The sequence below is a fragment of the Ruditapes philippinarum genome, unplaced genomic scaffold (genome assembly GCF_026571515.1).
Source record: "Ruditapes philippinarum isolate M1 unplaced genomic scaffold, ASM2657151v2 ctg1424_1_1_1_1, whole genome shotgun sequence".
In the NCBI taxonomy this organism is placed as follows: domain Eukaryota; kingdom Metazoa; phylum Mollusca; class Bivalvia; order Venerida; family Veneridae; genus Ruditapes; species Ruditapes philippinarum.
The window spans coordinates 303,958-376,046 of NW_026862094.1; the positions used below are offsets into that span (position 1 = coordinate 303,958).

At 32.3% G+C, this 72,089-nt stretch overlaps 2 protein-coding genes and 1 long non-coding RNA gene across 6 annotated transcripts; 2 read left to right on the forward strand and 1 right to left on the reverse strand.

Annotated features, from left to right (window-relative positions):
• Positions 1 to 7,173: 7,173 nt before the first annotated feature.
• On the reverse strand, positions 7,174 to 30,680 carry LOC132717898 (uncharacterized). Of its 3 annotated transcripts, none has more exons than XM_060701477.1 (6): positions 30,595 to 30,680; positions 21,387 to 21,846; positions 14,434 to 14,505; positions 13,465 to 13,669; positions 12,535 to 12,618; positions 7,174 to 11,679 (listed from the first exon to the last, which is right to left on the reverse strand). In XM_060701477.1, exons 2-6 carry the CDS (start codon positions 21,798 to 21,800, stop codon positions 9,539 to 9,541), a joined length of 2,916 nt encoding a protein of 971 aa, XP_060557460.1. In that variant the 5' UTR covers positions 21,801 to 21,846; positions 30,595 to 30,680; the 3' UTR covers positions 7,174 to 9,538. The 3 variants fall into 3 exon arrangements, with proteins under 3 accessions (XP_060557460.1, XP_060557459.1, XP_060557461.1); XM_060701476.1 differs by having other exon boundaries at positions 30,554 to 30,680; XM_060701478.1 differs by lacking the exons at positions 21,387 to 21,846; positions 30,595 to 30,680 and adding an exon at positions 19,439 to 20,259.
• On the forward strand, positions 16,352 to 20,879 carry LOC132717899 (uncharacterized). Of its 2 annotated transcripts, XR_009624005.1 has the most exons (4): positions 16,352 to 16,742; positions 18,712 to 18,907; positions 19,396 to 19,514; positions 20,505 to 20,879. It is a non-coding gene; the product is annotated as an uncharacterized LOC132717899 (long non-coding RNA). The 2 variants fall into 2 exon arrangements; XR_009624004.1 differs by lacking the exon at positions 18,712 to 18,907 and having other exon boundaries at positions 20,505 to 20,866.
• Positions 30,681 to 33,626: 2,946 nt separating the features above from the next.
• Positions 33,627 to 42,682, forward strand: LOC132717887 (cobalamin binding intrinsic factor-like). The gene is made up of 4 exons (XM_060701463.1): positions 33,627 to 35,125; positions 39,492 to 39,638; positions 40,728 to 40,852; positions 42,274 to 42,682. Exons 1-4 carry the CDS (start codon positions 34,965 to 34,967, stop codon positions 42,336 to 42,338), a joined length of 498 nt encoding a protein of 165 aa, XP_060557446.1. The 5' UTR covers positions 33,627 to 34,964; the 3' UTR covers positions 42,339 to 42,682.
• The last annotated feature ends 29,407 nt before the right edge of the window (positions 42,683 to 72,089 follow it).

Consider the following 72,089-nt stretch of genomic DNA (forward strand, 5'->3'; position numbering starts at 1 on the left):
ATCAATAAAAGAGCAGTACAATCTCTTTTTCTTCGATAAGTAAATATCAATCAACATTTTAAGGAAAAAATATGATCCGTAGTTCCATAACCATTACGAAACCCTGCCTGCTCCTCAATTAATAGGCCAGACTCTTCCAAAAAAATATTTATTCTAGAATTTAAAACTGATGTGAACAATTTACCAAGACAACTTAAAATGGTTATACCTCTATAATTATCAGCATTATTTTCGTCCCCTTTGTTTTTATAAATAGGTAAAATTATACCCGTACACCATGTATCTGGAACAATTCCTGTTTCAAGTACAAGATTAAATAAGCTGCAATACAATGGTAATAACAAATCTTTTGAGTATTTTATATACTCATTCAGTATATTATCTTTAGGTGAACATGCTTTGTTATTTTTTAAAGTTTTAATAACTTTGTCAATTTCTAAAGTAGTAAATGGGCGATTTAATATATCATTAAATTCTGAAACTGATTCAATATCAAATGCTGTAAATAAATCTTCAGAATCATCATCACTATTTATATTACGAAAATGATCATGAAATGCTTCTAACGAAACCTTGTTCATTACCTCTTTCCGTTCTCCCGAATATTTATTGAGAAGACACCAGTACTCCTTTGGTTTTGTACATCTTAGACTTTTTAATTTTTTAACAATACTTTCTTGGTAATTCCTAAGTTTAGTATTTAATAATTTCTTGTACTTCTTACTACAAGTTTTCAGATTTAATAAGTTATCTTGCGTGCGAAAAGATCTGTAATTACGCTTAGAAAGATAATACTCCTTCTGACTATCCCTACATTCTAAGTCAAACCACTGATTATTAGACTTTTTTGAGGAGCTAGCCTTTCTCTGTACAATTTTTACTAAATTACATTTTTTCAGCAGCAGAAGTAAGTATCTCACCAGTTTCAATTGTGACTTTGTTAATAAAGTCAAGTGAACATGTACCTTCACTACTATGGGTAGCAATTGATGAACAAATAATATTAACAGTTTCACAATCAATACAATTCAGAAACTCATCTGAACTTTCAGAATTCCAAAATGGTTTAACTACATCATTTACAGTATCACGTGACCGATCACTATCCAATGTACAAGACACAGTCTGATTTATACCAGAATCTAATGCAAAAGACACTGCACAATGTACATCAGACAATAACGGGTCAAATGGTAAAATTTCAAAGCATTTAACATGAGGAAATAGTTCTGGTGAAAGTAAGACATAGTCGATTACACTAACACCCTTGCATGTTGTTTCACCAATGTAAGCATCTTTACCCAATCTACCATTGGCTATGTGAACATCTGTAGACTTACAAAAATCAATAAGTCTGCGGCCAAAATTATTACAAAATTTGTCTTCAGAGAATCTTTCTGTAGGAAAACCCAGAGTATCAAGATTATTTCTATTTAACAAATCTTTGGTTTCATAATCAAACAAATAATCTGAAATGTACCTATCAATTACAGTAAAATCTGGAAGAGTACCAGTTCTTGCATTTAGATCCCCAAGCATGCATACAGAAAATTTTTTAGTTTGAAAGTCAATAATATCTGCCTCAATCCTATCAAAAATATCAATATTTGAATAGGTGGACCCTTCAGGAGGGATATAAATTGCTCCAAAGATACATTTCATATTAATGACACTTTCATCAATTTGAAACCAAATACAATTTTCAAAAGAATTATCAAAAAACTTAACTTTATCAAAAATGTCTTTTTTTAATAGAACTCCAATACCTCCAGATTTTTTTGAACAAAATTTCCTACTTAACCCATAAAATTAAAGCAGAGATTTCAAACAAGATCGACAGTTGAACCCAGTGATGCAGTGTGGATCAGGGCACAAATTAAAAAACTCATACGTAAACGTATAAAACTTTTCTATGGAGTAAAACGAACCAAACAGTCTCATGAGTCTATGCACTTGCACAAATTTAAGCAACTGCGTAATGAAATGGCTATGTATATGTTAGTGTTCATCCGTGATGTTCTACAGAAATTAGAAACTTCGACAGGAGAGATAGCGACCGGAGAATATTTCTAATTTCTGTAGAACAGCTACGGATGAATACTAACATATTTAGTGTCAAACTTTATTTGTCCTCATTAATATTCATTTTATCACGTCACTTCCACGCGGTGAATATCCATATTGGTACCCTCTTTGCGAAATCTGCTCAAATGGTACCCTCTGAACATGCACAGGTCACTCTCTGCTCAAAACAAACCGGCGATGGATCCAGTAAAATTTCAATGTAATAAGGAAAGGAGGTATGACAGGTAGAAAAGATGTATACCACGGAACACTAGAATGTTTTATTTATGTGCTGATTTGTCATGTGCCCGCAACTTCACAATAAGCTACATAAAATCGACATGTCTTGCCTTGCCCATCACCTCGACATATACTTTTCGGGCTGAAATGAACCTGTGGCTTGATTATATATGCATCATGCATATTTAGTATGTTCATTTACATATCATCTTCGGACAAATGGCAGTATATTGTCAAAAATGAATGTAAAATTCATAAAACACCATACTTTCGGTTTTGCAGCGACACGGGCTACCTCTCTTCAATTGGATTTTTATATCACAGGTACCCTCTCATTTTTTTCAACACATCAAGGCACAACATATGCTTTTATTTGCGTTAATTGTTAGGTATGTAATATTTCTTACTTTTATAATGTTAACTTGACTCTATATAAAGATGGTTCCACATAATGGGTCGGTCTATTTACCCCAAGACACCCCAAGACTACCCCAAGACACCCCAAGACTACCCCAAGACACACCAAGACTATCCCAAGACAGCCTAAGACACCCAAAGACTACCCTAAGACACCCCAAGACTATCCCAAGACACCCCAAGACTATCCCAAGACACCCCAAGACTATCCCAAGACACCCAAAGACTACCCCAAGACACCCCAAGACTATCCCAAGACACCCCAAGACTACCCCAAGACACCCCAAGACACCCCAAGACTATCCCAAGACACCCAAAGACTACCCCAAGACACCCCAAGACTACCCCAAGACACCCCAAGACTACCCCAAGACACCCCAAGACTACCCCAAGACTACCCCAAGACAGCCTAAGACTACCCAAAGACTACCCCAAGACACCCTAAGACACCCCAAGACTATCCCAAGACACCCCAAGACTACCCCAAGACACCCCAAGACTACCCCAAGACTACCCCAAGACTACCCCAAGACACCCCAAGACTACCCCAAGACTATCCCAAGAGACCCCAAGACTATCCCAAGACACCTTAAGACACCCAAAGACTACCCCAAGACACCTTAAGACACCCCAAGACTATCCCAACACACCCAAAAACTACCCCAAGACACCTTAAGACTACCGCAAGACATCTCAAGAATCTTCTTAATGGAAATTAACTTATAAATTGGAAAAGTTTTATAAATATACGACCCTGTAGGAGATAATCTCAGGGGAGTAACTAGGTACAACCGATATCATTATTGGAATTAACTCCATGGAGTTGTGAAACAGGTTGGAATAAAAAAAATAAGATGTAATTCTTGTGTTTCTTCAATCATATTTTAATAATATGTTTGTTTGTATGTGTTTGTATGTGTTAACTAAAATATAGCTTGAATTACATTGCAGCGACAATTAATGTTTGAAAAGTAGGAAAAGTACAATGGTCAATTAACAAATGTATAATTTTAAAGATATATTTCACTTGGAATAAAAAAACAATGATTTCAACAGAATATAAGAACATTTAATCTCTTTTTTTTAACAAAATATGTAAACAAAGTCTATTTTTTTTTCAACAAAATGGCATGGCAACAAACAGTGACACTCGAATTCACTTTTATTAACAAACATAATGATATTATTTATTTTTTACTTTCAATGGTTTTGAGAGTCGATTATTGAACAAGACAATTCATGAGTTGGTAAAAAAATGTATCTGTTATGTAACACATACGATGCAGCAAATAGAAAGACAAGTAAGTACACAAATAAAATGTTCAATAACAAATATTATATTGCTACTTATACAGCATTGTGTATAACATTATATGTACATTTCAAAGACGACATGCATGTATAGATAGGTCTGAAAACAGTTTATACTATTCTTCCCGAATATACCTGGTATACTCCAGTGATCGATCTATTATTAATTCACACATTTCCGGCATTTCTAAAATTTACTTGTCAGTTTTTATTTTCTGTCTGTTAAAGGCATTGCTACAAAAAGTCAAACAATATGCATACAAATTCATTAACTTTTCATATTCTCAGCATGAACATTTAAATGCATGTGCACTGTATTTTTGTCTTTATAATTTGGGACGATCATCGCTTCCTAGTTCTTGGGGTGTCTTGGGGTAGAGTTGGGGTGTCTTGGGGTGTCTTGGGGTGTCTTGGGGTAAATAGACCGACCGCCACATAATATATTCATTTATGCACATCAATGAAAGATTGGCATCATATAAGGACGTGTTGACATCATATATTGTTAAGTTGACTCTATATATAAAGACGATTCTACATATTAATATAATGTTGTTTTGACTCTATATAAGAACGGTTCCACATAATATATTCGTAATTGCACTTCATATAATGAAAGACTGGCATTATATAACGACACATTTACATCATATATTGTTAAGTCGACGCTATATAAAGACAATTCTACATCATATACTGTTATTATGTTATTATGACTCTATATAAAGATGGTTCCACATAATATATTCATTAATGCACATCGTATAATGAAAGACTGACATCATATAAGGAAACATTGACATCATATATTGTTAAGTTGACTCTATATAAAGATGGTTTCACATAATATACTGAAAAATACACATCGTATATTGATAGATTGACATCATATAAGGGCGCGTTGACATCATTTAATGTTGACTCTATATAAGACTTATTCCACATAATATATTCATAACTTCATATCATATAAAAACAGACTGACATCATATAAAAGCTTGACAAATATTGTTAATTGACCTTATAAAAAGGAAAATCCACAAATATATTCAAAAAAAGCAAAGTATAATGATAGATTGACATCATATAAAAGCACGTTGACATCATATATTGTTCAGTTGACTACATATAAAAATGGATCCACATAATATATTAATGAGTGCACATTGTATAAGGAAAGGTTGACTCAATATATTGCTATTAGGACATAACAACGTTTAGGTTTATAATTATAAGACAGTCAAGGCTTTCCATAGACCACTGCCCTTGCCAATGCCTACTTTTACCCGGCCGATCTAAATGATGATAAAATCATTAACAGTAACAGATAAACAAGTTATTCTTCTTTATATTGTATTAAATGAGTTCCACTCCGGTCCAAATGCCTTAACACATTATATTTCAAAATCAAACGAACATCAAGTGAAACACTTAAAATTGACAAATCTGCAAAATGATAACAAAGAAGTTTACTCAGATGTTATTCGGAAATGGATTTTGTACAATTCTAAACCGGTTTTGAGCGAAAAGCGTTTCAGTGCTATTTATTTTTTGGTCCTTTTATTAGCTCACCAGAGCCGAAGGCTCAGGGTGAGCTATTAGTATCAAAGGGGGATGCTCCGTCGTCCGTCGGCATGCGTCAACAATCGTCTTCTTCTCTGAAACTGCTAAGCAGATTTACTTCAAATTTGGTCTGTAGGATCCTTGTGACAGTCACACTGGAATTTGCTCATGTCATTCTAATTGAGGTAAGCAGAGCTAAAAATAGAAAAACCTTTAAACATCTTCTTCTACAGAACTAATTACTGGATGATCACCAAACTTTGTCTATAGTATTCTTATAGGTAGTCTTTTATCAAGTTTGCTCATATTAATTTGATTGGCCCCTTTTAAGGGTCTCTAGGGCTTAAAATAGAAAAACCTTTAAACATCTTCTACAGAACTAATGAATGGATGATCACCAAACTTTGTCTATAGTATTCTTATAGGTAGTCTTTTATCAAGTTTGCTCATATTATTTTGATTGGCCCCTTTTATGGGTCACTAAAGCTAAAAATATAAAAACCTATTTCGTCTATTTCTACAGAACTGATGAATGGATGATCCCCAAACTTTGTCTGTAGCATACTTAGGTAGTCTTTTATCAAGTTTGCTAATATTATTTTGATTGCCCGGTTTCAGGGGTCTCAAGGGCTAAAAATAAAAAAACCTTTAACATATTCTCCTACAGAACTAATTGATGGATGATCACCAAACTTTGTCTGTAGCATTCTTGGGTAGTGTTTTATCAAGTTTGCTCAAATTAAAAAATGAGGCTTAACAGAGTTATGGTTCTTTTGCATTGCACATCTACCCATTGAGATCTATTCACCTACAAAGTTTCATGTTGATATCTCTTATACTTTAAGAGTTATGTCCCGGACAAGATTTTTCTATCAGGGGAGATAATTCAAAAACCGGGCAAAATAGAGTTATGGTTCTTTGACACTGCACTCCCCCTCAATGCCCTCTGCCACTGTATGAAGTTTAAACAAATTATCTCCAAGGGTTTTCAAGTTATACTCCGGACAAGACAACGGACGGACAGACGGACGTTCTAACAGGAGAGTAATAATGTGGCTACTCTTTTGTTCTCTCTATTGTTCTTTTTAGCCACACAAAAGAAAATAGCCACATAAAAGCATTACGGAATGAATGACATCAAAGAGAAAGAACAGTTACCTATTGTCCCTCTAGCCACATAATTACTGTCCTGTGAGTGGGGATAGACGGACGGACGGACGGACAAGGCGCCGACTATATGCTCCCCCGAAATTTTTCGGGGAGCATAAAAATCCGACCTTCCATACTTATTACTGGAGAGCATGTTACCCTAACAACACATTATTTAAGGCTTTTGCTAAATGCTTTTATTTGTTTCTTAACAATAATTAACGAGAAAACATTTCTTCTCACATACGGATAATATTATATTAAAAACACGACTGTCAGGGTGATAGAGAATATTATCAACCCGAGAAGTGGATTATCACTATCACACCGACAGCCATGTGCTATTCATTTTATCATTCTGAAAGACCAAACCTATAACTACAATATTTATAAAGTACGCAGTCAAGGAAATAAATAGAATACACATCATCATTTTTACAATTTAATTTTGCTCAAAACAATAAGTTGAACAAAAAACAGTTCGAGAATGATTTATACATTTCTATATAAAGTTGAGGTGTTATCTCCCTTACACTAAAAACATATTGTAACAAATTCTAGTTAAACTTAAATATTAGCTGAATATGGAGTTCAGCAATAGTTATGTGCCCCAGGATGATATAAGAAATATTCCCGTGGTTATGCATTTTTGGAGGGTGATATTCAATCAGAACACATGATAATCCTATGGAAGTTTAACATTGAAAGATATATTGAGGTATAATTATATAGACTATTCAAAGATTCCATATTCTGAAAAAAGGCCCAAATGTAAAACCTCAGCCTAAATTCATTAAAAGTGACCATAACTCGTTTACTGTACGGTAAAGTTTAAATTGTGCATAAAAGTGTCTTTTAAGGCATAAATCTGACCAATGTTGTCATTTTTTCAGTTCCTTAAAGTGTCCTTTTAGAGTGGTCATACCTTAAAGTTTGGAAGAAATATAAAAAAGTAAAGTTGCGCTGCCGGTGTGTTCCATTAAATACAAATATTCCTCCAAGCTAAACATATTAATGATATGGAAACTTTATTCCTTGCCTTGTATTTGGAAATACGAAAAAATAGATCCTTACTATAACATTTAACATCCTAATTTAGCGGAAATAAGAAAAATGAAACATTTTATGTACTTAAAATTGCAATTATTCCACAAATTTCAATTAATTATAACTGGATATAATAAGTGTGATTATGTAAATGCTTTAATATAATAAACATTTAACCTATTCTAAAGATTTAATTTAATTTCACATACTGCATAAATAAATTGATTATGTGTGTATTTTCTTTATGGAGGTGAGGTGTGGGTTATAGTTCAAGTGCTCACGTAAAATATACATGTGTCCATTACTATCTATGTTTCATAAATGTTTTAATTAAATTTTAAAATCTATTTCACATTTTGGATCCAAAGTTTTATGAAAATATAATAAAAGTGTAATTCCTCAATATTTATGTTAAAATTCATGCTTGTTTTTAACTTAAAGCACATTTTAGAATGTGATTAACTTTAAAGAAATCTATTTGAGCCGTGTCATGACAAAACCAACATAATGGCTTTGCGACCAGCATGGATCCAGACCAGCCTGCGCATCCGCGCAGTCTGATCAGGATCCATGCTGTTCGCTTACCAACTCTATTACAAGTAGAGAAACTGATAGCGAACAGCATGGATCCTGATCAGACTGGATGCGCAGGCTGGTCTGGATCCATGCTGGTCGCAAACCTATTATGTTGGTTTTATCGTGACACGGCTCATATGAGTATTTACAAAAATAAAAAAATGTGTAAACTAATCACTATAAATCTCTTATCTGTTAAATATTTCCTTATCCAACTATCCATTAAGTTTCGTAAAAATATTTCCTATACACACATTTTCTATCATTTAAATCACTTTATTTATATACAACTGTCAGTTGGATTAATAAGAAAATGACTTGTTTAAATGCTTAATATCGAACATTAAATTACGTTTCATCAATCACAATTATGTATTTAAGGTTTTTTTTAATTTTTTTTACTTTTTTCAAAGTCTTGCAGTCATTTCTTCATTATGTTTTAAATATTTTTTCTTGTTTATTCTTTACTGGATTCCAATCCTACCCCGGTCGTCGTTGTCATCTTCTATCACATGAAAAGTTTGTGATTACCGAATATTTTCTCTATATTCATATTCTGTTTCCGGTTCTATGGCGGCCATCTTTACTGTAACTGACTGCGGCAGATTTTCCAACACGGCAATAAAGTTCTATTTCTGTAAACTTCCTGCAGACATTTCTATCCTAAATATTCAACTTTGTGTCTGACAGTAACAATGAAACTTTCATCTAGATTGATGTCATACAATCTGACTAAAGTTAAGATCTACTTATTTCTTTTATGTAGATCTGATGACGACCGTATATGTTTCGCCTTATTTATTATTCGGATTTCCCGATAAAGCTATTTTTAGCCATGCAATCAAACGGGTTTTTACATAGTCATTGAAAGAAGTATCAAAATACTCTTCTCCTTGGAAGTTAAACAAAGTGTTGATTTTTGTTATAAAAAATGTTTGAAGTAATTTTAACAAATTACTTGAAAAAATAGAGTCAATTTTTAATAGGCAAGATTGTTTTGCCAGTTTACCTGTTGGCTCAGTTTTAGTTTTCCTAGGGTTTAAATAAGAAACCACATCGCCATCAAATTTATGAAAGTTTGCCGATGACTGGCTGTGTGAATAGTCACCAGAAATAATGTCGTATATGGTCGCGACCAGATCTAAAAGCGGAGCGTTATTTCGAGCTGATTTTAATCAGACTGGATGTCGTACAACCTAACATCAACTAATGATGGTGTTGATGTATTTAATTGTAGCCTAGGTAACTGCCGCAAATGTAACTTTGACAGAGTTGAATGTTGAGAAAAGTCCAAGTTCAATCCCTTACACTTATTGCGGCCATGTTCTTTACAGTGTAACTCGTTCAATGTTAACTCTTTCATTGATTTTTGATCGGAGATAAAATTGAAAAATGTTTCCAGTATTTTGTGAGATAACGTAAAGTCCCAGATATATAAATATTGTAAGTTTTGTAGTTGCGCCAAATTTTCACTCAGATTTTGTTCATCATTTGTCCAGTTACCACGCCACAAAGATACGTACTGTAAACTGGGAAACAATATCCGATTTATCTCAGCCTCCTTCGTCTTGTCACCCGAATAGTAAAGTTTCTGTATGTGACTGAGATCTGTGAGAGAGAAAGAATCTACATGTGTAATTTCACTTAAACTGTTGAGAGACAAGGAGATGTCTATATAAAGTGATTTTATGTTAGTTTTATTTTGTTTTAACAAACGTTGTAACTGCTTACTGTCCTCGGTGTCGTAGTCAATGAAGAAATCTTGTAAACATAAATGAATATTTTCACTTTCAGGCATTTCTTGTAAAAACGACATAAACATTTTCTGTATGTCATACAATGGATTATTGCTTAAGTTCTCGCGACCTGTCCTAGTTCTATAATCGCGTGTTTTCTCGAGTTCATTTATCACAGACATCAAATCATTAGATATTGCACACATCTGGTCAGCATCTATTTTACTTGTAAATTCATAAAGTATTGACATGTCCATAATGTCTTGAACATTTTTACATCTTTCTAGAACAATTTTCTGAACGTCACTGTGTGAACTTATAAATATGGCGGCAAAGAATTCCTGAACTGTTTTGTGGCAAAATGACACTTTAGTTATTTCTTTTATTAATGTCTTAGTCCTACTTTCTGACAATATTCCTGAGAAAAGGCTTATTTTTATGTCGTCTGCTTTGAGATATGTTTCAGCAACCGATCTGTCAAATACCAGCGTGTTTTCTTTTGTTTTATTAAATAATGTTTGATAAGCTAGCTCTGATAATGATTTTATAAGGGAGATAAACTTTTTAATAAAGCTCTGATTTCTGAAATATTCTGGGACATCGCAGGCAGAATAATCACAAGATGGTTGAATTTCCGGGTGTTTCTTTGCTGTTCTTGATAAAAGAAATTCAATGATGTGGGTGTAAACATCACATTTCGAGTTTCCTATGGGAATTCCGTTGCACCAAAGGCAAGTGATAAACATGAGGAGGAGTGGAATCTTTTGCATGTGTTGAAGGTCACAATCAAGTATCACTTTATTTAAGTCCCGTATTTTACTCGTCAATACGTCACCATCAGGAATACCGGTCATTTTACTTATAGCATTTTTCTCAAGTTGCCTCGTAGAATCTTCACTAAGTTGAACCATCTCTATCTTGTTAATCTGACTTGTTGTAAGATTTGAAACTCCAAATTTCCATGGACGCGTAGTCGTTAGGATAACACACTTTTCACGTACGTACCGATGTGGGATTTTTTCATTTCGTCTGGAACAACCATTTTCAGGATGGATCCATTCATCAAGACCGTCTAATATAATCAAGCACGTTTCTTTACGTAAAATGTCTTCTAGTGATACTGACGTAGGAAGTTGTTCAATGATTTGCTGCTCAATCATTTTGTCTATGCTACAGATATCAGAACAATCTCTTAATAATACCAAAAATAAGAACTCAAAGTCAGAAAGAGCTTTTAACTCCTCATCTTTAAAAAAATAATAGTTTTTGTCTTGATGATGAGCCTGGCACCACGTGACTGTAAGGTATTTTGAAAAAGCAGTTTTTCCAAAGCCTGCGTCTGCTGATAAATACATTTCTCGCTGATTACCGCTCCCAACCGAAAACAGGTCCCGTAAAGATTTGACTGGCGTTTTCTCCTCCACGTCACTTGAAAAAGACTTAGACTGTTTAATGGCAACTAAATCTGGCATCACGTAGAACCCAGCTAGAGGTGTTTCAACTTCTTCAACCAGCGGAGAGAGAGGTATTGAACTACACCTGTTTCTGTAGAATTTAATAAGGTCGCCTTGAAGTTCTGAAAATAGAGAAGAGCAATGTTGATCAATATTTTCTTTAAACGTTAAGTTCCGTTCTGATAATATTGTATCCCGTTTATTACTAACTACAATGTAGTATAATTTCCAAATGAACTAGAATATTTTAATGATTTGATATTGTATGCAATACATATGAGAGATATGTAAAACAAAATAAGACATATTTGAAACAGTGATACCAGTTTACCGTTGTCTTTATGATGTTCGATCACATAATGCTACAGGAAGTAAAACAAACAATTAGTTGTGAGTTTATAAGGTCAAGCTTTGCACCAAAAAGAAGTTTACTAGCAATCATTTAGTTTTGAAAGAGTCATTATGAGATTTTGTGAAATACTGGTCGAGCACTGGTCGTATATTTTATTTTATGTGCATGTATTACTAAGAGCACTGGTCCGGTGGCATCTCTCTATGCGTATCTTACGCAATGCTAGCATAAATGTAGACAGTAAACAAATCAATTAGTGAACATATATTTTGACTTGGCTTAATAAAATATAATGATCACACAGCATAACACTTCAATAACTGAGCACATTTGGGATTTCCACCCAGCATATTGGAATAATGACCCAGCATATTGTATCTCGGACTCAACAAAACGACATTCAACCAGGTATATCAGTCATTTTACACATAAGAAAGTCCAGGCGTTATCAAAATCTGAATTAGAAGCATTAAACACAACCAAACTACATCAAAATTGCAGACCCTTTTTTTATTACATCGATTAATATTTTCAATCCATATTAAGTCAGAGGTCATTATAAATAATGGCCGAGGTGATCCGATTGCACAAAGTATCATTAGATAGACTTGTCTGAGTCAGTTACCTTTTTTCATCTTACGATAACTTATCCACTCAGAAAACCTCTTAAAAATGTTTCCCTTCCTCTTGTGTTCATGCCTTCTTTCATCTAAAACAAATATGGTTACACAAAATGATATTCAATATTAGTTTTTAGAATTGTAAAATGCTGTTAAATATCTTATTGTTTGAGTCATCAATATAATATGTCAATATATATGACAATGTCAATATGAAATTGATAATCATCACTTTATTGATATGAACGGATTAAAATCGATTAAAATTTATTTCAAAGACCGTTCCTATCTTTTTATACAAATTATAATATTTGAAAACGTTTCTTTCAAGTCTTTAAATTTATTAGTTTTTATTACTTTGTTTCCAGATTTTTGTTTATTTTAAATGCATCATTCAATTGTAAGTATTTGAAAAGTATTTGAAAGCTTTTTAACTGAAGATCCTGTTACAAGGAAACTTGATTGCTTTAATTTATATTATATATACCAATTCAAATAAAAACGTGTCATATCGTGGGTCCCCTCTTGGTGAGTGGGAGAGCATTGGCGTACATTTTTGTCCGAACACGATTATTTTCTATAAGCATTATTTGATACAAACCCATAATTAGAGGAAGTTTGAATCAGTAATGTAGACCAAACCCCTTACATATATACAATTTATGTTAAGAATTAAAAGGTCAAATGATGCACGCAAAATCAGGTCCGTCTAAGTCGCAAATATATACCATTTAGAAAATGTGGGGTTTGACATGCCAATTAAACACGTATTATTAGTTCACACCTATGCTATTACCAATTTTGAACAATTTTGTGCAATTGCCCCACATGTTTTCATTTAAGCTCATCTTTAGATTGTCAAAATCAAAATAGCAACGCATTAATATCCAATATAATTATAATTCCTTATATCAACAAAATATGAGTATGCTTACCTTTTGTCTTTAAGTCTTCAACAGTCTCCTTCAAAACTTCAAAATCTGCTTTCAGAAGCTCTAGATCCTTATCGTGTTTTTCCCATTTTTCAATTTCATCTGTTACCCTTTGTTCTGTTTTTGGATCAAGAGGGATGGATCCAAAGTCTGTAATCGTCTGTTGAAAGTCTTTTATTGGATACATTTTATCGAATCTAAGGAGAATCTGCAAAGCGTACAGGCATGATAATTATGTTACTGATAATTGGCTAGCGTTGTCAAGAAGGTAAATATATTTAGATATTTTCTTCTCAAGCAAAAGTACAATATTCTTGCATTTGAGATTTGCAGTCCTGGCCTGATGATATAGGTAAAGTAAATTATAATCTGGATGAATTCAGATCTTCTCAATCTTCTCTATCTCATGTGTTAGAATGACACTAACAGATTTATTCTACCACTGGAAAATGTTTTAGATAAAAAATGATATGATGAATTGTAAATAAAAAAAATAGAACGTTATTTTCAGTAACTGAGCACTGTTATGCAGACTGACCATGCTTGTGACCAAAAATTTATTTTTCGGTTTCAGAAGTGATAAAGAAATTATTACACAAGCACTGTATCATAAGTTTAAAATAATTATATAAGGTCCATTATGCCTTTAAGATTGATGTACTTTTATAGAATCCAATAACTTACCCATTGGCCAAATAACTGAAACATCTTTTCGTCTGTTGATTTTGGTAATAGTTACAGTTAGTAAATTAGTATTTTGTATTGAAATCCGAATACTACTTTGTTTATATGTTGCTACTTTTATGCCAATTTTTTCACATTAATCGCTACTCTTTTCAGGTAACAAGCAGGTACATTTTCTTAAACAATTTTTTTAAACAGTATAAAATGCATGTTAACCCTTTCTTAGAAAGTGAGAAAAAATAGTTTATGTGGCATAATGTGCATTTAAAATTTAATACATGTATATACCTGTTCGATTTCTTTCCACTTTGAAATAAAGTCATTATGTTGTATCCCTGTAGTGGTCGATATATGACAAATCTGAAGATAATCAAGAACTTGTTTGTTAAACACAAATGCCCCCAGCTGAGATTCTTGTCAGTTACTTTATTATCAAAAATTCTTTACCCATTCACTCAGTGTTTACAGAAAAATTGCCACAAAAAACTTCAAACAGTAATATAACCTAATATATAGAGTCCTGGTGTTTATAAGTTGGTAAATCATTGCGATGACTTGTGATGAAGTTGAAAAATATTCATTCTTATCAAAATATATGTAAATGCAAGACTCTACATTGAAAACCGGTGACCCCAGTCTCCATACAAACTTAAAGGACACCTAAGGTATGTGCCTTGTAAATATGAGACATGGGTTAAAATTTCAAAGGCTGTATAAAAAGTGTAAACAATCTATTGTTAGCACACTGGACATTGGTCTTGAAACTCCCAGCACTGGACCATCCAAGCTATGTTCCTTTCAAATATGAACAACACCAGTCTATAAATAAAGGCTGTATAAGCAAATAAGTAAAAATATATTTTGACACCCTTGACCTTGAAAGATATCTTCTTACAAAATATGAAAGACATTTGTCTATAAAAAAAAAGGTTCTATGGGCAAAAGCGTTAAAATCAATTTTTAGCACTGGTGACCTTGATCCAACTGACCCCTCAGTCAAGTCAAAAGTGGCAAGTTATCATCCTTTCAAATATGAAAACCATCAGTCAAAAAATAAAGGCTGTTTAAGAAAATGTGTAGTAATCTATTGTTGCCACCCTTAACATTGTCCAACTGACACCTTACTCAATCGAAAGGAAGAATACCATGCAAGTTATCATCCTACCAATTATGAAAGGCATCTGTCCATAAATAAATGCTATAAGTGCAAAAGTGTAAAAATCAATTTTTAACACTTGTGACCTTGACCCAACTGACCCCCCCTAACTCAATCAAACAAAAGAACATCTTGAAAGTTATCTTCGTACCAGATATGAAATACATGTGTCAATAAATAAAGGCTTTGTGTGCAAAGGTTTGAAAATCTAGTTTAAGCACTGGTGATCCTGACACACTGGTCCGTACCTCAATCAAAAGGAAGAATATCATGCAAGTTATCTTCCTACCAAATATGAAATACACATGTCAATAAATAAAGGCTCTGTGAGCAAAAGTTTAATAATCTACTTTCAACACTAGTGACATTGACTCCATCCAAAGGAGAAGTGCTCAATTTTATGTTCCTACCAAATATAAAAGACATGTGTCAATAGAATAAGGGTAACACCTGTTAAAGTACTTAAATATAAATTTGATATGAGTGACCTTGACCTTGGCCCAAATGACCCCTAACCTATTCCGAAAGAAGACTTGGCATGTTTGTTTGAAACGTGAAATACATTAACTTCAAAATTAAGGCTGTATGAGCAAAAATTTTTAAATATATTTCTTACACCAGTGACCTTGACCCTAGAGACCCCTAACTCTACAAAAATATAGGACCATTAAATGTTTCCAGCTACCAAATGTGAAATATATCAATAAATAAATTAAGTTATTAGGAGAAGTTAAAGATAAATCTAACTTGTCTGAAAAGCTTAACCATACAAGGCACTTTTTTGAAAGTGAACAAGGGAAATAACTGGGAAAAATGGATGGCACAGTTATATAACTTATACGTACGAGTATAATGTATAATATCGGTCTCAACCCGGTACGGAATTAGACCGAACCCATTGTAGTCTAGAAAGTAGTTCTTTAAAATTATGAAATGGCCCAATTTAAGTCATCTCTAGTTAGATTGGTCATAATTAAAGTGTATTTATTGCATGTGTGTAGTTTTTGTGTGTTATATGATGACTTTAAAAGTTGTTTTTTGTGTATTCTCCAGGAACTCATTTGTTGGTGGAAGGATTAAAGATGTACTACCCACCAGCTGTCAGGAGTTTTTAAAGTGGTGAATTTAAACAGTGTTACAACAGAATGAAGATTTCTGAAAAAAGTAGATGGCTAACCTATTATATTTTGGGCATCATTTGACTTAGATAGTGTTAATGTTTAAAGTTGAAGACAGTATATAATTCATCAAGAACAGTGGAATCCAGAATTAAACCTTAAATTTGACTGATTTACTATAGAACTAATAGTACGAAAATTCACCGGACCGAGTCCAAGATAAGAAATGTCAAAAATTGGAACTGGTTGATGGATATGGATGAAACTTTGCATCAGTGTTGTGTTTATGAATAGAAGTCAGGAAAATAAAGGATTACTGACAGGTTTGAAAATTTTAAATTTTATTTCAAATTTTAAATTTTGACATTTTAAATTGGGACATATGTTGTTGTTGTTATCTCCCCTTCAAATGTAGATGTCTGCTACTGTGTCAGTAAGCAGGGAGAAGGGTACAGAGCTTTTGCATGAAAGATTAACCACATTTTATTGAATTAAAACTGTAAAAATAAATTTAGAACTAACAAGAGCTGTCGGTAGGACAGCACGCTCGACTATTCTAAGTGCTTGATAGTAAAAGAGCCTTGATAATGTTAAATTTCCTAAGTTCACAAAAGGACTATTTTTTTTTATAAATTCATGTTATAGGCCTTAGAAAGAGTCTAATTATACAGTATTGGCTTGACTATTATGAAGGTAATGTCACAAGGGTGTTTTATTGAGTATAATAATACTAATTACCTATGCATACATAAAATTGACAGAAAAGGTACAAAAGGCTTGTTATTAAGATTTTTTATCAAGTAAATCACTGCTTTATTATTATGAATGCATAAAATTGTCCCAAAAAAGGCACAAACCTTTCAGTAGTTATGGAGATAACAGCTTACAAGCAAAACTTTACCATGAATTTCTAAGTTGAAAAAGGGAAGAAAAATCAGCCTAAATGCAAGATAGAATTATGGATCTTTGTCAGTGACCTACAATTCTGACCCTAAATGCATATGTGAAGTTTTAAATAAATATCTTTAATAGTTATTGAGATATGTAAAACTTGCATGTAAACATTAACCAGGAGACAAAGTAGAAAAGGGGATATGAATCAGCCTTAATACTAGATAGAGTTATGGAACTTGGTCAGTGACATACAGTTATGACCCTCAAATTATGACCCTAAGTACATGTGTAAAGTTTCAAGTAAATATCTTTGAAGACTTTAACCTTTAACCAAAATTTCTAAGTTTCAAAGGGGCAAATAATTCTGCAAATATTGCAGACAGAGTTATGCAATTTTGCAAAATGATGTACATTGTTACTATAAAAAAGTATTGTAAATTTCAATTGAATATCTCAAGCAATAATTGAGATATTTGACTATACAAAAAAACTTTAACCAAAATTTCTAAGTTAAAAAGGGGCATAATTCTGTCAATATTATAGACAGAGTTATCCAACTTCTCAATCTGATGTACCTTGTTACTATAAACAAGTACTGTAAGTTTCAATTGAATAATCTCAAGCAATAATTGAGATATTTGACTTTACAAAAAACTTTAACCAAAATTTTTAAGTTAAAAAGGGGCATAATTCTGTCAATATTGTAGGCAGAGTTATCCAACTTGTCAATCTGATGTACCTTATTACTATAAATAAGTATTGTAAGTTTCAATTGAATATCTCAAACAATAATTGAGATATTTGACTATACAAAAAACTTTAACCAAAATTTCTAAGTTAAAAAGGGGCATAATTCTGTCAATATTGTAGGCAGAGTTATCGAACTTGTCAATCTGATGTACCTTGTTACTATAAATAAGTATTGTAAGTTTCAATTGAATATCTCAAGCAATAATTGAGATATTTGACTATACAAAAAACTTTAACCAAAATTTCTAAGTTAAAAAGGGGCATAATTCTGTCAATATTGTAGGCAGAGTTATCGAACTTGTCAATCTAATGTACCTTGTTACTATAAATAAGTATTGTAAGTTTCAATTGAATATCTCAAGCAATAATTGAGATATTTGACTTTACAAAAAACTTTAACCAACGCAGACGCCGACGCGGACGCTGACGCTGACGCGACTACAATAGCTCTCATATTCTTCGAATAGTCGAGCTAAAAAATGAAATTTAAATTTTGTAAAAAGCAGTTTATAAATTGATAAATTTTATTTTTGCACCCTGTGTTAAGCAATATACTATAAATTTAGCTTATTTTTTATAAGATTTATATAGAAAATGATAATTTTTAGAGAAATGCATCTTAAATTACGGATAAATTATGCATTGAAGGAATTGGGGAGTGTGTGGTTTCAGATTGGTTACATTGGTAAAAAAAGTGATTGGCAAGCTCATTCCAGAGATCTCTAAAGGGCCCAAGATTCACCGGCCATGGGATTCGAACAAGCACCATAGTAGCCTATTGCTCATATGGACCACACATTATATGTTTTGATGTTTCAGCAAAGGATTGATGCTGTAGTAATCAGTATGTAAATATTCACTATTGTCCTGTATTTAAATGAAGAAGAACTAACAATTGAACAGGACAAATGTGATTTATATTTTGGAAATATAGGCATTTTCAGTGTAGTGAAACTTGATGTTTTGCTGTGTTGCAGAATGTATTTGCTAGTAATATATACACATAAAAGATTTTCTAGTCATTAAACAATGTATTTTATGGATAATTGGCTCATTTAGAATAACACAGTTGATATGATTGTTGTTGTTGTTGTTGTTGTAGCTGCTACAGCAGTTAAATTAAGTTAGGTTTATAATGTCTAAACTGCTATTTTCATGCAGGCATGCATTTTTCAGCACACAATATTTATATAATCTCTCCTGTGTGAATTAGCAAATCTAGCCATTTATTAATTAAGACATTATTTTCTTTCTTTTTCAGATAATAAAATTACAGCATAAATGCCCCTTATAATTTTCTTAGGCATGTACTAGTGTTGCATATTTTTTCAGACCATGCAGTTACCAAAGCCTGGGTTTGAGTATATGACCTTACCTTATCCTGTTAAAGATCTATGGAAGGACTCCTTCAGCTCTGTTTGGCAGCAGCTTTGTCAGGACACATTGAGAAGGTAATAACTTATGTCTAGTTTGAAACTTCAGCTATTGACGGTAGCGCCTCCCAATGCTCGGGCAATATTTGGTAGTTATTTTGATGTATTTCAGGAGAAAATATCTCTAATTCTGACTATATTAAGACTTCTCAATGATTTAAAGTGGGAGACGGTATGTGTCATCTTTTTAAAGCCTTATTTGTGTGAGAGTTGGCTAATCTTACTTTGTCAAAGACATAGCCCATGGTGATTTGGTAACCTCTTTGCTAACCTTAAGATTACCTCTGTTTGTCTTTATTGATATCTTAAGCAAACAATGTAGGGTGTGTATGTTGGTTCTTTACTTTATTTACCATGGTATATAGGTAAAAATCATAATCAGTAAGTTTTATTACAATATTGAAGGAAAAAAAATTGAAAAAAGCACATTTAATTGTGATTACTTGTATTTTAACCCAAAATTTCATGCTCTCATTTAAAGAAATTGAGTTTCTATTACAATTTTTAAGCAATAAGGTCTTATTCTTTCATAAAAGTAACTGTATGACATTAGCCGGTAACATTAAACTTTATTCAAAGAAAATCCATTTACAGAATCAAAAGATATGACAGAATTTGTAATATAAATTTTTGCGTAAAATTCTATTGGCCGAGCCTGACTTTTCGCATGAAGGTTCATATTTAAGAAATTGTACCGCATTAATGTAATTTGTTAGAGACATGTCAAACCTATATGACTGTATTTGTATGACACTAAATTACTAGGAAATGAGTATAAAGTTTGGCTTAACTTAAATTTTGGATTCATTTAGGTCTCAACCCGGTACAGAATTAGACCGAACCCATTGTAGTCTAGAAAGTAGTTCTTTAAAATTATGAAATGGCCCAATTTAAGTCATCTCTAGTTAGTCTGTTAGATTGGTCATAATTAAAGTGTATTTATTGCATGTGTGTAGTTTTTGTGTGTTATATGATGACTGTAAAAGTTGTTTTTTGTGTATTCTCCAGGAACTCATTTGTTGGTGGAAGGATTAAAGATGTACTACCCACCAGCTGTCAGGAGTTTTTAAAGTGGTGAATTTAAACAGTGTTACAACAGAATGAAGATTTCTGAAAAAAGTAGATGGCTAACCTATTATATTTTGGGCATCATTTGACTTAGATAGTGTTAATGTTTAAAGTTGAAGACAGTATATAATTCATCAAGAACAGTGGAATCCAGAATTAAACCTCAAATTTGACTGATTTACTATAGAACTAATAGTACGAAAATTCACCGGGCCGAGTCCTATCATGAACGTTGTATTGACAAGTAAGTGTGAAATTATGAAGCCATTAATATAGATAGAACTTAAGATTTATCCAACTGACAGGTTTAGGTTAACCATATTCTCTTTCAAAGTGCTGAAAGGTAAAAATGGAAACCATGGTTATGTAACTTACCAAGATCATGCACTTTATATTGATTAGTAAGTGTGAAAATTACAAAACCATTGGTACAGGAAGAACTTCAAACTTGCCGTTTAAGGTAAACCTCGCACGGACAGACGGACGGTTCAATTACTATATGCTCGGAGGCATACACATTGTTCTTACAAAAGGCATGTCATTCAAACAAAAAATCTATTCATTTTTCTACTCAATATATCAATTCTTATGCAATTTTAAAATATCTCGATTGAAATCCCGGAATAATGAAACAAATCGTCCTAATAGAATAGCAAATATTCAAAATTACTTTAAGAACTCTTTGAATACTGCCCATGTTTTACGTTCGAGTGACATTTTTTCTGCACAAATACCGGTACAATAGGACAAATTAATTACTATTAATTGCTACCTGGATTCACTTTAAAATTGAAAATAACAAAAGCCTATTCAAAATCTTACTTCGTTCCTGTAATTCTTCAGTCTACAAATGTCTGCTTCGATGGAAGTATCACTTTGTCCTGGTGAAATGTTCCAATTAAACTTTTTATTTAACTTGAAACATTTTAAGTTTCTCATGAGACAAATGATAAGTGTGATGTCCAAATCTGACGTTGAAGCAGTGCCACTCGGTGGAAACAATAAATCATATTGCACCTGTGTTATTATTTTGCGTCTCTTCAAATCATTGATAGCGGTCTTTTCATTAGCAAGACATCCGCTAAGAGTAATAGATTGAGCTGAAAGTGCCTGATCTACATAATTTCTTAAAACTGTAAGTCCACCATCTATAATAAGCATTTGAAGGCGGAACAAAAATACCCGATTATCAAATGCTTGAGCTGAAGATGATGAACCAGGTTGAGCAGAAGCCATAGCCAGGCATTACAATAAAGTGTCCTTGTTTATACTGATGTTACACCTGTAAATACAATGAAGAATTGATGTAAAATAAATGTAGAATTATTGTTGAATATTAAAGCAAAATGTAATGTTGAATCACTGTAAATCCAATGTAGATTTAACGTGAAACCGATATAATATCAATAAATAATGGATATAGAAACAATAAAAAAGTTTAATTCATTTTTTTAATAATGTAGCATTATTTAAAAAAATAGATCATACATTAGATAATACATGTAATAAACCTGTTTTATTTATTATGCCCCCCTTCGAAGAAGAGGGGGTATATTGTTTTGCTAATGTCGGTCTGTCTGTCTGTCGGTCCGTCTGTCGGTCTGTCCGTCGGTAGACCACATGGTTTCCGCTGATTATCTTAAAAAGTATTTATCACAAAGTCTTCATATTTTACATAGTGATTGGTCATAACTAGTAGATGACCCCTATTGATTTTGGGGTCACTAGGTCAAAGGTCAAGGTCACAGGGACCTTAAATGTCAAAATGGTTTCCGCTGATTATCTTAAAAAGTATGTATCACAAAAGTCACTAGGTCAAAGGTCAAGGTCACAGGGACCTTAAAATGTGAAAATGGTTTCCGCTGATTATCTTGAAAAGTATTCATCACAAAGTCTTCATATTTCACATAGTGATTGGTCATAACTAGTAGATGACTCCTACTGATTTTGGGGTCACTAGGTCAAAGGTCAAGGTCACAGGGGCCTTAAATGTCAAAATGGTTTCCGCTGATTATCTTGAAAAGTATTCATCACAAAGTCTTCATATTTCACACAGTGATTGGTCATCACTAGTAGATGACCCGTATTGATTTTGGGGTCACTTGGTCAAAGGTCACAGGGACCTTAAATGTCAAAATGGTTTCCGCTGATTATCTTGAAAAGTATGTATCACAAAAGTCTTCATATTTCACACAGTCATTGATCATAACTAGTAGATGACCCCTATTGATTTTGGGGTCACTAGGTCAAAGGTCAAGGTCACAGGGGCTTTAAATGTCAAAATGGTTTCTGCTAATTATCTTAAAAAGTATTTAACACAAAGTCTTCATATTTCACTTACTGATTGGTCATAACCATTAGATGACCCTATTGATTTTGGGGTCAAAGGGCATGGTCACAGGGACCTTAAATGTCAGAATGGTTTCTGCTCATTATCTTGAAAACTATCACAAAGTCTTCATATTTTACATAGCTATTGGTTATATGTAGAAGATGACCCCTATTGATTTTGGGGTGACTTGTTCAAAGGTCAGGGTCACAGGGGCTTAAATGTCAGAATGGTTTCCACTTACTATCTTGAAAAGTATTTATCACAAAGTCTTCATATTTCACATAGTGATTGGTCATAACTAGTAGATGACTCCTATTGATTTTGGGGTCACTAGGTCAAAGGTCAAGGTCACAGGGGCCTTAAATGTCAGTATAATTTCAGCTTAATATAATCTTGAAAAAGTATGTATCACAAAGTTTTCATATTTCACATAGTGATTGGTCATCACTAGTAGATGACCCCTATTGATTTTGGGGTCACTAGGTCAAAGGTCACAGGGACCTTAAAATGTGAAAATGGTTTCCGCTGATTATCTTGAAAAGTATTCATCACAAAGTCTTCATATTTCACATGGTGATTGGTCATCACTAGTAGATGACACGTTTTGATTTTGGGGTCACTAGGTCAAAGGTCAAGGTCACAGGGGCCTTAAATGTCAAAAGGGTTTCCGCTGATTATCTTGAAAAGTATTCATCACAGTCTTCATATTTCACCTAGTTATTGGTCATAAGTATTAGATGACCTCTATTGATTTAGGGGTCATTAGGTCAAAGGTCAATGTCACATGGGCCTTAAATGTCAAAATGGTTTCCGTTGATTTTTCCATAATTGAACACTTCCATGTACCCATTTTTGGCAAGTTTCTTTAATAAAATTACCAATTATGTGAGTCAATGGCTAGAAAGGGGGGTATATGTGTCGTTCGACATTCTTGTTCTATATACGAGCCGCGTCACAACAAAACCAACATAATGGGTTTGCGACCAGCATGGATCCAGACCAGCCAGCGCATCCGTGCAGTCTGATCAGGATTCATGCTGTTTGCTTACAATCCCTATTACAAGTAGAGAAACTGATAGCGAATAGCATGGAACCTGATCAGACTGCGCAGATGCGCAGGCTGGTCTGGATCCATGCTGGTCGCAAACGCACTATGTTGGTTTTATCGTGACAGGGCTCGTATGTTTTTCTGTATTCTTTATCTTTTATCTTTCTTTATCCAGCGTAGGGTCGCGAGATCAGAAATCTCTTGTAAACCCCTCAAGGTCTGACACCCAATAATTATTATCTGGTACAACAGTATATAATTTGTTTATTATAACCTTATCGAGTCTGTTTTTTAACGAATTCAGCGTTGGTGAACATACTACAGTATCTGGTAATCTATTCCATTCTGGTACTACTCTTAATGAGAAAAAATGTTTTCTTATTTCCTTTTTACATGATTTTATTTTCAACCTCATGGAATTTCCTCTGATGTGATGATTATCAAGTTGTGCTTTTTCAAAAAATACATTATAATCTATATCTTCCTTCCCATTTAATAATTTCCATGCTTGTATGATATCACCTCTAAATCTTCTGTAATCCAAAGTAGGAATTTCCAAAATTTTTAATCTTTCTACATATGATAAATTTCTGATACATTGAACCATCTTTGTTGCTCTTTTTTGAACTCTTTCGACTGCTTCAATATCTTTTTTAAATCTTGGACTCTAAATAATATTTTCATATTCAAGGTGTGGTCTTATAAGTGTTTAATAAAGTTTCCGAAATGCTTTATATTTACATGTAAGAAGGTATTTCTAACCAATCAAGTTATTTTATTTGCTTTATTGATACAATTACTTATGTGATGTCGAAATTTCAAATCCTAATCATATAATATACCTAAATCTCTTTCTTCCTCACTAGACCTCAATTGTTACCATACATTTCTGTCGTATTTAAAATTTGAGAAAGAAGAGAAACAATGTTTGTGGAATCGTACTTCTTAGATATTGATAGAATTATTGAACTTGAGATATTTTTATCGATAAACTAATTACTATTTTTTTTTGAAAGTGATATAATTTCAATCAAGGGTATAAAGTGATTGACCTTTACGAAAACCTAGCTAAACACCGTTTTCCGGTGCGTTACGTATATAGCTCTAGGGAATTATACCAAATGAAGTACATAACACTAATACATGATCTATATCTATTTTTCTATCATTATTTTACCGTTTGAGTTGAAAAAAGTTGATGTTTTTGGAAAATATCAATGTTCCTTATATATATCTATTGCAAATTTTTCAAAAAAAAAAAATTGTTTATTATGAAAATCAATAAAATTAAAACTGTCGTAGTGGCATCTTCCATAATAAATAAAGATATTTTCTGCGGTAACTTGTGTATCCCGGAACAACCAATATTCAATCAGTTAAGTTGTTTTTAGCCAATAATAAATGGAAGGGGAAATTATGCTTTAAATTCATATTAGATAATCATATTAATGCATCTATCAACATTTATTCATTTTATGGTTGGTACATTTTCAATATGTCTTAATCTTTCTTAGAAAAACAATAAAAACGATATGACCCACTCAGGTCACTCCCAGTGATATTTTAACCTAAATTCAAACAGCAGGGTAATCACCACTAAAGAATTTGTTCAAGATAAATCAGGGCTACTAAAAATTGTAGAAAATTTCACAACAGTCTATTCAATGATTTTCAACAGTTTTTACAGGATTTTAAAAAAACTTACACTAAATGTTATCACATATGTACAGTACAATGTATGGTATGACTACTGTTAATGTGTATAAAAAGGGCAGTTTAAGGTGTCACTTCTCAGTACGCTATTTGGGGTGCAAAATGATAAATGCATCCAATTAATGAATTATTACAGCCATTGTACCTTCCCCACTTTATAATATTACCAAATATGGAAACTTGTCTAGATCTGCCAAATGGTATCGCTTACAAAGATTAATTTTACAATCATCACCTGTAAAAAACTTTATTACAATTTAAGATTTTATCAATAAGGACCCCTACGTAAAGTCTGATGAATATTTAGAGGTGCATCATATATTAAATAAATGTTTTAAATACACCGAAGACTGAGGTAAATGGTAAAACTCTGTAGCTAATACTTCATAAAAAATGAACTTGCTTGGAACAATTTTTACCACTATTTTAAACAAGTGGCTATTTTGAGATAGTTAAAGTTGGGCAATTTACATTGTGTCACTTAAAATAAACAATTTATTATTGTTTTTCTGATAACATCTGACAATTAATCAAGTATGGCATTCCTGCAAGTGTTTTAGTTAATACAACAAGTGACTTTATGTACTTTAGTCAGACATGACATCAGCGCCACAGAATTAAGAATGTGTTTAAATTTAGGTTGTGATTGAAAATTGGTTGTTTCGGGATATTTACTTTATTTTTGTACAAATTTATTTACAAAATGACATTTGATTATTTTCTTACAAATAAATAACTATTTAATTTCACTTTAATTAAAAAATGCCAAAAACATAGAGTTCGCTATTCCATTCCATTAGGCTGAATTCCCCAGAGCTATCGGAAAACGGCGTTTAGCGGGAGGAAAATAATTGTGTTTGATTCAGAGGGATATCATTTGGATTTGTTAGTCATACACCTTTTTAAAAGAAAGAAAACATATTTGAGGATTGAAACAGACAAAAAATAAGTGTTGACAGATGTGAAAACATACAGAAAAGGAGCTTGGAAATGGAAAACTTGGAAGCTTGCGCGGAACGCTGGGTGGTTTAATTGTTCTACGAGGTGATAGCTGTCATTGCTTTTCAATTTTTCATAAAGCGTACGGCAGTTATTGCTCGTAGGATTCTTTAATGTGCCCAAATGTCATCAAGAGCAGTTTGCATGTGGAAGGAATGTATTTGTCAGACTGTAAAAATGAAACAAAAAATTTAAAGATGAAATTTGGTGATTGGAATTTGAATGAATAGAAGTAAGTTTTCTTCTTTTTATTACTTTTGACTTTTAAGTTGATTATCAATTTCAGCTTTGCGTTTTCTTTAAACAGCCTGATATTGTCAGAATTGTCAGTAAAAATAAAATTGAGGTACCACATGGGGAAAATCTTAAAAAAGTAGTTTCGTCATTGAAAAAAGTGAAATTATATTTTGATAATTTTCACTGTGAAATTATCAAATATAATTTTCACGGATAAATCAGTGGGCCTGTCTAAAACGCGGACGCCTTAAGCGGACAATATAAACATATAGGGAAAACGCTGACAATATAGACAAAGAGGAAAAAAGCGGACGATATAGATATATAGTGTAGACTAATTGGTGATGATTTTGGGCATTGATGAAGTTTATAAAAATGACGTGTAATTGGATTTATACTTTAATATATAAAAAAAATAAATATAATAAATTAGCAAATTGGGAGAAATATTAAAGTAATTTATGATTGAATGTCAATGAATTTTATTTTATATTTATATGACACATTTTTGGAATTTCTTAATATTGAAAACTAATATATGAATCAAATGGATCAAATGAACGTCCTTAGAATTACAATGAAGGTACTAAATTGGCAACAGCTGATATGTAATTAAGGATATGTATTTCATTTTGGCATTTTTTGTATGCCTTTATGTGCAGTAGGCGGACAAAATTTTTGTTCGCAAAATAAAAAAAGCCTTGATTTTTCAAAATCAAAAGTTTGTAAGAGTAATTTTTAATCATAAATTATTGATATAAATAAGTAATGACGGGCTGTTGTTTTTTATTGATACAATATGAGCAGAAGCGTGCTGCAAATTAACGGTAATTATATAAGTGTGAACAACACGCTACTGATTAATCGTGTCGGCACTTAGCTAGAGATAACATGATACGCATTTTGCGGACAATATAGATATATAGGGAAAACGCTGACGATATAGATATAGAGGAAAAAAGCGGACGATATAGAAATTTAGAATAGACGTATACTCTTGTGACGGACACGTGTTGCAAATTAACGACAATTAAGTGTCAACAACATGCATCATCAAGGCATTCAGGTAAATTACATAGACAACAACCAGGACCACAGTCTGCAAAAAATGTTTTTTTTAATTACTTAATGTAAACGATTTAAATAACATTACAAAACACTGAAATAGAATTGATATAAATTAATTATATACATTGTAGAAGCCAGATGTTTATAACAGTTTTCTATTCTCCCGTTCTATACATTTATTTCGTCAGCGTTTTCCTTCTATATCTATATCGTCCGCTTTTTCACTATATGTCTATATTGTCCGCATTTTCTGTAGCCACTTTATTAATTGTATAATGGTGAGATGTATGATTAATTGAAATATACAAGTGTCGGTGCGTGATTAAGTCAAATACACAGGTGACACGTGGATACTTTAATTAGTTGATTGGTATTTATATCAGAATGTTTCTTTTATTAACTTAATGGATAAAATATAAATAAAACATAAAAATATTATGAATTAAAGAAAGTTAATTGATATAAATTAATTATATACATTGTAGAAGTCAGATATTTTTTTATTCATAACAGTTTTCTATTCTCCCGTTCTATACATTTATTTCGTCAGCGTTTTCCTTCTATATCTATATCGTCCGCTTTTTCACTATATGTCTATATTGTCCGCATTTTCTGTAGCCACTTTATTAATTGTACAATGGTGAGATGTATGATTAATTGAAATATACAAGTGTCGGTGCGTGATTAAGTCAAATACACAGGTGACACGTGGATACTTTAATTAGTTGATTGGTATTTATATCAGAATGTTTCTTTTATTAACTTAATGGATAAAATATAAATAAAACATAAAAATATTATGAATTAAAGAAAGTTAATTGATATAAATTAATTATATACATTGTAGAAGTCAGATATTTTTTTATTCATAACAGTTTTCTATTCTCCCGTTCTATACATTTATTTCGTCAGCGTTTTCCCTCTATATCTATATCGTCCGCTTTTTCACTATATGTCTATATTGTCCGCGTTTTCTATTTCGACTTGATGAAATATGGTATAAAGTATCATGTGTATGATTAAATTAAACACGTGCAGGATTATACAAGTGACACGTGGACACTTTATTTAAATAAAAAAAATGGAATCAGTATATACATAAATATATAATTTATACATTTCTTACTGTTTTATTGTTTGGTAGAACATAACATGATTGTTCATATATTATTCAGGTTGATAAAGATTACAAAGGGGGATATCATTGATATGAACTTACCGAAAAATATGGAGCAACTTCAAAAATGTCCTCTTCGAAACAAAACTGGCGTGTTTTATATCCAGGATAGGAAAACACACTGTACGAATGTTGACACAAATAATCACTCATATATTTTACTTGACTGTGTCCTACAACGAATGCCATTTTAACAATGCCTTAGTGAAAACACTTTATACAATATTTTACACAATTACACTTTAAATGTTAAAGAACACAATAATTTAATAATCCAATTCAAATTAACACTTTGTAAGCAATGGAATGAATTCAAAGCATGTAACTTTTTTTTGGAAATGAGGGATGTGCACAAAAATTGACCGTATATATACCTTACCATTAACAGTTTTACCATTAAATAAGTTTAATATGAATTTAACTATGCTCAGTCATTTTACACTATATATCTATATCGTCCGCTTTTTTCCTCTTTGTCTATATCGTCAGCGTTTTCCCTATATGTTTATATTGTCCGCGAATTGCGTATGCAAACTGTTCAAATATATTCAAACTAATTCTTGTGCCCTTATTCAGTTTTCCGCACGTGACTGTTGCATGTTTTGTACTGTTTAATTAAAAGTTATTAAGTCAATTAACATGAACAAATAAAAAACATAAATTTAAGAACTTGAACAAATAAATAAACTAAAGTCTTTTTAATTATTATAAGAATTTGAACAAATAAATAAAATAAAGTCTTTTTTAATTATTATAATTAATACATCTTTCAGATATTACTTTATAAAAGCCAATTATTAGCCTTTAATATGAATTTAACTATGCTCAGTCATTTTACACTATATATCTATATCGTCCGCTTTTTTCCTCTTTGTCTATATCGTCAGCGTTTTCCCTATATGTTTATATTGTCCGCTTAAGGCGTCCGCGTTTTAGACTGCGCCTAAATCAGTAATCCACTGAAAATCATAAAATAAATTTGTTTTTTAATTTAAGCTTTAACATGATATCACCTAAAATGTTAAAACTGCTGATTTTATAATTTACTTATTAATATTCATGACTAGGCCATAATTATATTCCCAAAGTTTTTTTTTCTTACAGCTGCGCTTAACAATGGATGCCCCTTGTCACTTGATATGCAATTATCCAATAAACCATTTAGGTGTCACCTTCCCTGGCCAGCATGGTCATATAGTCTAGTGCACTAGAAGTGCACACGGTGTGCACTTCTAGTTCAGCTCTAGTGCACTAGAAGTGCACAAGGGTGGGAAGTTTAGTGTGAACTCAACTGTAGGTTTTCGAATTCGTGAATTAAACAGGTGAAAGTCGAAATAAGTTTACATTTTGGCATAATTCCTTTCATACTTATAATCTATTCCGCATAAACGACATATATTGATGATATAACTCACCTGACTAAATGAAATTTCTATAAATATTCATCGGAATGTACCTGTAACATTCAATTGAAAACAGTTGGGAAATCTTTTTACGACGCGGTCCGTTGCTATGAAAAACTGACCGGATGTAGTATTTTTTCCGGGCGATACTAAACTGCTGACGAATTAGCTGACGATATAGATATATAGGAAACTGCTGACCAGTTAAATAAAGTACAAGCATCTTCATTAGTAAGATTCATTTTTTTCAGCAAGTGATTTGTTCCTAGTATTCTATGATTAATCCTAAATTGGAACCAAGTTATTTTGGGGTCTTTAGTAAATTTATAACTCATATCATATATTGAATTCCTTTCAAAAAATCCTGGTTCTGTGATATCTCTTAATTCATCTTGCCATTTTTGTAAAGAATTAGGAAAATGACCTGCATCTTGCATTGCTTTATAGATTGATTTACACCCTTTTTTATCCTTAATTATTAGTGCTAGAGTTTGCGGAATATGTGTATAGAAGCTAAGTTTTTTTAGCAAATGTTGCATATTATTTACTTCAAGGAATTCATTTACAGCTGTTAACATACCTCTATATTCCAAAAAGTTGCTCCTTATATTATAAGTTTCCAAAAATTCAGTATATGTGTAAAAATCTCCATTTTGATTTAAAAGATCACCTAAAAACAGAACTCCTTTAGAGATCCATCTATTAATACAAACACTTGAATTTCCAACTTTAATTCCTGGGTTAAGCCATAAATGAACTGAAAAACATTGTTTACTATTTTCTGGTTTTACATTTAGAGATAAAACATAATAGCTATAAAGAACATCTTTCCAGAATGGATTAATATCTAAATGTAGTTTTGTTTTTATATAATCTGACCCATATTTGGAGATATGGTTTACATATGGACATATACTATCTACTAAAAAACTAAATTTGTTATTTAAATTGGACAGCCTTCGTATCCATGTTACTTTTAGACTATTACTAAATTTTTTTTAAATCTACCATTTTCAACCCTCCAAACTTGTAGTCTTGGGTAATAATATTCCTTTTGACTTTATCTACAGAATTATTCCATATAAATTTGAAGAAAAGGTTCTGTATGGTGGTAATTTTGTCCAAGGGTGGATTTGGTAAACTCAAAAATAAATGATTTAACTTTGCAAGAGCAAGGGATTTTACAACAACCAGTTTTCCTATTGGAGAAAGGACTCTTTTAGACCAGTTCGCAAATAATCTCTTGATTTCTTCAATTTTTAAGTCAAAATTTAAATCTATAATTTCAGATAAATCTGTAGTAAATTTAACACCTAGAACTGTAAAGATTTTTTCGTTCCATGACAGATTATACTCTGGACAAAGAATAACATTACTGTTTTTTTCCGATCCAAACCAGATAACTTTTGTTTTATCTACATTAATATTAAGGCCTGAGATTCTAGCATAAAATTTTAATGTTAACATTGTGTTCTTAAGAGATTTTTTTGTACCATCTAAAAACAAACTAGTGTCATCCGCATATTGGGATATCTTGTATTCTTTTCCACAGATTTTTATACCTTTTATATTTTTATTGTTTCTTATCATGATTGAAAGAATTTCAGCACATAGAATGAAAAGGTAAGGCGACAGAGCATCTCCTTGACGACAGCCTCTCTGTAATAAGAACCATTCAGACATATGTCCATTTACAATCACACATGATTCAATATTGGTATAAAACAATTTAATCCAGGTTTTAATAGAATTGCCAAAATTGAAAAAGTCTAAAACTTGGTACATAAAGTTCCAGGAGACAGTATCAAATGCCGCTGCAAAGTCAATTAAAAGTAATAAACCAGGCATATTATTTTTTTCTGTATAAAAAAGCAGATCATATAACATTCTTATATTTGATGCCATTAGTCTACCTGGTAAGAATCCAGTTTGGTCTTCATTTATAATATTAACTAATACATTTTTAATACGAAAAGCGATTGAGGCAGAGGCTACCTTATAAGCAACATTTAATAAAGAAATAGGTCTCCAATTTTTTAAGTAAAGTTTATCTTTATTACCTTTGGGTATACAGGTTATGACTCCTTGTATATATTAATTTTGTTTAATTATTTATTAAAAATAGTCATATAAATGTAAAAATTACAAATATAAATAAAGAATAAAAGTATTTTCCCGTCTTTTTATTACCCCCTACGGCGTGTTTATATAACTTCACACCTACAATGTTTTCCCTTCTTTGTTTAACTGGTCAGCATTTTCCGATAATCCTTCTTTATTTAACTGGTCAGCAGTTTCCTATATATCTATATCGTCAGCTAATTCGTCAGCAGATTAGTGCGACCCATTTTTCCCGCGCATGCGCAATCAGCATAATATTCAAAAGGCATGCAGGAAAGAGCAGTCAGACGAGATTTTCACATTTTCCGACAAGCTTATATATTATTGTTTTGATTATACATGTAAAATATTTATATCATAATTCATTTATGCATTTCTATATGCTGACAATTTTTTTAATATTGAAAAAATGTTAAAACAATAATAGAATACCATTAGATCTAATTAGTAAGCTTTGACTTGGGTATATTTATGCGAATGCCCTTCATACAAAAATATAGATAATGATGCTATTTTTAATATATCTAAAAGAATTGAAATTGATTTACGTACATGTTAAATCAACTGTTTGATAATATGTACAATACGTATCCACACACGCTGAATATACCTATTTAAAGTCAATTGTTACCAAATGATATTGGGTTCTGTCAGGTATTAAAGAACAACGACATCCTTGTCAATGCAGTTTGTCACACGTTTTAATTGCTGAATAGAACTCGTTTAAGTCACTATTCGTCTATTTCGTCATGTCTTTTTGTATATACTTTATGATAAATTGTTTGAAAACGTGTTTCACTAACACACTGCTTTTTTTTTGTTTTTGTTTTAAATTTTCTTCATTTATAGTGCAAAATATATCAAATCTAAATCGGGATAGGTGTAAAATTGTTCCATGGTGTCTGATATATTCTAAAGTTACTCTTTAGTTTATAGAATAATTGATGTATAATATATCCAAAAAAAAATATTCTGGTCCGAAATGTCCAAAACAATGGTCCGAAGTGTCTAACACATGATCCGAAATGTCCAACACATGGTCCGAAATGTCCAAAAATCTGGTCCGAATGTCTCTAAATATGGTCCGAAGTGTCCCAAAATCTGGTCCGAAATGTCTGGTCCGAAATGTCCTATTACCAATCAGCGTATGGCAGAAAGTAGAGAAAGTGCGAAGACATTGTAGAAATTGAGCATTTTATTGCGCATTTTATAAGACAAATACAATTTTTTTATTCAAAAGTATTATTAAAAATGCCTTCGTCGTGTAGTGCACTAGGTTGCACTACCAGGATAGAGAAAGGTGGTGAAATCAAGATGTTTAGATGTTTGATATTTATAATTTTGTAATGCTTTCGATTTAAGTTTGTAAATGTTCCTGAGATCGAATGAAACGTTGATTGTTTTCAAAGGCTAGAATAAAATTAATTAATATTTCCACTCATTTAGTGCGCAGTAAAAATTAAAATAATAACTGATATTCGGCCCAAAGCGATTGCAGTAACGCATTTGCAAACAAACCCTAATATGTAAGATTTTTCGGAGATAAAACCAGATACGTATGTTAATATATATACCTGATAAAACTGATCAGGTAAAAATTATTTACTTGTTTACTACTACAATATAGTGTAGTAGATTTTTTAGCAAGTAGAAGTACATCCGTTTAAACGGTATCGTTTCGTTTTGTTAACAATCGTTCCAACGTTAACATAAAAAATGTAAACGCGGGAGCCTTACGTGTTGTACTATGTATAGCTAACCACAGAATAGTTCAAAATAAGTAAATATAATTATTATATACATAATATACATGTATAACAAAAATGATGCGGAGTGGCCGGCTGATTAACGCATCGTACTATATTGCTGTCCGCGGGGTTCAAACTCCTCCAAAGGCAAGCTGTTGTTTCCGACTTTACACTCATTGCTTAGAACATGCTGAATCTAGGAATAGATTCGAGTGTGTTTCAGTAAGCTTATAGCTTCCAACATAATGGAACTAAGATAGATTCTTATAAACTAAAACGACATTTTAATCCGAGTTATTAGATTTTAGTTTATTTAGCATAACGTACATAGTGTGTTTACAGCGTTATTTTCCCATGTTTAAGATAAATATGTTATGTTTTCAAACCAAGTTCGGTATACATCTGCTTTAAGTTCAAATAAGAAGATTGAATGAAAGTTGATTGTGATTTCAATATGACAATTTTCATTGTTTTCCGATAGTTACAATGTACATGCGTTGTTGTTTAAATTTGTTTTCTTCTTGTGCTTGCTTACAACAGCTGTAACCAATGCAATGCTTATAAGAATTGAACAAAATGATTTGTTATTTCCTGGAAGAATAAATAAACAAAAGAAACTGGATGACAGTGTATGTGTGAAAATTAGTAGTAAAATTATGATGAAGATGATGTATTTAAATTTGCACATTGTTTTGATTATTTTTTGTGAAATGTGGTAAGAATTTCTATTTTGACATCATATTCAAATATACAATTTAGGAATTACATGATTTAAAAAAGTTAAACAATACCGTGTTTTCTTTGTGTAATAAAGATTACTGTCAAATGTGTAAATCGTTTCCAATTTTGAAATTTATATATTTTCGAGAATAGTGTTTTTATGCCCCCAGACATACAAAAATTGAACCGGCCGTCTCTCCGTCCATCCGTACGAAGTTAATTCAATGTGGCCATACCACGTGACTTTTCGGGTACGGAACACGCCGATTTTTCACCCGATTCAGGTATGTTTTTTATTCATAACTTATTTATTACTCAACCGATTTTGATCAGATAAGGCGCAGAGTACCCGTAATTATATCAGCTATCCACGGTATATCAAAATTCTGAAAACCCCTGAATGGTTTTTGAGAACATTCGAGTACAGTTTTCTTTTCATTACCTGGGCCGAGGGGAACGGTACACACTCATTTGGCATAACAGGCGATTTCTAGCAAGTCATATGTTTTTTGACACTATTTCATAGAAAAATGTATGTTAAATCTGATATATTTACTATGTCCAATGTATCGAGTGAATGCAGTGATGTTTTAGCATATTTTCATAAAGTTATGTTGAAATGGTAGGGATCAAAAGATACGGTACACACACAATTTCAGTCTTAGAAACAATTCTAAAATAAAATATATTAAAATTTAATTTCAATTATAATAGTGATTTTTTTCATAGTTATTCATTTTATTAATTTAAACGAGAAGCCAGGGACCTGTTTTGCAATGTATCATAATGCTTACTTTTAATGTTTATATGTATTTGTGCACTATAGTTCAAGAGATCACGCTTAACATTTACAACCTCCATGTAATTGTCTTATTTAAAATCACCTAGGGTATGTTAAACACTTCGATCTTCACAAAATCAGGTAGTTGCGCTCTATAGAAAGAAAATGTTGTTATATAATGCTGTGTTTATTGTTGTTTATTGTTGTTTTTTATTTCTTTTAGTTTAAGTGAAGTAAGATATGTCTTTTTGCTTCATCCTGAAAAAATAAAACAAGGTCATGACCTAAATCGCTGAAAAGTATCATTACTTGATAACAATTTATATATATTTATATTTTGTTAATAATAAGCAAGTCATTAGGTACAATTTTGCAATATCATGGTCATGTTTAATTAAATCAAATCACAGAAGGCGCTGAATTTGTTTGGGTCTCAGAATGTCAGAAAGGTGAAGGCTGTGAGATTGTAAACCAATTTGTTTTTGTATAGTGCCACAAACCGCTTCCAGGGGTTCGGACTACTTTCTTATTTTGCAAATAAGCATATCAGGGCCTGAAATTTTGCTTCCATTCTTTGTTTGGTCTGACGACCCAAACAAATAAAAATGTAGTCGCCATTGCTTAAATTTTTAATGTTTAAAGGCATGAAGCTTTAAAAATAACTTTTAATTCGTGTAATTAAGTCATTTTTGGTTTGGTTCCACGGCTCATAAAACTGACATTATCATGTGCCGCTGCAAAACCGAAAGTAGGGTGTTTTTATGATTTTTTTCATTTATTTTGACAATATACTGCCATTTGTCCGAAGATGATATGTATATAAAGTTTATAAACATATTAAATATGTATGATGCATATATAATCAAGCCATAGGTTCATTTCAGCCCGAAAAATATGTCGAGGTGATGGGCGAAACAAGACGTTGCAGTACATGAAAATCGGGCACATAACAAATCAGCAAATTAATAAAACATTCTAGTGTTCCGTGGTATACATCTTTCCTACGTGTCATGCCTCCTTTCCTTATTACAATGAAATTTTACTGTATTGTTATCCATCGCTGGTTTGTTTTTAGCAGAGAATGACCTGTGCATGTTCAAAGAGGGTACCGTTTGAGCAGATTTCTCAAAGAGGGTACCGATATGGATATGCACCGTGTTCATTTAGTATATAGAACAGAACAGAACGCAGCCTCCAAAATCCATAGCTTTTGATTGACAAAATGGGTATTATTAAAATATCATTTTAGTTTTAACACAAACACGCAAGCACACATATCCATGAACTCAAGTGTTAAATGCATCTTGAAATGAAAGTCCAAGATAGGCATAATTTTACCAAATTTCCTAACATGTATATCCTTACATGTATATGTAACAAGGTTACCTTGTATAAACTACGTTACGATATATAACAGACCTTGTTCCCATATGGGTTCTTCAAATTATTAATTTTGATTGCACGAAAAACTGCGAAATATATTTGTCCATATGTAGATAATTTGATAATTTAGATACATGCAGTTAGTTTGGGACCCTGGCAGATGATTCATACCAAATATCATGTGGCCGAAAAAAATTAAACTTTCCGTGATTTAAAAAAAAATCCATTTACATCAAAACCAGCGTTTTTTCTCCAAATTCGATTATTTAAACAACATTTTGCAAGGAACATATATTTCCAACTTACTCCTAACTTCTTGTTTGTTTATATTTCATACTACGTTTAGACAGTCATTTATATATCCGAACAAACAAATTAAATGAAATAATAATCGCACATAACAGATGTCCTTGAATTTCACAATTCGTTTTATAATCCAAAAGAATATACCTAATTGTTTAATGTGAAAATCAAAACAAAACAAAATTTTGAATGTCTTCCGTATCCCTCCCTAAAATTTTAACATTTTATAGCCAAATATTAATTGCTCAACATATAAAATCAAATTTTGCGCAACGTACTCTCAAAATGTTCTTTTATTTTTTGAATAATCCTGTTTACATCAAACGTAGGCATAATGATACTTTGCAAAACAGGTCACTGGGTCTCGTTTAATTTAATAAAATGTATAACTATGAAAAAAATCACTCACATTATAATTTAAATTAATTTTTTTTATATATTTTATTTTAGAATTGTTTCAAAGACAGAAATTGTGTGTGTACCGTATCTTTTGAAATAACAGTGTGTTCCGTATCATTTCAACATAACTTTATGAAAATATGCTAAAACATCACTGCATTCACTCGATACATTGGACATAGTAAATATATCAGATTTAACATGTATTTTTCTATGAAATAGCGTCAAAAACATATGACTTGCTAGAAATCGCCTGTTATGCCAAATGAGTGTGTACCGTTCCCCTCGGCCAAGGTAATGAAAAGAAAACTGTACTCGAATGTTCTCAAAAACCATTCAGGGGTTTTCAGAATTTTGATATACCGTGGATAGCTGATATAATTACGGGTACTCTGCGCCTTATCTGATCAAAATCGGTTGAGTAATAAATAAGTTATGAATAAAAAACTTACCTGAATCGGGTGAAAAATCGGCGTGTTCCGTACCCGAAAAGTCACGTGGTATGGCCACATTGTAATTAAAACAGTTGGATTTTCTTATGTTTTACCTGTACCAATAATTTCATAATTTACACACTTACTAATCAATACAAAATATATGGTCTGGGCAAGTTATATACGTATGAGTTTCATTTTTCAAAGTTATTGCCCTTTTCAGCACTTTGAAAATTGTAATGGTAAACCTTAACAGACAAGTTTGATATATCTTAAGTTCTATCTATACTTATGGTTTCATAGTTTCCATACTTATAAGTACATGATATTGCCAGATTATATAACTGTGCCACTGCCATAATTTTGCTATATTGTCAATTGTAGACCATTTTTAACGTTTTGTTTGTTTGTATAATCGAAATATTTACAGTCATGCAAACAGACTGGGATCAATATTGGCAATAATATAGTCACATACACACATCAATAACCAACATACACAAATCAATAACCAACAAGATTTTCGAAATCTTAAAGCAGGGATTGCAAACAAGAACAACTGGTAAACCCAATGATTCAGTGTGGATCACGGCACAAATTAAACTACTCATACGTAAACGTATAAAACTTTTCCATGGAGTAAAACGAACCCAACAGCCTATGCACAAATTAAAGCAATTTCGTAATGAAATTTCTATCTACATTTATACCTGTGGCCAAGCGAAACCATATACAGCAACATGCACAGACACTAACAGACTTATATTGATAACACATCGAAATTTGACTTATCAAATCACTTTTTCTGCAGTCATTTTGTAAAACTATATAATATCTGGACAAATGGAGCGTGAATGATATGAAATTTTGCATGTCAACAAACCTCGGTGGTGGAGTCCTTTTAAGCGTTGTTTATCCGACTTTTGTTTGTACCCCTCTAACAAATAAAAAAACAAACTTTTTTTTCAAAATAGATTGATTGAATTCTGAGATGTGCTGTTTTTAGTGATTGATTCATTTGAAAATATATATATCATAGTTTATGGTAGAAAATATTTCAGGACAACCAACATGTTTTCGTTGAGAATCAACAATCAACTTGTAGAGCCGTATTTCAATCACACTTACCAGATGAAGATTAAGGGCACACAAGCTTTAATATTTTACATGGAACAAGCTGTAATGACACACCGAGACACATTTAAAAGGTAAAATATTCCATAGGTATAACTTTGTAGCCAAAACATGGCAGATGATACTAATATGTATGGTGGCTGATTTGGTATGCTTTTGTGCGACAAGTTGGCGCTAGCGACACACGACAAAGTGTCAAACGGCGCGTTGTCGTCCTGTCTCTAGCGCGGCACGACAAACGGCGCATTGTCGTGCCGGTTGTTGCGATGTCACATTGTCGTTGGGTTCAAATTGAAGGATTGGCTTATAAGCAAAGCGACAGGACGACATCGCGACAACGCACCGCACGACATCGCGCCGTTTGGCGTGCCGCGCTAGAGACAAACGGCAGTGCGACAACGCGCCGTTTGACGCTTTGGCGTGTTTTCGCTAGCAACAGGACAACAAGACGACAGTGCGATAACGCGCCGTTTGGTGCTTTGTCGTGTTGTCGCTAGCGCCAATTAGACACACAAAAGCGTACCAAATCAGCCACCATAAATATGTGTGTATAAAGTATGTTTAATGTATCTTTGTTTGGGACATGAGAATTTAAATGACATAATGGTGTTAGCTTATTTTGTGCAAATTGCAAATGAATAAATTAATAAACAAATGACTTACTTTAAGAAATCTATCAATAAATAAATAAATGAAATAAAACATAAAAAAAGTAAATAAAAATAAGGGGAAAAAATGGATAAAATAAAAAATATAAAAAGTAAATAAAAATAACAAAGGTTTTGGTTTCCGTGAACGACAGTGGTTAATGCAAGGACGGCTTACGCGAATTTGAATTCATTGATACTTAATTTAGAATTTTGAAACATCTGCAAATGCGGTATCATAGACCTTCAATATGACACTTCGATGTCATTCCATGAAAAGCAACATATAGTTCGTCGCGTTTCCGGATAAACATCAACATATACTCCTCTTCCGGCGGCCTGTGTGATATTCATTCTATATGTAAGGATTTGATGAATGCTAGTGGAATATTACTTGTTTTCAGACACCATTTTTCAAATACCACTTTTAACGGTAAGTAACATAATTGAAATAGGTACTCTTACATTAAAATATAAAGAAAACTCTATGAAATGGTAAACTCTTTTTATTTCCAGTTTTAAAGCGACATTTTACAGTCCTTACGGACTCTACATTAACGGTATCAACAATTTGGAAGAAACGTATACTGTCAACAGAACGTTTTGGATGATTACAAACGCATCATTACCGATTGATTTAAGTAATTTTTCTTATCTGAAACCCAAAAACACAGAGCTTAGATTTATAGCATGTAGCAGTTCCTAGCAGGCTTTTAAAAACATATGTCATGCTTATTGGGTTGCTTACTTCCAATGACTTTTATAAAAAGATTGTCAGAGTATGTATTATCAACAGTGTTCTTCTAGTTATATTAATTATGCCCTTGAGGTCAAAATTGGTTTCGGCCTCTGGGTCACCTTACTATATAGACTTTTATAGGAAAATGCAGTAAAGATTGTTTTTAGAACTTTGATATATGGCATGAAGCCTTGCCTAGTGCACCTCTCCAAAAAGTAAATAAGACCATCTTGTGGTTCATTTGGTGTAATACTACGTCATCGCGCACCTGCTGAATGCTCCCACTCAACGATATTCTGCAGAAAATCCGTCGACTCGAAGGTAAAATACAATTTTATTGCAAGAAATAGTAAGAGTATCAAAAATCATTTAGCGTACCAAAGAATGGCTATAGTCCTTGAGATCATTGTAAAAAAATTTATGGATGGATTACGTTTTATAGGCCTGAAAACGGGATATGTGTTTTATTTTCTCTAAATGATCCCACTCGGACTTTTCCCTCGACCTATAAAGATAAGGTTGAAACCCTTCTTGAAAATTATTTGTAACGTACCGGAACATAAACCGAGTCATATTTTCTCATTTTTCTTAATTGGTCCCGAATATTTCTATTCAAAAGTCAGGTTTTTTTTATATTTATTTTATTAAAATGAAAAATGATCCCACTCGGACTCGATTTCATACTATTTCTTGTTTTTTACCATCGAGTCGACGGATTCTCTGCGAGTACGTGGGAACATTCAGCATGCAGGTGCTGACGTAGTATCCTACCATGACATTGATTTGTCCTGAATAGTAAAAATGTCTTCATAAATTTTTTCTCGGTAACTAAAATACTAAAGTCCGATGTTAGTATGTTGCGTCACGTTATTGTTTTCTTCAAATGTTAAATCATACCCCTGGGTCATAATACGTTCCTACCATTGGCATACTAAAATTAGGTAGACTTATATAAAATATATGTTTAGCTTAGATTTTGCACTTAGCATTTTCTAGTGAACCTATCTCTACAAGCGTTATTAAAACCATTATGTGAAAATTGGTCCGCTATTTTAGCTTGCGGTTCTTTAAAAAATATTACATCATGCCCCTGGGATAAAACCTAGACCAGCCCTGTTGTTACTTAGTTTACATAGACTTGTATAGTAAAATGTCCTAAAACATCTTGGAAACTAGAAGGCTCAGAGCTTAGGTGTATGCATGTAGCACCACCTTGTGTTTTTCTACAAAATACATTTATATACATAACGCCTCTCTATTCTAATCATACATGCAACATGATATGATTAATCAATTTCTAAGATCTTTCATTACCTTTGACAGGTGTAAACTTCTATATTCCAACTGCAGGAGATGAAGTGTTGTTAAATTTCACTAGAAATGATTGAATACTGGGACGATTTCAGTGTAACAATCAATTGCCACCTACATTAGACCAACAGAAAAAAGAGGAGAAAATATAAGAAAGAAATATAAGGTTTTATTTAAAGTTTAATGTGACTGCTTGTTTCATATCCAGTTGTACTTGAATAATTGCTAAACGCCATTCTCATTTCGATTTCTTTCATATTAATTACAACCTATAGCATACAAAACATGCACTTGTTAAGATTAATTTTCCAATGACTTAAACTCCGGTTTTCAATTTGTTAGTGATTTTTGATGCATCATAATCAGCCACTGTCTGTTTTCAGCTATTATCTGACGCAAATGTTCTGATCATGAAATAAATCTCCCGAAAAAAGAAGTTTAATGTTGTTTTTTAATAAAACTTGTTCGAGTTGTATTATCCACAGCACAAGCTGAACAGTTTTCGACTGCACGTGAAACTTTCAACTCCATTAACAGTTTCAGTAGCTATAAGTTTGAAAGAAACACTAGTATTAGTTAAAAGCTAATTAGAAAAAAATTAAAACGATTTTTATAAAAAGGCTATAAGGTAGCGACGCAGGAGCGATTATAGTTGTTTAAGACTATTATCGTCTAACTAAATAAGTCAGAAATTCTAATGTAAAAGCATTATCATCGGACGAAAAGTAGTGTTTCAAGCAAAAGCAGGGCACAGACTAACTTGGTTTGAATAAAGTCATTTGTCTTTGTGCTATTTTGCCTAAGAGACATCGAAGCCCATTCACAAGGAAACGACACATATGGGTAAGATAAACATAAATGAAAAAAATAATTAAAACTAGCTTAAATTGGTAGGACTCCTCTGAAAACAAGAGAACGAACTCCTCAATTACTCCAAACAAATTGATTTGTACACCTGTTTGCAAAGTCTCTCCGCCCCGTGTAACTATTCCTCTACACGCGTTTAAACTGTGGTTATGAAACTTAGTAAAGTTTTAAACAATAAACAAAAATGCTGCCCTTGCCATTAACTTCTAATGTCTATTCGAACTCATGACAGTAACAATTATTTTATATTTTGACAGAAAAATAAATAAAAAAACCCTCGATGACATTTTAAATCAATCGGTTCACTGACATTACAATTTTTTATGAAAATTTTGATTATATGTAAATTGAAAATATTTGTTTTGATTGTTGTATATTTTCTTTCATATGTATTTTGATCTGCTAGAAAAATAAATTTTTAACTTGATGCGTTCGGTCCTGTACGGTGAAGCGGAAGTAGGTGCTTAGCTTACCATCAGTCCACAAAGAACACTTGTGAGTGAATAAAAACATAGCAGTTATACGTGAAGTATTACACACACAAAATTCTAGAATTAATTTTGTGCTTAATCAGGGTCATAATCTCCTGGTCTTCTAAACTGTGTGGCAAAATGCAGAGATGCATAAGGAGGCTATTCTAGTTCGTTGGCTCTAGAGTAACAGTAGAACCTAGTCGATGCAAAACCCTTCTAATCTGCAATATAACAAAGTGCGTCACAAGTCTTAGTTATGTTTTGCGAAGTTAGGGGGCATAACGAATCCGATGTCCGGCATCACAATTCCCAGGTAGGAGCTTCACATTCTGCAAATTACATGATTCTAGCAGTAATACATTTGGACATACAACAAACCGGTCTGCATACCGACTGCCTGATAACATGCACACGTGACTGACTGACAGACACGACTTTAGTGTAAATCTATATGCCAAAATGACCACCTCCCCAAAAAATCGGTAGAGGAATAAAAGAAAACAACAGAGACGATCATTTCGAGATGCAATATAAAAGTGTTATGGCGTACAGTGTACATTTTAAAAAAGATGTAATTATATTAACATATTTGCTATGTGTTTTAACATTCTCTTTTTTAAAATACTGTTCTCAAAAAGTAATATAGTTCTCAAAAAGCAATACGTAAGATGCACATCTACTAGTTTTATAAGATTATAACGCAATGCTCTTTTACTTGCTTTTATTTACACCTGAAATAAGAATATAATAATATTTCCATGGAGTATCAGTCAGTGAAATCCAAATGATAGAAAGATCACTCAATGATGGTATTTCACAATATTATCAATATTAGTCAGTGAAATCTTATCAAAAGGAACGCCTGTTAAATAATAATATTTATTTTATACAGTACAGTAGAGCACTTATAAATGAAATGTTGAAAAATATTGTTAAAATGCGTATAGTTTTATTATCCGTTTTTTACTGTGAACATTTTATTTTTACACTACATGGGAAAGTGTATATAATAAACAGAAAATTCAAGTTTTATCTATGAATACAGGATTTATTTTCATCTTCTGGTATAAAGATGATCACATTTCACTCGTGGCAACTGCCACTCATGAAATATTTATTTATTTTCATACCACTCAATGTAAATAAATCCTATATTTATAGAAAAACCTATAATATCCTCTATATCTTGTTTTTTTTTGTCTCGGAATGGCATTAAAATATTTCCAATAGCAATTAGTGAAATCTTTTTAATAGAAACATCAAATAACCCGATATATCTTTATATTTTTATCTACACTAGGGCATCACAATATCACCAATACTAAATAGTGAAATTAAATAGTAAAATCAAATAGGCTATAAATCTTTTTCTTTTTCTCTACACTATTGTATGATATTTCATCTCACACATATATTAAAATGTAAATAATAAATTCCAGCATTTGTTACACGTCAATAGTAATCATTATTCAATCATATCTTACCAAATAAGCATCCTTATCATTTCCCAAGTTCTAAAACAAAAATTTATACCAAATAAATATTGTATTAAGTCTAGCCTCAACTTTGTTGTCAGAGTTCAGATATCAAATAATGCTAAATAATGGACTATGAATTACAAGGAACAATCCTATTGCGATATGCTGTGATATTTACAGAGATATTGCAATATCTTGGGATACATTGTCAACTGACTTAAATTTCTTGACTTGAAAAATCAAGTGTAAGACCCACAGAACATTGAGGTAAGAGTTATGTCCTTAAAATGCGTGCGTGAGGGACCCATCTATACAATATATTCGCATTGTGATAAAAGCGGCATTACTAATGAACGAGTATATACAAGCAATTATCATTTGAGTCAACTTATATGCAAAACACTTCTATCTTTATTAGGATTTTTAGGGGTTTTTTTTATTAAAACTTCATAGCTTCAGTTTGTTGCGATATCTGAAAATATCATTTGATACTGAAAAAAATGTGGTATCCATTTAATTGTACACCCGTAAATGCTATATATATTTTATCTACACTTTGGTACATCGCAATACTGTCCTAAGATGATAATTTGGTCTTAACGGTACATGGGAAAGTCGAAAAACGGGGTTATCTGGATTATTATCCGATATCGTAAAAGTAAACACTTACATATACGTATATTTAGCATTATTCTTACAGAATCGTTTGTGTATTACCATTATGGCTCTGTCGGTAGGTCGGAGTAATTGTAACTATTAGTGTTTTGTACTCATAGGTTAGAATCCCACTTAGTGTCATTTCATAACCACAGTTTTTTCTTCTTACTCTGTTTTTTCATCATTATTCTTTATTTATTTTTCGTTTTCCTTTTTGTTTTCTTTTTATAATATATATTTTATAGTATATATATATTTATTTTTATTTCCATTCTATTTTCTTTTTGTATTTTTTTGATCGCAGTGTAATAAAATATTCGATATCATATTCATTGTATGTATATGAAAAAACCGGTCAAATTTGTTTTCTGAACAATTGGCTGTGCTGAAGTAAACAAAAAATATGTACCATGTTACCAGTAGTCGAACTTCTGCCTGTACGGGTAAAACACACTGCTGTCACGGTTGCTCTACCTACTGCACTAACAAGTCATATGATAATATGTAGTTTTATTTTCATTTTTATAGGTTGTGGCATTGATCTGCCTAACCTATTTTTCGCATTGTTATTGGTCTTTGTTATGTAAACAAAGGCTCAAGTTATCATCCTAGGACAGTACTGCCAATACCAATTATCGTCATCACATTGATAGAAACACCACAGCTTGTAGTATAATTGTTTGATTCTGACATTGTACCATTTGGAAAGTTTTCGTCCTTAAGGTAGGTGTCACAGGGTCAGAAAAATGTGCAGCCCGATCGGGACTCGAACCCGGGACCCTCGGAATACCGTTCCGCGGCTCTACCGACTGAGCTATCCGGCCGCTTACACATCTTCTCCCCTAAATAGTGAACAGTTCTGAACCGTGACATACTTCACCACAATATTGAAATTCGTCCTCGAATTTCACAAAGCTACAGAGCAATGCTAATTGAACTGTGAGCTAGATGCAGTCACGGCCACACGTTGGGCGCCAAATTCACAGGGTGAGAAAAATGTGCAGCCTGACCGGGACTCGAACCCGGGACCCTCGGAATACCGTTTCGCGGCTCTACCGACTGAGCTATCCGGCCGCTTACACATCTTCTCCCCTAAATAGAGAACAGTTCTGAACCGTGACATAGGTCACCATAGTTTCATCATAACAGTCCCATCTGACCCCGCCGCGTTATGTTTGCTGTACCAGCATAGTCAAAGACACTGTCGGGGTAGCAATCTGTAAATGTATGAGATGAAAATTAAAAAAATTATCCCTAAATATCGCGCTTGAATTATATATTTACTTGATTTTATAAAGTATCCACAAAATCTTTTCTTCCACGCCAGAGAGGTAACTGGATTAGAAGTCATCGACTCTAACCCCTCGACCACGGAGGCGGTCGACTTTGTATTGTAATACAAACGAGTAATAGCGACTCCTGAGCTTTGGTAAGTTCATTATTTTTATAAATTTAGGTGAGAAACGTTTTCGAAATCCATACTTGACCTAGCCTATTATATGCACGGTAACTTTTACCAAGTGCATTGTCCTACGTTTTATGGTTTTCGAGAACATTGTTTGAATTGTGCGAAAATTGCAAATGCAGCTTTAGTAATTCACACGAGATCGTATAAATTTGTACCAAAATGAAAGGAAACAAGCTTTCTTCCTTTACTAAAACACAAAACCAAGTATAATATTGACATGATTTATAGTAGAAGTCCATGAAAATTGTAGGGTAAACAAGTTCTTTGCAGATATATAGAAAGTAACACAAGCAATTTCCAGATAGTGAGTCACACAAAAACAAAATAGTAATTTCCTTTTTAAATAATTCTCACTGAACTACTTGACCGCTGTACACTGGTTATCTGTTATAATAACTGACAATGACATTATGCTCATATTTTCATTGTCAAGTTGAGCTGAATTGACTTTATATTTCAAATAATTGACTGTTTAAATGATGTTTGACCAACGGATTATATTGGAAAATGTTTAGGATAAAATTTAAAATCTGCCTAAAATATAAAAAGACTGCCCCACTCTTTTTATAAATTGAACGTTACAGGTAGATTCTAAACGACATTCACTGAAATTGCGTTCGAATCCGGTGGTTATTTATTGTTTATGCGAAGTAAATTATTAAATAAAAAAGAATGATGGCAAAATTAGAATTTATTTTGACTCACACCTGTTCACTCATTTTATACCTTTAGATGGGCATAATGTCATTTTAAATTTACCTGTACACTTAGGAGAATCCCAAGAACCGTTTGCCCTACACGTGATATTTTCTGATATTGGCTGATAGTACATTTTACACACGACACGAGCTGTGCTCATGTAAGTTGTTCCATTGAACTCGGTGATCTCTCCGTTAGTAACATTTGGTGGGGACCCACAAGCTTAAATGTAAAAAAGACGTTGCACACATATGAGATCTTATGCCGGCTCGCCACGGCGAGCCGGTATTACGGTAGGATTTTACTGAGAAACAACCTAAAACTCCGAAGCCATCCAAAAATTTAATCGAAGCTTGGCTTCAAGCTTTCTACAAAATTTATCTATCAGGGCTAGGATCCAAAATTATTTAGCCAATCAAATTTAATCTTACATAGCGTCAAAAAACCTTCAATTTTCACGCCATTTTTAAAAATCAGCAAGTATTGTTTTGAGCGCAAAGATATAATGATGATTAAAATGTTTGTCTTTATAAATTCTTTTCAATAAATCATATTTACACTGACTTCTGATTTAGCGATTTCACCTGTTTTCTCTGTAGTAAGTTTTCGTTTGGTTAATTAACATAAGTGTACATCTGTGGTTCTGTGCATTTTTTATTTTTCCTTTTTTCCGGTCATTTTATCCTTTCCGGTATTTAGTGTATGTATTTACTGGCCGAGATTCGGGACGCCCGGGATCCGGGATCGTATAAGTCTGATATGGAGGAAAAACCTAATGAACTATATTTGTGTTGATTGTTGTAAACGTTAATTTTTTTTATTGTATATAATGAACGTTAAATTAATTTAACTTAGAGTATAGATATATTTAGAGCTATTTATTAACAAACTTAAAATGCGGAAATCACAATACTTATAATTATATGCCTAATTAATTGGAAAAATCAAAGACTATTTTCTTGAATTGGTCAAATCCCGGGATCCCTATATGTTTTAAAACGATCCCAGCTTTTCTGAAAACTATATACTTGAACTAGCCAATCCGTGAGATCTATTTACATTTTAATACGATCCCGGCTTTTCTGAAAACTATATTCTTGAACTGGTCAATTCCCGGCATTCCTATATGTTTTAATAGGATCCCGGCTTATCTGAAAAACATCTTCTTAGACTGGTCAATTTCCGGGATCCCTATATTTTTTAATAGGATCCCGGCTTTTCTGGCTGAAATGATTGACAACTTGTGTTTACTTTAGGGCTTTTGCCTCTCATTCCAATACTAAATAACATACATGTATTACAACTTAATTTTGTATAAAGAGACATCTTTATGAAATCTACCTATCTAACATTTTGTGGTCAAGGTCAACAGGCCATATAGTAAATGTGCATAGACATAGGTTCTTCATTCTATCTGTTTACATGCACCTTCATATATACTCATACTCATCTTGGTTAAACTGAGAGAACTTTATATGTCACTTTCAGTCAATGAGTTTAAGATTTTGAATTTACTGGCCCGAATTCCAGTTTTGAATTTATTCTACTAAATAATTAACAAAAATTTCTTAAATTTACACTGGCCTGAACTTATATACACTGGCCATCGGGCACCGGGCCAGTGTTGACTTCACTTTTATTTTGATGTTCGCTGAAGTCTCTTCAGCTAACAGAACTGTCATTTTTACATTCAAACACACCCCTTGAAAAAAATTACGAAGCGAGTCGCTACTAGCTTTTTTAAAAGCTAAACTTGTGTACAAATATCTTGCATTGCGTTTAATCGCGGAGATCATACTCTAGCCACTGGTGTGTGTCTTCTAATTGATTTTTCTTTCGAACAGTACTTATATAATTTCAAAACCGTGTAAGTTAAACATTAAATCGTCAGCAGAATCAGGTTATGTGTTCACGTTAATTTTTTTTAGAAAGGTACGTACGTTACCGCTAATGAATAAATGAAATGTTAGTTATTTTTTAGAAAGGTATACGTACGTTGCCGCCAATGAATAAATGAATAAAATCTCAGAATTTCTAAAAACCACATTTACTTAATTACTATTTTACCATTAAGCCAACAAGATAGACCTTCAGGGGAGGACCCTAGATAATGTTGGTATAACTTTTGGTCCAACCCTTTTGTATGTACATTATATTTATGCTTATGATAATGATGTTAGATTGTGTAAATTAATCATGTACAAAATATGCAATAAAATATTATTAAACTAAAAATGAATAAATGAAATGTAAGTTATTTTTTTAGAAAGGTACGTACGTTAACGCCAATGAATAAATGAAATGTTAGTTATTTTTAGAAAGGTACATACGTTACCGCCAATGAATTAATGAAATGTTACGGTAGTGACCCATCCTGTATTAAGGTACAGTATAATTCAAATATATATATTTGTTCAAGGAAGCCCATATCGTGCTAAACATGATTAATTACAGCCATGTTTCCATTTAAGAAAACAATACTTAATTGTAACAAATAATAACTATATAATGTCTTTGTCTATATAACTTAAGTTCTTTTTTTAGTACGAGAAAAAAGTAACGATACATTATTATAATGCGGATTATACCAAAGTACATGTACAATGTATGTGAAACATACATATTGGGTCACAGGTAGCGTTCGACCAACTTGCTGTGGCAAGGCAAGTGACAATGGCAGGGTTTGGTTGGTAGCCTTGATTGCAGATTACTGCAGCCATGTCCTGATAATTGTTTCCATTATCTGCATCAATTTGTCCATTTGTAATATATGGTACATTCTCGCATGCTGCAAAAATAATCGACGCAAAGAAAACTTTGTAAAATTAAAAAAAATCACAGGAGTGATTTTATTAAGCCTATCAATGAGGGCTTTTTAGCGACAAAACCTCTTAACACCGGCAAATTGCATGATAAAAATCTAATTAAAGACTTTATAAAAGACTATAAAAATAAAATAAGAAAACTTATACACTCTTCCACTACATTGTATCAAATATCAAGTGAACTCTTTATTTGTGAAGTTTAAATAAATTCATACCAAACGCTTCAAAACAAATAGAATACCACCATATACGAATATAATGAAATAATATGTTATTTAAACTGTGATGTCCTAAATAGAAGATGAATAAAGGTTCAACAATTTTGACAGATCTTTAGGGTCTAGAAAATATATATGACTTGTTTCAACTCCGCGGCTTGTTACTACGAACAATTGAGTCATAAAACTGATGGTGACAGTACCTGTACACAAATTAATTTTTTATAATAATTACATATTTTGTCACAAGTTACGTTGTCCCAAAGCCCAGAAGAATTGCAGGTCATCTCATCATTGCTTGGTTTGTATCCAGAATTACATGTAAATGTTGCATTACTCGGATACACCGTGCCACTACTTGAATAGATTTAGCCATTCTGTAATAACCCGGGCTCACCACACGCTGAATAGAAAGAATACGTTATAAAAAACCTGATCATATTTTATCAAGTGTCGAATTAAATTGATAGAACGCACTATTCTATTTTTTCATCGTTTCCCCCCATTTTTCATTGTTCAAAGAAAACAATTATCGGACTGTACTGCAAGTTAAGATAACAACGTAAGGCTAAGGAAATGTATATCTTTTCGATCGTATTTATCAAAACAGAACTAATTATATACTTTCCTTGCCAAAAAGACGTGTTTATATAATAGTCCTTCCAGAAACAAAACACAAAGCACAAAACAAATAACAACTTCCAATTTTTCAAACAAAGTGATTTACTTGAGACAAAGAGATAGAATCATAATTTAATGATATCAGTTAATATTATAATCAGGAGGGTAAGAATTGTGTAATAAAGCAAATATAGTATTACATAGTGGATCACAGGATGCTTGACTCCAATTTCCTGAAGCCAGGCATCTTATTGTGGCAACATTTTTGGTGCAGCCAGGATCACATGTCACAGTAGCGTTATCCAGATAATCATAGCCAGTCTCTGCAGTAATTTGTCCATTTTCAATAGCTGATACATTGCCACAATCTGTAAAATAGTTCTATGATTTAATGAAACGCTTGTTTACAATTATCATGTTCTGCTTAAGCCAGTGCTAAGGGTTGGTAGTTTCACAAGTATGCGTTTGCTACTATCAAGCAGTGAACAGCTCTATTCAAACTTGCAATGGCGTTCTTTAAAATTCTCACTTTATCATTTTTGACTCCCAGATCCCCGACACTCTCAGGGCCCCGGCTTATAACTCGCTCTTTCTTTTGAAAAGACTTGTGATAATTTCCTTTTATATGTTAGTAAGCTAGATATCTGCCGTTTTTAAAAAGAGAATTTACTTGTTTTGGTGTAAAAAGACTTTCAAACTTTTGATTTTAATTTGCATTTTTTTATGACATTTATGTATGAATACTTGAAATGATCATAGTATATCTTACATAATTTATCACAAGTGGCATTGTCCCATTTTCCCGAAGAATTACAACTAATAACGCTTGCACTTGGCCTGAACCCGGCTTCACAGACAACAACAGCTGTATTGGGATAGATTGTTCCACTATTTAAATAAGTTGTTCCTTTTTGTAAGGTCTGGGGCATTCCACACGCTTGAAAACAAAATAATAGCCCCGTAGGTTGTGAATTAATATTTATAAATTGTTATTTGTATCATGCTATTTTAACTGAGATATCTGAAAAGAACATACTTTATTGTTGATTTGCCTGTGAAAAATCCATATTTGGATGTGTGTTAAGTCAAACTATGAGTGTTAAGTCAAGCTATGAGTGTTAAGTCAAGCTATGAGTGTTAAGTCAAACTAAGACGTGAAAGCTCTATAGCGACTTTCTGTTTTACGGTTGGAAGAATACCAAATTTACCACATACGTATACAATTATTCAGATATCACGTTTGCTGTTCAGTCCGCTATAACGCGTAAATCGGACACACAATCTGGATACTGTTTCACAATACAACCTAATTTAAAATAGCTAATAAATCTGTGATAGTGTGTTTGGAAGAATGACATTATGAGTTCCAATTAAATTGGAAAAATATATAAAAAATTAAATTGTTATATAGGTGTTATGTATAATACGGGATTATTTTGGGTAGAGGACTTCAAGATGGCTTGATAAACTAAAACACATTGACAGTATCCTTCAAAACATTTTATGAAACACGGATGATCAATTGTTATATAATAAATGTTTTGCAAGGAAAAACGTAACTTAATTAGGTAGCACATAGCAAAATAAAATTACTACGCGCACTTATCTTTGGTTAACTGAAATGTTAGAAAATTAAAATAATATATACATATTGGTTCACATGAGGCTGCTTCCCAGATGCCCAATGGTCCACAGGTTATGTTTCCCAAAGTTGGGTGGTACCCATCATTACACGATACAATAGCAACATCATGTGACATAGTGTTATTGTCCAAAACAAATTCCCCATTATCAAGATACCCTGGATGTTCACAAACTGAATGGACAATAATTTAAGATTATACACACTATAGAAAATATTGCTTCGCATTTATGAATTGATAATAAGTTGTGACAAGAGTTAAATATTAAGTGTTGTATTTTTTCAAACGTGTGCAATAAATAAAATTCAAACGATTGTAAACGCATATAGAAAGCACTTAACGTGGATTAAAGATTAAATTACTGCAAGTGATTTAAGTGTTTGGAAACATATACATGTATGTTTGTCTGGTTTACTGGCAGCAATAAAAATAATAAACTACCGCAAGTTAAGGTTCAATTTTCAGTTTGATGGAAACCGACTGGGATCGATTACGATCTGTATTGTTCACTATATTATGCGCCATTTAACAAATAATTAGCGTTTGTGCCATCAACGTTCACTTCGTTGCAAAGGACTAAAGGTATACACTTTTTTAACGACGATTTTACAATCGCGACTTTCATAATGAGCTTTAGATACATAAAGTTTTTTTGTTTAAATTATATATGATTTAGATTTTCTACTGTTTACCTATTCTTTCACAATTAGCTATTGCACTCCATTCCCCATTCTCTTGACAAACGGCAAACTTAATTCCTTTATAGTCTTTGTAACCATAGAAACATCTGTATCGAATCTTGTCACCTATCCTCCTCACATTGCCAAGAACAGTACCGTTGCCAATGCTTATATTTGAACATTCTGTACAGTATAGATAAACAAACTGATATTGAAATTAAAATTCATGATAGCAGAGGTATATACTCTAGTTTTAAAGAAAGAATATTGTTAGATCACCTATATCTACATAGAAAGGTTTTAATACTAAAACTAAATTTGATGGCATGAAATGAAACTGTTTAAAGTTAGCATGTGATCAACTCTATATTGTACAAAAAAGCTGCAACAAAAGTAACATAGCAACTACGATGATGTTTAAAAAAACCAAAAAACAAACAAAAACATAACATAACATAAATTTTAAAAGTACCTCTGTACATGCAGGTCTTTGATTTTATATTACATACTTTATCTTCATCGTCATCATCATCACCACCACCACCACAATCTCCACAGGGTGTCTGAAAAAAGTGTTTTATGTCAATGAATATGAACATTCACCTATAAAGTCATGTCCTCAAAGTAAGACTCCCGTCAGTAGATAACCTTGACCTAAACAGAGGTACCTTAGAGGTATTATGTCACTCATATCACGCGTTGTTAATTATACTGATGATTATTTCAAAGTGTCGCCGCAGTGTATGCACATCTATTTAAAATAACATTTTATCTTTAAATAAGCCGGCGCTAAAGGTGTATACTGATGGTAGCTTGCACCTATAACCAATGCCGTAATATTCGGAGCCAGTAACATTTTTAATTTTGCTTTTCTGGTCATTTGATAAGAGTTTCCATTTTTTTTATTTTGATAAATAATCAACTGTTTAAGTGATGAATCGGTCTCATATACGTCATACATCGATCGTCATTTGTAAATTTGGTGTGTAGTATCTAAACTGTCTTTTTGTACTCTTTTTGCTTTTGTCTTGAAATCTTGATTAAAAATTATTTACTGTTGCTCTGCTGGAACTGACAGTGACTACACTTAGCCACCTCTATAAAGTTAGACCTGTTTGCACGTCCTTGTATACTGACCCGGCTCTATATACTGCTGGCTGATTTACCTTTATATACCCGATATTGACAATGGACATTTTCGAAAAACTGGAAGCTTAACTAGTCTATTTTATACATTTAGCAACTTAAGGTTAAAAACAAATAATTTCATGTGACACGTGACCATGACAATTCTGATGATTGCTGTAAAAACCTTCATGAACTTTTTTTCACACAAATAAATAACATAATCAAATAAGTAATTATCTATAACTTTTACTTTTATACTGCTTATTGGTTTCATGAATTTGGTTTGCCTTTCTTTGAAATTTGAACAGCCCATTTGGAAATAAAGAATCGTCAATTCTAGAATCAGGCCCCGCGCTAGTATCAGGCCCCGCGCGTGTTCACAAACAAAAGATCAGTATCAAGATCAAATGATCCTGAATTTATTTTCATTTATTTATAAAACTAAAATTGATGATAATTTGCTAAAATTGAATAGTACATATTCAAAATGTAAAAACAATGCTGAATTGCAAAGAAACAGACATATTTTTGGGGGAAAAAAATGACGAATAACAAAATAAATACAAATATAATGTAATCAAAATAAGGATCAACTTTAGGAGCAAGATCAATATTTGGATCAACAGTAAAATGTCCATGCAGATCTTGTAAAAATAACAATAAATTTATTGTAAAAAGTCAAAAACATGCTATTTCAAGTCCAGTTTTATCACGTTAATAATAAATATTTAATTTTTGAGGAAAAACATTGAAGAATATTCGAGCTTTTAATTTTGTACCTGATCTTGACCCTGATCCTAAAACCTTTGTGAACACGGGCCAGAATACAAAAATTGAAAACCTGTAGTATAGAACCTCAACTTCAACCTGGTCAGACTGCAAGGATATGCAGGCTTGCTTGGCTCTGTAATGATGACAAAGGCCGGTCACTTGTTAATGGTACAATAAGCAAAAAAAAAATGTTCAAAAAAGTGAAACGAAGCTTAAAGGTCATTTACCTTCACTACCTTGATGTCTTTCTTTGAAACGTAATTACAATTTTCAAAAGTAACGTTTCCAAATTCCTCTGCTCCAAACAAATGACATATCTGTGTCTTGCGCATGTATCCTAAGCCATTGCACTTCTTTCGTATTCCACACTGTGTAACACATTCCGACAAGCCTACATTAAAAAGACGATATCCTTTTCCACTCTCCAGTGGACATTTTGATAGATTTGTTATATTGTACTGAATGTCAAGTCCGTCGTGATTAATCCTAAAGTGAGACTTACATGAATGAAAAAAACTTAAAATTAAAATACACACAAAATATTTCATTTTTTCTGTGTATGAAAGAGTCAAACCATAATTAAGAAACTAACATCAATTACGTTAGATATACTATGGTAACAATTAGTTCATCTCACTATTTCTGCTATGCCGTCTCAAGAAGGGAGTTTTAAAAATACTGACGTAGGTTAAAGTAATAATTTCTTAACTAGTACTATTAAATGATGATGCTTCATTACACAATTAATCATGATTACCATCAATTTTTTTCGAGGAAAGTCGTTGTAACTTAATAAATCATTTATATAAATGTCTGATGTTGCTAACCACGGCAAATAAATTAATAGGATATGACAACTAATTAATAATATGTTTTGTGTTTAAATATAGTTTTTTTTATCTATTCAATCAATCCCCTTTTTAAAAGACAAAAACATGTTATCAAATCATTTTAACTTTAGTATTAATGTTATCATCTGATCTGTGACCTCATACACTGATACCCTCGATCATATCTAATTCATATTGGACTCAGAGGTTTCTCGTTATACAGATCATTTAAGATTAAGGGTAGGTTTATTTTTTTGAATGTTGGTGTTGTAGTTTCTGTTTTCTCTTTTTAAACAGTAGGTCATGCAGAAAAAAATAATTTCAATGCTTGACTTATATTAAAGAAATTGTAAACAGGGGCTATAACTATGCATAATAGATTATTGAAAACCTATCCCTTAGAAATTAGCTATCATGCCAGGTTATTAATGCTAAATGACAAAATGGAACTCGCTTGTAAACAATTCATGCGTTTTTTAAATTTCTTTCTTGCCGGTTGAATAACATTATTTATCATATTGGCATAAAGTATTTTACAGTCTAATTTTATAAATAAAAAAGGCCAAACAATATATTATATTGATTTTCTTTTTTTAATAGAATCAGACTATATAGTCTTTTAAAAATGCTTTATGTTTTTATGCTCTAACTCGTTTCATGTTTTAATTATTTACACTATTAAACTAATTAAATACACTCTTAAATCATTCACTATCTGAAACAATAAGACAATTTAATAAAAAAAATTTGGTGCTTTCCCCCCAAAATTTTTGGTCCCCATTTAACGGATTTACCAGGAAAGTTTTTTACAAGGGTCGGGGTTAAAATAATAAATTCCCCTTATATTTAAATGTAAAAAGCAATATATCTTCTGCGAAGAGTATTGTTTAAATTTTCAAAAAGAATGCTTTCAAACTGATTGTACATTAAAGAAATATGGCAATAAATTACATTAAAAGAAAGGTGTTTGTACGGGATCATTGCTAACGGATAAAAAAAACACTGCTTTAAATAGCAGAATAATATTTTCTTCCGAAATATTTTATCCTGTCTACGTACAATTCATGTAAACTGAAAGGCGTTTAAACGCTTTTCCCACGAAATTTGAGAAAATATATATTTCAAACGAATTGCCAAGCCAAAGAACACATTTCAATGTATCACTGATTCTTTTTAACTGTCCCTAACACGCAGGTAACAAAAATTATCTGTCCGTGAAAATTTACTTTTTTGTGACATTCGACCATACCTCAGTGGAGCACCTTTAAGTAACAAAGACATTCTATGTCACAACTCATCTGAGAACCGACCACAGGATTAAGGAAACAATATAATTTTACTGTCGGTTAATTTCATCCATAAATCTTATAAAATAGCTTTATATCCTGTAATATTTTGCTGTTCTAATATATTTGGCTATCTAAGGTCATTCAAAAATGTTAGCAGATTACTTTTTTTTTGCCCGTCCCGCCCCCCTCCCTCCCCCGACTATAAAAGGAGGAATTTAGATTTGCCCTTGTCCGTCCGTTCGTGTGTCCTCCTGTTGTGTCACATATAGCTCTAGAAATGTTTGAGCTGGAGACAAGAAACTTTACAGGAATGTTAATCAGCATGTGAATCTGTGCACCTTGGGTTTTTTTTGCATTTGGATTATTTTAGTTTTGAAAGAGTTATTGCCCTTGACTTAGTATAAATTTCCAATTTTCAAATTGTGTGACGCCATGGAGCTACACGTAAATATGGAATTGTATCTGTGGTGACGTGTAGCTCAAAATTTGATGTTGATTTTATGCCCAAACCAATTAAGATAAGGGGAAGTCATATATAATTTCCTTTTGTCTGTCTCCTGCTGTATGTCAGTAGACAGTGGAGTGTGGGGCACCAACAGGTATTATTTACCCTGACGGTCTTAAGACAGTCGAACACCGGAGACCGGATACTGTCGAATAAAGTGTGGCAGTAGCGCGAGAATCAAAAATGGCTGCCACCACAGACTTTGAAAGTAAACAACTACCAGAATCTGATTTAAAAGAATTGATGAAGCATAAAACTGTTATTCTAAATTTCGTAGATCAAATCGAAACTCTTGTCTTAGTATCTGTTGTCATTTCAAACAGTAATGGAAAGTGTCCTTACACATTTACAGACGCTTATGTGGAACATTCAAGATCTGGGTCTTATGTTTTTTACAAAACCTTGTTTAAAATTGAAATATTAAAACACGTCATCGAGAAAGGAGTGTTGCCCGATGAACTTGGAGCTAGGAAAAGGAATTCAGTTCTTTACTCATTAACGTTACTTGCAAGATACCTTTCAGGTATGACATTGTAATACATTTGGTGATACGGATGTTGATTCGCCCCACTGTCAATTCGCCCTTAACTGATGAATTCAACTTGAGTTATAATTTGTCCCAATATGCATAGATTTGAGAACATTTGCACTTTTTATGAAATAATCATATGATAAGTAGAGCTGTCATTCATTCAGTGCAAAGCATATTGACAATATATTGAAACAGTTGACAAATATCGACAAAATCTTCATGAAAAACTAGCTAAACACAATTTTCCACCTAAATAGCATGTGATAGCCATAAGTATGTTTTTTGCCTTTTTAGCTTGACTATTTGCAGAATAATAGGGCAAATGCAGTCACCCATTTGTTGGCGTCGACGTCCTAGTGGTTAAGTTTTTGCGTGTAAGCTGGTATCTCCATAACTACTGAAGGGAATGGATTGAAACTTCACACACTTTTTCTCTGTGATTATCTAATGTGATTAGCCAGGGCTCTAGCAACTGGGCGATTTGGGCGACTTAGTCGCCTAAAGTTTCAGAACTTCGCCGAGTTTAAACATCAAAGTGAAAACGACTTCGCCGCGCTTTTTTTACTGACCACATGTACATATAAATATCATACAGCGCATGTTAATTAAGTTAATCCTCGCCTCCAGGCATAAATCAAACTGAATCAGTGACGCACAGTTACTGCCGATAATTGACATCAATTAACACATTTTCAAAGTGACATGATATGCAGATGCATCGGACATTATAGCCATTTAATTCACCGATGTAAACATCATATTTTTTAAGCATAATTTTACGACACCTGCCACTATTTTATCAGCGAGTGTGAAAAGATTACACCCGGAATTGCTCTTACCATATTTGACAGTAATTACACGCAACCTCACACAGACCGTGTAAATTTACTTGCATCAGTGATTTTTCTCACTTAATTGGGAAGAGGCCTTAGCCTCTTGATTTTGGGAAAAATTATTGCTAAAATTGCTGTTTTGGGAAGTAAAAAAGCTGGTTTAAGTTCAGATTTTTGGGAAAACTGCATGATTTTAAAGAAAATTTCAATTGGGAAGAGGCCTTTTTTCGGAGTCTGTTATATAGGTAGAAAAATCACTGTTGCATATAAATTAATACACACAGAAGCACAAGTAAATATTTTGATACCTGTTTGATAGTAAAAATGAAATTTGTTAAAGAACTTAAAAAACATTGACCCACATTAGACCAATTTTGGACAAGTCATAAACAGTCTTCAAAAAGTTGAATAAACGTCGGTAAATTATGGCGCAGTCTAAAACGCGGACGCCTTAAGCGGACAATATAAACATATAGGGAAAACGCTGACAATATAGACAAAGAGGAAAAAAGCGGACGATATAGATATATAGTGTAAAATGACTGAGCATAGTTAAATTCATATTAAAGGCTAATAATTGGCTTTTATAAAGTAATATCTGAAAGGTGTAATTATTTATAATAATTAAAAAAGACTTTAGTTTATTTATTTGTTCAAATTCTTAAATTTTATGTTTTTTATTTGTTAATGTTAATTGACTTAATAACTTTTAATTAAACAGTACAAAACATGCAACAGTCACGTGCGGAAAACTGAATAAGGGCACAAGAAATAAGTTTGAATATATTGAACACTTTGCATACGCAATTCGCGGACATGATAAACATATAGGGAAAACGCTGACAATATAGACATAGAGGAAAAAAGCGGACGATATTAGATATATAGTGTAGATTGACATTCTTTTCAAAATATACAATTTACTATGATTTGTAATTAACTTTTGTTTCTATATTTGCACATTAAATTGACATATTAGCCGAATCTTCTTTTGTGTACATATATAATTATGAAATAGTGGGCGAATGAAAATTAACGTTTACCGGTGAAAATACACGTGTTGCAAATTAACTTAAAGCATTACAATTAAGTGTGAATGACTTTGTCACATTATTAAAATTGTCGGCTTTTTAGATATTGAGCAATTAAGACATAAATTTCAAAGAACAATATAGAAAAAACAACATTGGGACCAATCATGAAATTAATTTCAGTCGTTACGTATGGTCACGTGATTTGAATCGAGTAGCGTGTTTTTTCTCTGTGAAATTAAATTTGGATTTTACAAGTTTAAAATGCATTTTTGGAACATTTTTGGTATTACTGTGGATATAAACATATAATGAGTTCAAAATCGACCAAAAAACATAAAAAGCGTAAAAACAGAAGCAGTAATGAGGAGGAATTTGTCAATCTGAGTAAAATATATAGGGCGCGAGGCCCGTCAGAGGAGTCCGTTTCGGATAATCAGACCAAACCGGTGAGTGAACTTTTGTTTGAAACTAACAGTGTATTGTTTGACATTTCGAATAACGTATTTGAAGATATTATTTTCGACAATTTGGACAACGACGCAAACCTCGCTACTCAGCCCGGAGGGGAAGGGGTCGCACGATGGCGTCCGCCCCAGCGTCTACATCAGTAGGGTCGCCTGCTGAACCACACCTTCAAATAGTGACATTATGAAATTTTTGAAATGTCTTGGAAACTAAGTTGAACGCCATGGAAAACACGTTTGAATAAATTGGATTCGTTAGAGAAAAGGTGCTCTCTTTTGATAAAGAACATGAAACTTTTTGAGCGTCCGTGTACACGATCAAAATAAAGCATTGGATCATACATTGAGCAAGATCGACGAGCGCATTGAGCGAGTTGAATTTATCTCTGCGGAGTACCAATCACGCATAGACGTTCTCGAAAAAGAAAACACAAACCTCAAAGATAAATTACATACTTAGAATCTCAAAGCATGCGGAACAATCTAGTGCTAGGTGGGCTCAAGGAGGAGCCTGGTGAAAATTTGGATTTAAAATTTCGTAATTTCTTAGTGAACAAACTCAAAATGGCTCAGTCAATAGTGGAGTCCATGAAACTTGAGCGCATACATCGTATGGGAGCGCCCGGCTCTCGTCGGGACCGCAACGTGGTTATAAAATTTGCGTTTTTCTCAGACAGGGAGATTGTTCGTCGGCAAAAAGCGTTTGTTGAGAGGATCGGATTATTACCTTTATGAACAATTCCCGCCGGAAATAGCAGCCCGACGAAGGAGGTTAGTACCAAAACTACAGGAGGGCAATTAAGGCCAACAAAAAGGCATGGATGGTTTATGATACCCTTTATATCGATGGACAGCCAGTTAAGTGTCAATAGGAAACGGACGGAGAATGGGCTACGTGTTCTTGCCTGGAACTGTAACGGTTTAACAGACAGCAAACTATCAGACCCAGAATTTGTTTTCTTTTTTGACGAAATATGATATTATTATTATTAGTGAATCATGGACCGATAATAATTCTGTTGTTGATATTGAAAATTTTACTACATATAACTTTTTCAGGAAATTTAAGCATAAGAAAGCTAAGCGTAATAGTGGAGGAATTACCATATATGTTAGAAATACTTGTAATGAGGAAGTGTCCGTAGTAAAAAATCACTTTGATACTATTATTTGGTTAAAGCTAAATGCAATGTTTTTCAATTTTGATAGAGATATTTACTTATGTGGTCTATATTTATGGTCCGATGAAGTCGCCGGCTGCTAATGTAATTGATGCGGATCTGTTCGAACTATTAATGCAAGACATCTATTACTTTGATCAAATCGGATGTATTTTATTGGCGGGGGACTGGAATTGTAGAGTAGGGAATAGGCCAGATTATATACTTTGTGATTCAAATATAAATTTTACGGACGATTTTAATTATATACCCGATGAGACCCTTCCCAGAACCTCATGCGATATTGTATGCAATAGCCGGGGATTAAAAATGTTAGATCTGTGTAAAGCAACAGGTTTGCGAATTGCTAACGGGCGTTATATAAACACGGGACTCTTTTACATTTTTTAACCGTAATTCAAGCAGTACAATCGACTATCTTTTGTTGAAAGAGTTTCACGCACTTAATTCTTTTGAAATATTACCTTTCAACACATTTAGCGACCACGCAGCGTTGTCGTTTAATATAACTGGAATTGAGCCGTGTCGTACAGATACAGATGTACATTCTTCCGAATCACATATTTACTATAAATGGGAAGCTGATAAAAAGGCATCATTTAGAAGCAATATTATTGGAAATTTAAAATATTTTTAATAATACTGTTTTTGATGACACTCTTGACGTAGATTCAGCAGTAACGCAGTTTCTCGCGAGCTATTTTAGACGCGGCGGATTCATTATTTTAAAAAAGAATATATGGGTAATTCAAATAATAGGAACAAGCCGCGTGATAATAGTTCTCCATGGTTCGATGATGAATGTTTTAATGCTTAAAAATGAATATAAAAACACACTAATTTTATTTAATAACTGCAAGTCTGATTATAATAGAGCGCAGTTTGTGCGACCGCAAGGAAGCGTTTTCAAATATATTTCACGCAAAAAGAAAACGTGCACATAAAATAAAGAAATCAAGGGAATTGACCGATCAAAAAACCAAAAAAGCCTCGTTGACTTCTGGAAACATTTTTAAGGCAAAATATAATAATTCAAATGGTAACATATCGCCGGATGAGTTTAAGACATATTTTCTCAGAATTATTTAGTGATATTAGGACAACTTCCATTGATAATGTTGAAACTTTCAACGAAACTTCTGATTTTTAATGTGAATGATTCAACATTCAGTGAACTTAATGGCCCTATATCGCTACAAGAGGTTATCACAGCAGTAAAAGTCTTAAGCGCAACAAATCATCGTGTCCTAGTGATCACTTAGTTAACGAATATTTAATAGAAACAATTTTGATATACTTTGTAGCCATATTACTGATTTATTCAACAAAGTGTTCAATTCTGGACAATTCCAGAATCCTGGTCTCAAGGATTTATAGTGCCTATCTTTAAAAAGGGGGATAAAAATTTGCCAAATAATTATCGTGGGATCACTTTATTAAGCAATCTGGGAAAATTATTATACAAGTATACTGACAGGTAGAATTGAAAAAATGGTTCGAAAAAAACAATTTTATTTCAGACGCTCAGTTTGGTTTTAGAAAAGGGTAAGAGTACGGTTGATGCGGCCTTTGTATTACATAACTTAATAGATCACGTTTATCACAAAAGTTGAGACTGCACTGCGCATTTCATTGATCTGCAGAAAGCTTCGACTTCCGTCTACCGCAATGCACTTTGGTTCAAACTTTTCAATATGGGCATCGATGGCAAAATTCTACAAACGTTTAGGGCAATGTATGCTGTAGTAAAATCATGCGTTAAAAGTTGTAATAAGTACTCAGACTTCTTCGAAATATCAATCGGTTCTAAGACAAGGTCTTAATAATTCTCCTGCCTTGTTCGCGTTATTTCTAGAGGATTTAGAACTATTTTTGCAAGATTCGAAACACGTCTGGATTAACAATGTATGATATTTGTGTAATATTACTAATGTTTGCAGACGATAATGGTTTTAATTGGTAATTCTGTTCAGGACTTACAGACTAGTTTAAAAAAAATTATATGATTATTGCAATTACTGTGGGACTTCAAGGTTAATATAGAAAAAACCAAAGTCGTAGTGTTCCGTAAAAGGGGTCCTGTTAAGCAAGAAGAGCGCTGGTACTATAACAACCAACCTCTTGAAGTAGTAAATGATTTTAATTTACCTGGGGGTCGTGTTTAATTATACCCGGTTCATTCGTTTTGCATAATCAGTTACGTTATTGGAAAGGCGATTAAAGCTTCCAAACATACTTTTAAAACAATATCAACAAAATATGAATTAACCCCATCGTTATCTATGAAACTTTTTGATGCAATTTTCGGTGCGATCTTTTAAACTATGATGGTCCGATTTGGGGGTTTCTCGAAAAACAAAGGAAATGAACGCGTGCACTTGAAGGTTTTGCAACCAAAATTTTGGGGAGTCAAACAAAGTTACTAGTAACGCAGCCGTATGTGGGGAACTAGCGCCGGGTACCGCCTGCATAATTACAAGATACTTATTAGATTATTAAAGTATTTGGTTACAAATTCTATCGACGGAAACTTATAATTAAAACGTTATTATGACGAATCGTTGAAAAATGCCTAAAATATAAACAGTAATTGGGCCCGGTTAGAGTTTTAAGTATTACTCGATCAGTATTGGGGGTTTCTGACGTTTTGGGGAAAATTCAAGATAACGTAGATGCCCCAAACTCTTTCTTACCTTTTTAGACAAAAAGGCTATTTACTGTTTACGTACAGAGCTGGCGAGCTGATTTGCAAGCAAATAATGTTCTGAACACTTTATATGTATACCTTAAAGATGAGTTCGTCACGAGTGACTATCTGAATGTAATAAACTCTAAGTATTTACGTCAGTCTTTGACAAGAATACGCGTATCGGCACATAGGCTGCGCATTGAAAACTGGGTAGACACGGTCGAAATCGCATAGAACGGTCCGAGCGAGTTTGTCAGCTCTGTGATTCTCAAGAAATTGAGGATGAATACCACTTCACTATAATTTGCAAAGCCTATGAAACCTTGCGTCATAAATACATTAAACAATATTTTTACAGGCGCCCAAATATGCACAAATTCATACAATTAGTATCTGCTAAAAATAAAGTTATCACCAGAAACCTGGCGAAATATATTTACCAAGCGAGTTCGTATTCGCACAGAGCTGCTTTATACAATACAGTTAATAATGCAGTTTTTATTTTAAAGTTTGAATATATACGGTTTCTAAAGTGATAAAGCAATATCAACTATAATTAGTTGTGTTTTTTTTTGTAACGGCCTGAAACGACATCAAACGTATTAAACATATATCTGTGGTCGATGCTACAATAGTACTTTCCTGTAGATTGTTGTCTTTTTTTCAATAAACACCAAAAGTAATATTTTTATGGCATACAGAATGCATAATGACTACTTTACTTAATCATGTATAGCTATTGATTGAAACAAGATGCTGAGGACATGTCCATATTATCAACGACTATATGATATTCCGTTCGTTCTCCAATAGTACTTTTTATAAATTGTTTTTCTTTACTGCCAAAAATAATATTTGATGTAATCAGTTTTAAAAAAATACTTCTAGAACAGGTGTTAATTTTATTCTAACTTGTATGATTGTTCAATTGATAGAAAGTATTTGTTCACTTTACTTAGGTTAATTTTCAAATTTGACTTTTCCTTTTCTAAGATGAATACTTAAGTACATATTTTCTAAGGTAATGTCTTAAGAACATACACATACTTATTTAATCTTTATACTTAAACATTATTGATTGCTGATACAGAATGTTAACATTGTCAATCATAGTGACCATATGCCATGTATTTTGTAAATGTATATTCAATGGTAGGATACTACGTCATCGCGCACCTGCTGAATGCTCCCACTTGGACCATTTTTACGTCGATTCGAAGGTAAAATACAATTTCATTATAAGAAAACGTAAGATTATTAAAAAATCATGTAGCGCACCAAAGAATGGCTATAGTACTTGAGATAATTGTAAAAAAAGTTTATAGATTTATTGCCTGGTTTAGGCCTGAAAACGGGATAAGTGTTTTTCTCTGAATGCTCCCACTCGGACTTCTCCCGAAACATATATGAAATAAGGTTGAAAACCTTCTTTAAAATTATTTTTAACGTATCGGAACATAAACCGAGTCATGTTTACCCATTATTCTTTATTAGTTTCAAATATTTCTATTCAAAAGTCAGTCTTTTAAAGTTTTTTTTATGAAAATGGAAAATGCTCCCACTCGGAACTCGATTTCATAGATGCTCCCCACTCGGACCACAAATTTATACATTTTGAAAAGCACATTGCTGTGTTAGATTTTATGGATTATTCTCACAATTTTAACACCATTTTGTCAATAACTACTGTGTTTTGGCAACATTAAACTTTTCATTCTTTTTTACAGAGATCACTTCTTTGATTCTTGTAGAATGACGTCGTTGGGCAGGAACAAGGTGCCATGGCAAAGTTTCAACTGACAGGATCACTATACAAAAAGGTGCACTTGGCTTGTGTTGCATCCGAAGTGATAATTCAAAATTATTGCCAACAACAAGCTAGGACTATAAAGACTTTAAATGGGCAGTTTGGATCTCAAGAATAAAGTTTGTTTAGATGTTAAAAAATTGTGGTGTTTACAAAGAAGTCATTATACATTGTTTAGTACCATATCGGACTAAGATTCTGTTGGACTCATGCACATATTAGAGGCCAGCATTTATTCAATAATTGCTGACTTTAATATCTTGTTAATAATTTAAAACCCAATGGTTTGCGTGTTTGTTAAACTTGTGATTTAGGTTTTAAAACAGCATAATGGTACGTTTATGAACATAAAGAAGTCAATATATATCGGTTGATTTGAATAGTTTATTAAAGAACAACATGTAAATCATTTTTGTCATGAACTGGTTAAAAAGTCAATATACTGCTAACTACGGCGTCACAATTATTAACAGCTTTGACAATTTTAAGTATGAAAGTTATCATGTGTACGTATTTTTACCTAAATAAAAAAAAAAAAATAAGAAAACCAAGATCATTGTTATTTCTTTATCACAGTCTTTACCATATTTTGGTAATTAAGGATCATGTAAGTTATATTTAAGGATGTTACCAATTGAAATTGTCTATAAATTAAATGTATTAATATTTATGGTACTAAAACAATTTTCAAACATAAAGGAATATGTAAAATACGTACTGCAAATGCTTGTCCACATTATATGTAATCATTAAAATATACATGTATGCATAATGCATTGATTTCTTTTTGAAAGATTCAACTTACACTTAATAGAAAATATATTTCTAATTACCTCCCTTTATGAAATGCAAATTCTGTATTATCTTTACAAATAATGCTTTTCGGAACATACAATATTGATAAATCTTCATTTGAGCATTATATTTATTAATAAAATCATAGAAAAATGATTTCAGGATATTTGAATGACGTTAAAATAATAACAATAATACAAGAAGGAATCACAGACAGCAAAATCCCCCGCCATAAGGAGGAAGTACATTTCAAAGGGGAAGTAACCCTTACATGAAAAAATTCCAAGTAATGGTACTCGTGAAAATTAATGAAAAGTTATAGCCTAGACATAATAAATCATGACAAAAATAACACTCCCATGAAAAAAAAACAAAGACAAACAACAAAGAAGCATTAAGTGAACACTTCTGGTCCTTATGCTCTGCTATTCACTTCTATTAAACATGTTCAATATAAAGTTTTAAGTTTATATCTCAAATACCTTTAGAGGTATGGTCCTTGCAAACTAATGATAGTGAATACAAAGAGCAATAACTCCAAAACTGGAGAGTTGTCATTCTTGTTTGTGGTATTTTACTTTATTGAAATCTATCCTCCAGTGAAATTTCAGATGAATTGATCCTTTATGACACATTGTCCAAAAATTAACGCAAAAAACTGAACAAAAGACAATTACTTCAAAGAACTATTATTCTTGTCTTTTCTAGAGAATTCCTCCTCAATGAGATATATCCACAGTTGGTATCTAAAATATTTGCTCCAGCTTTGCCGTGCCAAGATGTCCTGCCATGTGCTTCCTTACGTCGCGATGTGGTTTATACCTTTTCCCATACTGGTCACAAATACAAATACTTTCTGCAAAACAAAACGTTATTACATTTTTAAAATGTATAAACAATTTGTTTCTTATTTAAGCGACTCTTTTAAACGAGGAATTGTTTCAACACAACTTTTTTCCCTTATACTAATCCTCTAAGAAGACATATTTTCGAGACTGTTTAGTAATTTAAATATTAGTATTGTATTTTTAAAATGCTGTTTCATTAAATTCTTACTGATTATATGAATATATGAACGTGAATATAAAGATATTTTGAAAAAATAATAATATCTTAAGACAGCAATGTGCTTTTAAAATGTGTATATATTTAGGTCCGAGTGGGAGCATCTCTGAAGTTGAGTCCGAGTGGGAGCAATTTCCATTTTTATAAAAAGAATTAAGAAAAACTGACTTTTGAATAGAAACATTTGAAACTTATATAGAATAATGGGTATACATGACTAGGTTTATGTTCCGGTACGTTCAAATTAATTTTAAAGAAGGTTTTCAACCTTATTTCAAATATGTTTTGGGAGAAGTCCGAGTGGGAGCATTCAGAGAAAAACACTTATCCCGTTTTCAGGCCTTAACCAGGCAATAAATCTATAAACTTTTTTTACAATTATCTCAAGTACTATAGCCATTCTTTGGTGCGCTACATGATTTTTTAATAATCTTACGTTTTCTTATAATAAAATTGTATTTTACCTTCGAATCGACGAAAAAATGGTCCAAGTGGGAGCATTCAGCAGGTGCGCGATGACGTAGTATCCTACCATTGTATATTGTACAACGATGTACCATATGTTGTGTACAAGTTGAAAATAAATTCTTCTTCTTCTTCTTCTTCTTCTTCTATGTTTTTGATCTTTTGTATTTTTTTTCACAACTTTGTAATTGCAACTTATTTAATGGTAAAACTGTTAATGGTAAGGTATATATACAGTCAATTTTTGTGCACATCCCTCATTTCCAAAAAAAAAAAAAAAGTTACATGCCTTGAATTCATTTCATTGCTTACAAAGAGTTAATTTGAATTGGATTATTAAATTATTGTGTTCTTCAACTTTTAAAGTGTAATTGTGTATCAAATATAGTGAAAAAGCGGACGATATAGATATAGAGGGAAAACTGATTAAAGTATCCACGTGTCACCTGTGTATTTGACTTAATCACGCACCGACACTTGTATATTTCAAGTAATCATACATCTCACCCTTGTTGCAATTAATAAAGTGGCTACAGAAAATGCGGACAATATAGACATATAGTGAAAAAAGCGGACGATATAGATATAGAAGGAAAACGCTGACGAAATAAATGTATTAGAACGGGAGAATAGAAAAACTGTTATGAAATAAAAAATATCTGGCTTCTACCATGTATTATAATTAAATTTATATCAATTAACTTTCTTTAATTCATAATATTTTTTAGTTTATTTATATTTTATCCATTAAGTAAATAAAAGAAACTTTCTGCTATAAATACCAATCAACTAATTAAAGTATCCACGTGTCGCCTGTGTATTTGATTTAATCACGCACCGACACTTGTATATTTCAAGTAATCATACATCTCACCCTTGTACAATTAAATAAAGTGGCTACAGAAAATTGCGGACAATATAGACATATAGTGAAAAAGCGGACGATATAGATATAGAAGGAAAACGCTGACGAAATAAATGTATAGAACGGGAGAATAGAAAACTGTTATGAATAAAAAAAATATCTGGCTTCTTACCATGTATATAATTAATTTATATCAATTAACTTTCTTTAAATTCATAATTTATTTTTTAGTTTTTATTTATATTTTATCCATTAAGTAAATAAAAGAAACTTTCTGCTATAAATACCAATCAACTAATTAAAGTATCCACGTGTCACCTGTGTATTTGACTTAATCACGCACCGACACTTGTATATTTCAAGTAATCATACATCTCACCCTTGTGCAATTAATAAAGTGGCTACAGAAAATGCGGACAATATAGACATATAGTGAAAAAGGGGACGATATAGATATAGAAGGAAAACGCTGACGAAATAAATGTATAGAACGGGAGAATAGAAAACTGTTATGAATAAAAAAAATATCTGGCTTCTACCATGTATATAATTAATTTATATCAATTAACTTTCTTTAATTCATAATATTTTTTAGTTTTTTATTTATATTTTATCCATTAAGTAAATAAAAGAAACTTTCTGCTGTAAATACCAATCAACTAATTAAAGTATCCACGTGTCACCTGTGTCCGTCACAACAGTATACGTGCATGCCTTTTTCTTTTTATCAACGACCATTATCTTTAAAATTACCTTAAAAACATGAATTTATAAATAAGCGTGTTTTTGACCAAAAATCATTGTACAAATGTGAATGAAAGTTTTTATCCTTATTTTTTTTTTAATGTGGTCAATTTAGTATCATTCGTAATTTGAAAAAAATATATATTATCTTATTTGCCATTAAGTTTTACGTATATGAATATATTATTCTATTATACAGCATTTCTATAAAGATCATCGATTCCCACCTCATCATCAATAAGTCTACTCTAAATTTCTATATCGTCCGCTTTTTTCCTCTATATCTATATCGTCAGCGTTTTCCCTATATATCTATATATTGTCCGCAAAATGCGTATCATGTTGAATTGAATGTATGGCGATGAACATGTTTATGTTTATATGCTAATAAAATAATTGAATTGAAATTGTTATCTCTAGCTAAGTGCCGACACGATTAATCAGTAGCGTGTTGTTCACACTTAAATAATTACCGTTAATTTGCAGCACGCTTCTGCTTATATTGTATCAATAAAAAAAACAATAGTCTAGCTGTCATTACTTATTTATATCAATAATTTATGATTAAAAATTACTCTTACAAACTTTTGATTTTGAAAAATCAAGGCTTTTTTTATTTTGCGAACAAAAATTTTGTCCGCCTACTGCACATAAAGACCGACAAAAACAATGCCAAAATGAAATACATATCCTTAATTACATATCAGCTGTTGCCAATTTAGTACCATCATTATAATTCTAAAGACATTCATTTGATCCATTTGTTTCATATATTAGTTTTCAATATTTAGAAATTCCGAAAATGTGTCATATAAATATAATATAAAATTCATTGAATTCATTCAATCATAAATTACTTTAATATTTCTCCCAATTTGCTAATTTATTATATTTTTTATATATTAAAGTATAAATCCAATTACACATCATTTTTATAAACTTCATCAATGCCCAAAATCATCACCAATTAGTCTACACTATATATCTATATCGTCCGCTTTTTTCCTCTTTGTATATATTGTCAGCGTTTTCCCTATATGTTTATATTGTCCGCTTAAGGCGTCCGCGTTTTAGACAGGCCCGTAAATTATGCGGTACTGTAAACTACAAATTTGAAAATTTGTTTTACAATGCCTGTTGCATTAGCGGATGAATAACAATCTATAAATAATCATTGGATATTTAATTTAATATAATCAAAA

Bases quoted from the DNA above. Each gene is read 5' to 3' on its own strand.
- LOC132717898 (XM_060701477.1), bottom strand. From the start codon at position 21,800: ATGGCTTCTGCTCAACCTGGTTCATCATCTTCAGCTCAAGCATTTGAT. The intron at 14,506-21,386 runs GTAAGATTTTGA...GATTATCTTCAG, and splicing joins TGAAGAATTACAGGAACGAA to ATTTGTCATATATCGACCAC. The intron at 12,619-13,464 runs GTAAGCATACTC...TATTTGTTTTAG, and splicing joins TGAAGACTTAAAGACAAAAG to ATGAAAGAAGGCATGAACAC.
- LOC132717887 (XM_060701463.1), top strand. From the start codon at position 34,965: ATGCTTATAAGAATTGAACAAAATGATTTGTTATTTCCTGGAAGAATA. The intron at 35,126-39,491 runs GTAAGAATTTCT...AAAATATTTCAG, and splicing joins ATTATTTTTTGTGAAATGTG to GACAACCAACATGTTTTCGT. The intron at 39,639-40,727 runs GTAAAATATTCC...TTTTATTTCCAG, and splicing joins CACCGAGACACATTTAAAAG to TTTTAAAGCGACATTTTACA.